The 72089-nt window shown below is 32.8% G+C and overlaps 5 protein-coding genes and 1 long non-coding RNA gene across 15 annotated transcripts; 3 read left to right on the plus strand and 3 right to left on the minus strand.

Moving 5' to 3' along the window:
- Positions 1-1098: 1098 nt before the first annotated feature.
- LOC126770837 (globin-like) lies at positions 1099-22332 on the minus strand. 6 transcript variants are annotated; one of them, XR_007669491.1, is made up of 5 exons: positions 5543-5696; positions 4186-4346; positions 3564-3789; positions 2052-2862; positions 1099-1921 (listed from the first exon to the last, which is right to left on the minus strand). XR_007669491.1 is itself a non-coding variant. In XM_050490435.1 (5 exons), the coding sequence occupies exons 3-5, from the start codon at positions 4338-4340 to the stop codon at positions 2725-2727; spliced, it is 519 nt and encodes a 172-aa protein (XP_050346392.1). In that variant the 5' UTR covers positions 4341-4346; positions 5543-5580; positions 22081-22317; the 3' UTR covers positions 1099-2724. The 6 variants fall into 6 exon arrangements, 5 of the variants coding, with proteins under 5 accessions (XP_050346392.1, XP_050346391.1, XP_050346390.1 ...); XM_050490435.1 differs by adding an exon at positions 22081-22317 and having other exon boundaries at positions 1099-2862; positions 5543-5580; XM_050490434.1 differs by adding an exon at positions 6378-6395 and having other exon boundaries at positions 1099-2862; positions 5543-5580.
- Positions 12153-13064, plus strand: LOC126770885 (uncharacterized). The gene has a single exon (XM_050490494.1). The coding sequence runs from the start codon at positions 12153-12155 to the stop codon at positions 13062-13064; it is 912 nt and encodes a 303-aa protein (XP_050346451.1).
- A 7810-nt stretch (positions 22333-30142) lies between the features above and the next one.
- On the minus strand, positions 30143-35324 carry LOC126770840 (uncharacterized). Of its 2 annotated transcripts, XM_050490440.1 has the most exons (5): positions 35231-35315; positions 33652-34045; positions 33353-33509; positions 31385-31610; positions 30143-30653 (listed from the first exon to the last, which is right to left on the minus strand). In XM_050490440.1, exons 3-5 carry the CDS (start codon positions 33505-33507, stop codon positions 30516-30518), a joined length of 519 nt encoding a protein of 172 aa, XP_050346397.1. In that variant the 5' UTR covers positions 33508-33509; positions 33652-34045; positions 35231-35315; the 3' UTR covers positions 30143-30515. The 2 variants fall into 2 exon arrangements, with proteins under 2 accessions (XP_050346397.1, XP_050346396.1); XM_050490439.1 differs by lacking the exon at positions 33652-34045 and having other exon boundaries at positions 35231-35324.
- Positions 35325-38575: 3251 nt separating this feature from the next.
- On the minus strand, positions 38576-47104 carry LOC126770838 (cytoglobin-1-like). Of its 4 annotated transcripts, XR_007669492.1 has the most exons (5): positions 42834-42913; positions 41933-42087; positions 40077-40302; positions 38890-39533; positions 38576-38855 (listed from the first exon to the last, which is right to left on the minus strand). XR_007669492.1 is itself a non-coding variant. In XM_050490436.1 (4 exons), the coding sequence occupies exons 1-4, from the start codon at positions 42888-42890 to the stop codon at positions 39396-39398; spliced, it is 576 nt and encodes a 191-aa protein (XP_050346393.1). In that variant the 5' UTR covers positions 42891-42913; the 3' UTR covers positions 38576-39395. The 4 variants fall into 4 exon arrangements, 3 of the variants coding, with proteins under 3 accessions (XP_050346393.1, XP_050346395.1, XP_050346394.1); XM_050490436.1 differs by having other exon boundaries at positions 38576-39533; XM_050490438.1 differs by lacking the exon at positions 42834-42913 and adding an exon at positions 42715-42813 and having other exon boundaries at positions 38577-39533.
- A 5899-nt stretch (positions 47105-53003) lies between these two features.
- LOC126770827 (deoxyhypusine hydroxylase) lies at positions 53004-55776 on the plus strand. Its single transcript, XM_050490417.1, has 4 exons — positions 53004-53365; positions 53684-54007; positions 54394-54583; positions 55088-55776. The coding sequence occupies exons 1-4, from the start codon at positions 53086-53088 to the stop codon at positions 55206-55208; spliced, it is 915 nt and encodes a 304-aa protein (XP_050346374.1). The 5' UTR covers positions 53004-53085; the 3' UTR covers positions 55209-55776.
- A 129-nt stretch (positions 55777-55905) lies between these two features.
- On the plus strand, positions 55906-57198 carry LOC126770852 (uncharacterized). Its single transcript, XR_007669493.1, has 2 exons — positions 55906-56088; positions 56932-57198. It is a non-coding gene; the product is annotated as an uncharacterized LOC126770852 (long non-coding RNA).
- The last annotated feature ends 14891 nt before the right edge of the window (positions 57199-72089 follow it).

A 72089-nucleotide genomic window follows, 5' to 3' on the forward strand; every position in this document is an offset into this window, starting at 1 on the left:
TGTAGAGTGGATGCATATATAATATATCTATATATTTAAACTAAGGTGAATTTGCGATGTATCAATTTCTTGTATTGTTCATAAGTTTAGATAATAAATGGGTTTAGCCATACTTCGGCTGGTTTGATATGTATGTTATCTGATTAATTGTAAAAAAAAAAATAAAAAAATATATATAAAAGCGTGTGTTTCATTTAATAATCGAATCAAATCAAATCCAATTTTGAGTTGCAATATTTAAGGTAATAAATGTCATTAAAGTAAAATGACAAGCTGAAAAAACAATAAAGAAAAATTATATCAAAAATAATGTCTACTTACTAATACTGGGGGAAAGTATCCTTCCGTATTTTCTGTGATGAAATTTAGATTGAAACTCCGTATTTTACGTGATATAAAATGGGAGAGGTCAGTCGCTTCACTATAAAAGTTGTTAAAATGAAAGAAAGCAAATGAAACAGCAAATAATCGTTCTCAATAATATGTGGAAATATTTAAACTATATTCAAAAAACGAATACCTCCTCAAAATGTCACATTTATGGGCTGGGTATAAACAATTCATTAATTTTAATAATCTCGAAAAAAGTACTGACATGCATTTTTTTTCATGGGTCTCCTACTCAATAGGCTGCACTGTGTAGTTACTTGTACCTGAATAAAGGCAAACTAACTAAAAACGATTGGCGAAAATACTAATAAATTAAAACTATAAATTACGCCCATGTACAGCAATGCCAACGCTTCTATTTTTACTATTTTTTTATTTCTGTAAGAACATTGTGAATATAAAGCGCTTCACGCTTTAGCCTTCGGCAGCCTTTACACACAAAAAATTTGAAGGAAACGATTTTCATACCATATTAATAGAATGAGCTAAAATATTACAAAAAAAATGTTGATTATTATTTGTAGTTAAAGAAATGATTACTTTCATTTTTCAACAAAGTAATGGGTACCTGCAGAGAAAAGCAAAGATTTCCCTTATATTTCTTTGAAAGAGTTTCATAAATTCATACGCAAGGTTTTTGGGTATAACTTAATCTATAAAAACACGTAATATTCAAAACTAATCATGAAATTTTGAATAAAACAACCCTTAGGTAATGTGAATATTTATTTACAAGTAAATTATATCTTACTGTTTTAACAAATTGTGTAAAATTAAAACAATATTTGCACATATCATTGTATGTTATCTAATTTAGTACTCTGCACATATTTACAAAACATGCATGCGTTCTATGGTATTTACATAATGATTAAAAGTAATTCAATATTATATTACGTCTGTTGTTCGTCGCATTTCGATATATTACTATAAAGCTGTTTTATACGTCGAAGCTTTTTCTGTTTTTATATTTTGTTTTGTTATTGTTCAGAATATTATTGTTAAAAAATAATTAGTGTCAAAAAACAAAAAAAAATCAACGATATATCAACTTATAGTTTATATAGTTTTAGTGTTTGCATTGAGAATGCAAGCAAATCCCATTTTACATGTGTGGCCAAAGTTATGCTATTTTGTTAACAACTAGTTATTCCCTGCGACTCCATCCACAGGCCAGCGGTACTTAAACTGCGACCCGCGGGCCTCATGCGACCCGCCGGGCTTTTGTTCTTGGCCCACCTGGTGATACTTAACTTTCATCAATTTTAAATTTCAAAGGTTTTTTTAGTATAAATTTAGGTTTATAGTATAAATGGTGAATGAAAAAATTGTCTAAATTATAAAAAAAATTACACAAAAAATTAAACAAGTATGACGATTATTCGTTTATATATAGATAGGTTATTAATAATAGGTGTATTTTAGTTATTAATTTATTTTAAATGTTAGTTCCGTGCTCTATCCGAAATGAAATGTACTTATAACTGCATCATATTAAAAATAGGTGCCTTTTAACAATAAATTATGATCACTTAAATAAAATACCAACCCGCATTGGAGCAGCGTGGTGGAATAAGCTCCAAACCTTCTCCTCAAAAGGGAGAGGAGGCCTTAGCCCAGCAGTGGGACATTAACAGGCTGTTACTGTTACTGTACTGTACTTAAATAAAACAATCACATTGAAAATAGGATAAAATTACACAATTTGTTGTTTTAAATTTTATTTAATTAGAGTCATATAAAGTTTACATATCATATATTTAGCATTATATGATTAGCGCCCTAGTACAGTTCCTTGAACTCTCACACGATACATAAACATACATATGTGTTTCTCTCGCAATGGATCAATTTTACCAACGAATACGTAGTTAGCGTCCAGAAATGTTCCACGGGGTAATCACGAAATCATTTTGATTCTTGCTAGAACGACAACGTATTTATTATAAAACTGTAAAAATTATGAATTTATAAATTCAAAGATACATTACATTACAAATCATATGATATGTTAAAATATATGTATTTTTTTAATATTATTATAATATATTTTACTAATATATTTAATCAAAACAACTGCCTATTCAATAGATTAATAAATAAGCAGTTTTATAGCTATTTATCAAATTTTATAAAATTTTATAACTATTTTATAATTAACTTTAAATATTATTGATAAAAGGCCTTTTATAAATTATTAGTGATTCTGAATATTAATTTCCGGTATCATTTCGTAATAAAGATATTTAAGTTATGCAAATGTTAGTTGGGTTAACTAAGATGCAAAGCTATAGAATTAATTTATTTCTTTGTAAGTATGATAGGCTTCAGGCGTTATCTCGTGTCTCCTTGACTTAACGTTTCAAAGATGTGCTTGTACCAAAAGTCCACTGTCTTGCCCCAAGCAGCGAGCGTCGCTCCTTCCAGTTTTAAAACTTCGATGAACATCTTCACTATGACGTCCTTTAAGCTCTATTAACAAAAACATATAAGTTTAATTAAAAATTAATAATTAAAAAAATTAAGTAAGCTTTTATTTAATCCATGTACTAAAACGAACATTTACATATACTGTTGTTATACCACCAGCAGAAAAAGCGTTTGAAAATTTCGTCGTAACAGATTTTAATTTAATTTGAGAAATTTAATCTTGACATACCAACAGGGGTTAATTAAAAGGTTGTAATCATAAATATTAAAAATGATGCTTTGTCGATTGATTTTATTAAATGAAAAAAAAAACAACGAACAGGTACCTACATATATACAAGCAATGTTAATGTTTTGTATTATCAAATTTATAATAATAGAATTTATAAAAAAAAATAACAATAGTGTATACTTAATACACTATTATTAGGAATTGTTATATATAAGAGAGCAGTATCACGTCACACACACAAATAGTCACAGGCGCGGAGAAATTTAATTATTTCGTCATTGTTTAATATTTTTTGTTATTTATTTGAAATGAGATTATTCTAATTGAGGACGTTTAATTTTCTCCTATTCTATATTTAAAAATGAAAAATAACGCTGAGTGTAACTATTTTACAACTTAGTAAACTTACTAAGTTGTAAAATACATATATACATGTAAGATTAAATTTTTGGTATAAATTAGAAAAATCGTCGTTATTTAAATAATATGTAAGCAAATGTGCGTGACTTACATAAAAATGTTCTTTTTGTATTTTTCGTCTCCCGTGCGACTCTCCTAGTTTATTCATCATGGCGGTGACAACTTCTGGCTGATTGAGGTTGAGAACTGCCAAGTTAATGGAGCTCATCAAATTGATCACGTGCGCTTTGAACTGAGGGTTTTGAGAATAATCCTCTTCTGAAGACTTCTTCACCATTTTAAAAAAATCCTTCGTTTCTGGATATGCTCGGAACAATCTGAAAAAAAGTTTTATACGATGTTAAAATATACAATTTTTAAAATGACACACAATATACAAAAAGTACTAACGGCCAGTAAATGTGCCAATACGAATCTCCTAACCTTCTTTTAAAAATGAAAAGAGTAACGTCTCTTTTGAGTGGAGGGTTCGGAGTTTATCTACAGCTTTAATACGGGTTGATATACATGTTACATTCACCGCACGAGATGAATTATAAAGATAAATTAAGCAAATCAATATTCGTATTGAATCCACAATCACCGTTTAAGTTTTACGTGATTGAAACCACGGTTTAATCGCGGCTCGCAGACAAGCCCGCTACAGGTTTTTTCTTGTATATTTGTCATAATGCTTTTATCATTCTTATTTTCTATGTTATCTTAAACTTTACCTCCTTAACAACTCGGTTCCATTTGCAACAGAGTTCGCATACACTGGCGCCCATGACTGCTGAACTGCGTAAACCTCACGTCTCGTCAGACCAGACTGTGTGTTCACTATATCTGGGTCTCCACCCCACCAAAGATAGCTTAACCAGCTACCCATTGTCACCTGTGTGAAATGAAGATACGTTAGAAAATACAATAAGTAATAAAAATATTTTATTTACATTCAAAAGGAATATGTCTAAAATACGTATATTATATATGTATTGTATAAATTTCAAAATATCTCTGATAGATCAGATGCTATTATTATTATTTATAAGCCCACTTTCAGTAACATTATTCAAGAGAACCCCGGTATTAATTTTGTCGATTAAGGCTTTAACCAAGCTTGTTCATTTGTGGATACGTACATAACGGTGCAGATATGGCGGAAGCAAGCAAGTTACCTAACGATCTTTTGATGAGCACAAGATTAATTCATTATAAACATGAAAATTCGTTTCAAATCCACGCTTTCACCATCCAATGGAACATCTCACTTTTATGATGCTTTTATTGATAAAGTTTATGGTTTGCCCACGAAGAAAGCCCGAAAGGTAAGCTTTTATTTCATCATTAAAAACCTATGATAAAAAAGTATTATATTTTATGTCTTTACACAATATTTACGTTTCAGCTATTTATAAAATAAGTCATTTAGGGCAGATGTTGTTTAAAACAAGTTCGCCTTACGCTACGAGAAATAAACCGACAGAAGTTTTTTAAGTTAAGTATTTTGTTTACTAAGATATACCGATTTTTCATGAAGAATAATATGAATGTTCCAAAGCTGGGCAAGGGCTTTCTTTATTGCTAAGGAAAATAAGTCGTTAATATATCATATTGTACTTATTACTAAGATACGTGTATCTACTACTAGAACTCAGATATACCTATGTAAGTATCTGTATATTCTGTTCTACACATGCCCGAACTTAGAGATTCAAAGTCCCTAGGCATTGTGACATTTGAGGCTCCTCCATTCCGAAGCCGTTAGAGTAAAATTTTCTTTTTAGCTGAGTACCTTGTAGGTCTAGCCATAAATCCAGGGCTGTTTCTACATTGTACACGCCTCAGGTTTTATTTGGCTACAGGTAGACGCAAGTATCCATATGTTTGTATGTTTTCCTTCACCAATAATTGTAAATAGTTAATTATATTTAATAACTATTGAATAAAAATATATATAATGAAATGTAAATAAACTATGTAAAGTTTATTTAAATATAAAATATTTATAATTGTATATTAATCTCTGTTGATATATGTATAAACTCCTTATTGTTGAGTAAAAATAATTCACAAAAATGTTCCGTTTACCTTTTGTCTAAGTTTCACCCTCTTTAGCACAACGAACGCTGACAACAAAACAAATGTTGAACACAGGTAGAAATAAAGCATACTTCTAGACAAAAGAACCTTACTCTAGCGCAAATGAAGGAGAACTGAAGTGTGTTAAATTTACCAAAGCTTTTTGTTATCGAGTTTATCTAAGATATATGTTACCAAACAACTGTCTTTCAAGTTGCAAGCGTTAAATAAATAATTACGTGTTAATATTGTGTGATTGAAATATCGGTTATTCAATTATATATATATATTTATTAACTTTATGAAACGAAATATTCACTTTTGGAACTCTATGATTTACTTTGCAGCTTGAAAATTTCGACTGATTTCCGTCACGGCAGCCATTTTCACAAATGCGCGGGATAAATGATAGTGCCCAAGTGTGTCCGCAAACGTAGGTGCATATACAATCGAAATGAGACCTCTACTAAATGTTTTTTGAGAATGCTATTCCCTTGTTAAACATATATAAATTATTTCCATCTCTGGGTAAAGGCTTCCTCTTAAAGAATATGTTATGGAGCTTATACAGCACGCTGTTCTACTGCGGCTTAGTGGATTCTTGTGGATTGACACATCTTACAGAATTTAATTCGAATGATGCAAACATTTCTTATAATATTTTTGACACCACTAGGCAGGACTCAAGATGAATTATGAACACAAATTAAGCACATGAAATATCACTGGTGTCTGCCGGGATTTTAACCCAGAAATTTCGTTATCTTGTTATAATAAAAAAATATAAAGAAAGAAATTGAAATTATCACATATTTTTGTATAATAAAATGTATAATTAGTGTACCTTAGCTGCTGCGCGTTCAACTGAACTATAACTGTCGTCAATTTTACATAACATACGTGTAGTTTAAACAGTCTGATGGTTTTATTTGTGCTGTCAACATTGATACGGTTACTATCACATGAGAACAACGAACCGCATATATAACTTACGATTTACATAGTGACTAAGATTTATCAAATATTTTTTTATGAAATTGAAATCACTTTATAAATATTCGAGATTATAATGTGGGTTTTAGATTTCATAAGTCATATTTTAATTTGTATTCTTCGTTATGTTACGTTTTAGGGTCATGTGATTCAGACCAGCGTGACTCTATATAATTATTAAATCAAACGTATAATAAATAAAATTAATTGGGACATAAATTAGTTTCGAAAAATGATATTGTTTGTTTAGTTATTGTTGTTAGTTAATAAAAGATTTTTTTTCCGTTCGTTGAACCTCTTAAAGATTATACAAAGTGGATTTGTTTTCGATTCGCTCTAACAGAATATGAGATAAATGTATTTTATAACATATCATAATAGAGACAGCTTAACCCACTTGCACCCGTCAAACAAATAAGACCTTTAGTTTTGATCACATAATCTTCCTATTTGGACATCTGCCTGGTTCTCGCAGCTTAATATTAAGCTTCAATTTATGTTGATCTATGAAACGTATATATTGGTTATAAGGTAATCCTTTATTGCAATGTTTCTGCTTTCGAAATAAAATTAACGTAACGCCCTTTAATTGTTTCACTGCTGCGCAAAGGTCTTCTCTTTTTGTCTAAGCTTTGGAGTTTTTTTTTACCACGCTCTGTAGAATTTAATTAAGTACATGTTGCTTATTCAGTTTTTCTAGCCACCACGGCTGAATATTGTAAATACTGTATTTTACTTTAGATGTTAGTGACTCAATCGGGCTTGAATCGTTAAGTGGATCGCAAAATTGATTAATAAGGGAGTTATATACGATGTAAACTGTATCATAAGTAAAGGAAAGTAACAGGCTATAAATGTCTCACAGCTGGGCTAAGGCCTCTTATCCGTTTAAGGAGAGAGTTTGGAGCTTAATTCACCATGCTGTTCCAATGCGGGTTGGTGGATACATGTGACAGATTTTCGTCCACAACATGCAGGTTACCTCACAATGTTTACCTTTGTTGTCGAGCGCGAGATGAATTAGCACAAATTAAGCATATAAATATTCAGTGGCGCTTTGTTAAGTTTCACGCCTTCCTTCCATTGTAATATTACCCCGATTGTTAAGTCGATTTAGTAAAGATACGAACGATAGCTAGTACAATAGAGTAGAGTATAGTTATGATTAATTCTGAAACGTTATAACCAAACACAAAAACCAGAAACAATAATTTTGAACGAATTACTCTGGTTACTGCTTATTTGTCGTATATAATACTAATATACCTAATAAATTTATTTTCTGACTGATTACTGTAGTTATGAAGTTTTTATTATGTAATAATAATAATGTCCTCCAGATCGATTTCGGCCACGGCGGCCAATCTCAAGAGAGAGTGCACAAGTGTGTGCGCAAACACAGGCACACTCTATTCCCTAACTCTCATAATCCGATGGGACGGCAATCCGACACCACCGGAAAGAGTTCAGGCGCAGGACCAACGGCTTTACGTGCTTACCGAGGCACGGGAGTGTACACAGTTCCAACTTCCAGACTCCTGAGCTGCTACTGAGAATTTTCTGACAGAAAAACCCAATAACTTTTTATTGGCCCGACTTGGGAATTGAACCCAGGACCTCCGGGACTGCGGCCTTACATCAAGCCATTAGACCAACGAGACAGTCAGTCAGTTTTATTATGTAACCTATAGATATATGCAATATGCATGTAATGTCTACATCGAGATGACTCAATACTTCATACTAAGATTAAGTTTAAGAGAAATTATCTAGATCAAAAATAGACAAAATGTAAATCACAAACGTTTATTGTTATAAATATATTTGATGTCAGTTGAAAAAAGGTTTTCCATATTTTTATTCTTTTCATTTTTTTTCTAGCTTTTCTAAAAAAGAGTAAGTTATAATGATTAAATTTTTGAGGATTTTATCAGCAAATGATTATATATGCTTGTTATGTACAAGCATATATAATCCCATTATCCATTATCATTATTAAAAATGTTATCCCATTTAATTGGGGTCAACGTAGTGCGATGCAATTTTATCGTCAATTCATCTCTATCAGCCCCAAGCGTAACTAGTTTAGAGCACAGCTAATTTCACTTAATCGTAGATAATTAAATGAAAAACATTACTTATACCTTTCGATCTATATGCTAATACTTAAGTACTTCAAAAACTTATCTCATTTAACTTTGTCTATACAATTAAATAGCATATTGACTAAAATAAATGTAATAAGTCAGTTGAAAATTTGTTTATAATTCCGTGCTCGACGGTAAAGGAACACATCGTGGGCAAGCATCCCTTAATACTTAAGTGCTTAATTTGTAATTTTAATTCATTTTGTAGTTTGGTAGTATAGGTATATATAATACATAGTGATTTTTAAGTGTTGGAAGAAATTGTGTGACGCGTTCATTAAGTTTGAGTGAAATAGAAATATTTACGATATAGGTGTTCATGATATTTGTAATTGTACCATGTGCTTCTTAAGGTGTATATTTATATATATAATTTTTTAATTGATTTAAATCTGTTAAAAAAGTTATATATTCTACAAAAATGCTGTGTTTTTTTATGGTATCGAGAAATTTTATACCATATTGATTGATATACTAAATCTTTCTTAGGGTTTTTAGCCGATTTCCAAAAGAGAGAGAGACTTCAAATAGAGTAATCAATTTCGCTTATTGGTTCTTGTGCAAATGAACATTTTATAATCATTTTTTTAAATACATCGTTAAATCGAAGTTCGTTTAGTCCAGTAGGATAAATTTCGAAATATACCTATATATATAAAATATACGCCAATTAGGATATATTTTTACACTCACAGGTAATTACAATATTAATATTATTAATAAATAATTCTTCAACATTTACATTTTGTATTAAGATTAAGAGAAAAACATGCCAGGTTAGAAATATACATAGATTCAGATAATATTTATTTACTCGATAAAGTAATACATAGGTGATAAAAAAGTATGCATATAGCATTCGTTTCCATTCGACATCCATGCAGGATAAATGATCAATTAATTTTATATAATTACCAAAGTAATATAAACAATCTTTTAGACGGTGTGTTTTTGCTTTAAATTTGTAATGTGTATTTAGTTCTTTTTATTTTAACAATATAATCAGCTTCTGAATATTCATTTATAAAAAACTGATTCATCATCAAATGAGGAAGTGTATTTTTACAACTGAGCCAATAAGAGTTATAAAAATATTTATATATAATTTTTTTATATAATGTTAAGTTAATTAGATGTTTTTCATTTATTATAAAAGGCGTGAATGTGAAAAATATTTATAAATAGATCCTGGTATTCATTTGTTATTATTTCAGTCCTTATTTGGTAACTTCGCTAATAATAATAATTTGTCAATGTTTATTTATTAGCAAGATGAGATGTTAATGAATGGAAGAGTTTAACGTGCTAGGACACAATTAGATAACAGCAGCTACGTCAATATCGCGCCGAGATGGCCCTAAGTAAGATATTCGCAGATTTTTTTAATTTTAATTTATAAAAGCTTATTAAGTGTTCATAAAATATGCTAAAGGAAATAAAAAAGCATAAAAGATGTACAGACATAATTCTATTGCATAATTATTAAATGTTATGCATATAAGACAAATAAATAACAATAAAATATACAAGACAAATAAATGAAGTGATTTTTGGAAACAAGCCAATAGATTTTAGATCAAATTTATATCGAATTTTTATGAAAATCCAAAATGCCGATATCTTATAAGAATCGGTGATATATTTCCTTAGAACAAATCACTACGTTTAAGTTTTGACTTCTCCATATGATCTCAATGAACTAAATAAATAGTAATAAACAAGCTATTTGAGAAGATTCGGAGCTTATTCCACCATGCTGCTCCAATACAGGTAGGTACACATGTGGCAGATTTCACCCAATGCAGGTCTTATCACTAAATATCACTAATCTAATCAGAACGAATTTTCAAAAATCAGCGATGTTTTCCGGGTTCGAATTCGCATACTTCGGTTAAGATTCTCTTATTCTAAACACTGGGCCATCTCGACTCCGGAGCGTCTCTATAAATTGCAAAGTAACACAGTCAATGCAAGGAAACAATAAATTAGTATAATTCTTCTTTTTTTTAGTGCGTAAATTAATTCATTTGAATAATTAAAACTGACATTTGAAACTCTGTGTTTGCGCTTTGTTAATTGATTGAGTTAATTGCTCGGCTTTTATTTGCTTTAATTACGAACCAACTAACATTAATGTTTTAATACGAGCATTTGTATTTTTTATTTGATTTGCTTAATATTTAATTATATTTACGGGTAGCTCTAAATTTGCATGGGTGAAAATTATTGTATATTATCAGAAATTAAGATGACGCCATAGGACTTTCGTATAATCTATTAATGATTCGATTTTTTTAGAATATAGATTAGAGAATTTTTTAGAATACTGAAAAAATCAAAAGAAGGACGAAACGAAAGAGGAGGAGAAAGAGGACCACTGATAAATACACCTAGAATATAAAAAAGACGGTAAATATTGTTTTTAAGCTTGATAACTTGGTTGACAGTAAAGAAAGTTAACATTTAATGAAATATGAAATTGTATATAGCGAATTCTATGTTTGCAAGCTCGTTTAGCTACCACTCATTCATCTTATATTTTTACGCTAAACAGAAATATTAAGTATTATTGTCCACGATTCACCACTGCCACGAAACCAAAGTGGAGTGAGCCAAACAGATGAAAATGACATAAATTAGTTCTAAGGGTAGGTGGTGCATATAAAATATTTGGAATGGTGAAAATTTCAAACATCCCGCCCGACTACGAATATAATAAAAAAATCCTCCCGACCGATTTCGGTCATTGAGGCCATTCTCAAGAAGGATCGTCTACGCAGTGTGTGTACTAACATAAGTCGATAGGACAGTCACAGCTTTACGCGCTTATCACTGCAGTGCTTAACTGTCAAATTTCAAACTTCAAACTCAGTAGCTCGACCGAGACTCAATAATTTAATACTGGCCGTCCACCGGGGGTGCCTGGAATCTGCGATTTATCTAGCAAGACACAATACTAATATAAAAGTTTTATATCAACAAAGACTTATTACTATGTGGCGAGTGCACAATGCGTCTAAACGCAGCACAAACATCACCTGATCAACCACGTCATGGATCAGGTGATGTTGCAGTGGTCTGATGTATGTCGTCACACGTATGGATACGCCCCTTCGGCAATATGGTCGCATGCGCATCTATTGTCCTCGCAGCGACGTCACACGCTTGACCACACCCCCAGCAAGATGGCCGCATGCATCGCTTTTGTTTTCGCCTAGGAGGAGGTCCCAAAAGTGGCAAGCACGCGTGGTGGTCATCGTGAGAGGGGAATGCCTATATAAGCGCTGTTGTTGTTGTTTATTTTTAATAAATTAATTATTTCAACTATTTTTACTGTGCGCTCTAATGTAAACATTGTTGACTTGTCACAATAAATAACTCTTAAAGTCTGCCGGAGTTTTTAATTGGTGGTTAAGCTGCGATCCCCTTCACTGGTGACCCCGACGTTTGAAGAACGAAGAAGAAGAAGACCTTTCAAGATGTCAATGCCGGACGCTCCATTATCACGTGACGCCACAGCTGTTACCGCCCTTCCGGCCACTGGAGAAACGATGCGAGTTGGAGTGAGAGTACCTGTATTCAACCCAGATGATCCAGAATTATGGTTCGCACAGCTCGAAGGTCAATTCACCCTGTCCGGCATCCGAGAAGACTCCACGAAGTTCTATTACGTACTAGCGCAACTAGAACCACAGCACACGGCGGAAATAAGGGACCTGGTCGTAGCTCCACCTTCCACCGGCAGGTACGACAAATTAAAAGCCGAATTAATACGGAGGCTGTCAGCTTCACAAGAGCGTAAAATAAAACAACTTCTAATGCACGAGGAACTCGGTGATAGAAAGCCCACACAATTTTTACGGCATCTACAACACCTAGCTGGGCCAACTGTTCCAACCGATTTTATCCGTACCATCTGGTCAAGTCGACTCCCAACGCATTTGCAGACGTGTATAGCAGCGCAGCATACGAAGATGAGCCTTGAAGACATGGCAGAGCTTGCCGACCGTATCAACGAAATCGTTCCAGCAACATTGCAAGTGTCCGAGCAAGTAGCCGTGCCAGTAGCCGGTCGAGTAGCCGGGCAAGTAGCCAGTGCATCTAGTTCCACTCTAGGAGTACCAAGTACTAGTTTCGAAAGCCTGAATCAGACCGTAGCTGAGCTGAGCAAGCAGATGGAGATACTTAGCATGCAACTTAACCGAAGACAGCCACGATCCCGCTCACGATTCGCCATAGACAGATCGCGACGACATTCCCGCGCACGTTCCCGCTCACAAACAAATAACTACCCGTACTGTTGGTACCATTATAGATTCGGCGAGCGCGCACGCAAATGTATTCAACCGTGTAGCTACAAGAAGATGGGAAACTCTCAAGGCAGCCAGTAGTGGCGGTAGACGACTGCCTTACAATTTCGGGCCGCCTGTTCATCACGGATCGCAAGACCAAAGTGCAATATTTAGTTGACACCGGTTCAGACCTCTGTGTCTTTCCAAGATCCGCTGTTCGGGAACCTAGAAACAAAATGGGATACGAATTGTTCGCTGCAAATGGGACTATCATTTACACATATGGCTTCCTCCCCTTAACGCTGGATCTAGGACTTAGGCGCGCTTTCACGTGGCGTTTCGTCGTAGCAGACGTCTCAAAGCCCATCATCGGCGTCGACTTTTTAAGTTACTACAACCTGCTAGTCGACTGTCGCAACCAGCGCCTCGTTGACGGTGTTACCACACTTGCTGTTGCACTCCCGAAACAACGTTCTACGGAAACAATTTCCTCAGTCCGTACGACTTTAGAGGATACATCTTATCATCGCCTGCTTAGAGAATTCCCAGAAATCACTCGCCCTGCTGGAAAGCCGCACATCACCAAACACTCTACGGTGCACCATATCCGTACCACCGATGGACCACCGGTATCTAGCCGCCCGCGACGGTTAGACCCGGAAAGACTAAAAATCGCTAAGCAAGAGTTCGATGAGATGTTACAGAGTGGCACAGCAAGAAGATCTGACAGCCCATGGTCATCACCGTTACATTTAACTAAGAAGAAAAACGACGGGTGGCGACCGTGCGGCGATTACAGAGCCCTAAACGCCCGTACAATTCCCGATAAGTACCCTATCAGGCACTTGCATGATTTTACGTGCCAGTTGACAGGCAGTACGGTCTTTTCAACCATAGACCTGGTTAAAGCTTATCATCAGATACCAGTATACGAAGACGACATTCCGAAAACCGCTATCGCCACTCCTTTCGGGCTTTACGAATTCCCGTTCATGACGTTCGGTCTTCGTAACGCCGCACAAACCTTTCAAAGATTCATGGACGAGGTACTGCGGGGCTTAGATTTTTGTTATGGGTACCTGGATGACATTCTAGTCTTCAGCAGCAGCAGTACCCTTCATCAAGAGCATCTCAAGTTGTTGTTCCAAAGACTAGCAGAATATGGAGTTCTAATAAATACCAACAAATGTACTTTCGGCAAAACGCAAGTCCAGTTCCTGGGCCACAACGTGTCAGCAGCAGGAATACAGCCGTTAGAATCGAAGGTTGAAGCCATTCAGAACTTCCCGGTACCCAAGACGCTAAAAGAATTACGAAGATTTTTAGGTATGATCAATTTTTATCGCCGTTTTATACCTAATGCTGCAAAAGTTCAGGCACCGCTCAACCAACTCCTCGTTGGGCCTAAAACCAAGGGATCGCAGCCTATTAACATGACGCCTGCCCTATTAGAGTCTTTCGAACTGTCTAAAAAGCAACTTTCAGAAGCTACGCTTTTGGTCCACCCAGATCCTCAAGCAGAACTGTCCATACAGACGGACGCTTCAGATACAGCAATAGGGGCTGTGCTGCAACAGTTCAAGAACAATGAATGGCAACCCTTAGCATTCTTTTCGAGGAAGCTAAGTCCATCACAGAAAAAGTACAGCCCATATGACCGAGAGTTATTGGCAGTGTATGACGCAATTAGACATTTCAGATTTATGGTGGAAGCTCGGACATTTTGTATCATCACGGACCATAAACCACTTACGTTTGTCTTTGCTAATCACCGAGAGAACAGTTCGCCACGCCAGTTTCGCTACTTGGACTTTATAAGCCAATTCACCACAGACTTCAGATATGTAGCTGGTAAAGAAAATATTGTTGCAGATGCCCTTTCGCGTATCGAGGCAGTTTCTATACCCTTAGATTACCACTCCCTGGTCAAAGCACAAGAGGCGGACAGCGAGCTACAGGACCTGCTGAAAAATGGGTCTGCGCTTAGGTTGAAGAAAATACGATTAGAGTCAGAGCCAGCTCTTCTGGTATACTGCGATGTCTCTCAAAGTAATCCTCGACCATTCATCACACCTTCATATCGCAAGCAGGTATTCGATTCGCTCCACAATTTAAGCCATCCAGGAGCCAAGCCTACGGTCAAGTTAGTTACAGAGCGCTACATTTGGCCTGGTATCCGCAAAGACTGTCGACAATGGGTAAAGGAGTGTCAACAATGTCAGCAAAGCAAAGTGACCAGACACACTCAAGCTCCGCTACAAGCCTTCGAAAGCCCTTCCGCACGTTTTCGACACATCCACTTGGATTTGATAGGTCCTTTACCTTTATGTTTAGGTTACAGGTACTGCCTAACCATCGTGGACCGCTACACAAGGTGGCCAGAAGTCTACCCACTACAAGACATCACCGCCGAAAGCTGCATTGCTGCCCTTTCCAGTGGTTGGATATCACGGTTCGGGTGCCCCGAACACATCACCACTGACCGTGGTCGGCAGTTTGAGTCGGGCGCTTTCAAAGAACTGGTCAAGCTCATCGGTGCCAACCATCATACCACAACGGCATATCATCCGACAGCTAATGGTATGGTAGAAAGACTACACCGTCAATTAAAAGCCGCAATTGCCTGTCATTCTACTCCGAACTGGGTAGAAGTGTTACCTTGGGTATTACTAGGTATACGCAGCGCATTCAAGGATGACATTAAAGCTTCAACGGCCGAACTTGTCTACGGGGAACCACTGCGGTTACCTGGACAGTTCTTCTCATCAGCACCCCCAACCATCGAGGACATCACCGAATTCATTGGTAGAATCCGAACACATGTCAATAAATTAAGGCCACAACCATCATCTTGGCACACAAGTTCTAATCAAACTTTTTACATACCAAAAGACCTTAGGCTTACCTCGCACGTATTTATCCGGCAGGGTCCCCATCGGAAACCCCTTCAAGCACCTTATTCAGGTCCATACAGGGTGCTGCGACGCGAGGAGAAAACCTTTGACATCGACGTACAAGGCAAAACGCAGCGAATCAGCATAGACAGACTGAAACCAGCTTACATACTCGCTGAGGACCAGACAGACCAGAATATCAAAGTTCAGGAGAAGTCTGATGCCATCCCTGCCAGTAAAACCAGGAGTGGTAGAGTGGTCAGATTCCCAAACTACTATCGCCCGTAGTCACGGTCTCGGCGGGGGAGTAGTGTGGCGAGTGCACAATGCGTCTAAACGCAGCACAAACATCACCTGATCAACCACGTCATGGATCAGGTGATGTTGCAGTGGTCTGATGTATGTCGTCACACGTATGGATACGCCCCTTCGGCAATATGGTCGCATGCGCATCTATTGTCCTCGCAGCGACGTCACACGCTTGACCACACCCCCAGCAAGATGGCCGCATGCATCGCTTTTGTTTTCGCCTAGGAGGAGGTCCCAAAAGTGGCAAGCACGCGTGGTGGTCATCGTGAGAGGGGAATGCCTATATAAGCGCTGTTGTTGTTGTTTATTTTTAATAAATTAATTATTTCAACTATTTTTACTGTGCGCTCTAATGTAAACATTGTTGACTTGTCACAATAAATAACTCTTAAAGTCTGCCGGAGTTTTTAATTGGTGGTTAAGCTGCGATCCCCTTCAACTACAATTAATTTCCTTTGTAAGTAATCATTTGATTTCTTTATGTATCGCCTTTAAAACAAGAACAATTAATAACATGTAGCATCATCATCATCATCATCATGTCAGCCGAAAGACGTCCACTGCTGGACTAAGGCTTCCCCTAAGGATTTCCATGTTGGCCGGTCTTGCGCTGCCTGCAACCAACGGCTTCCCGCGACTCTTTTTATGTCGTCGGTCCACCTTGTAGGGGCTTTGCCCACGCTGCGTCTTCCGATTCGTGGTCGCCACTCTCGAACCTTTCTGCCCCAGCGGCCGTCACTTCTGCGAGCGATGTGCCTCACCCACTGCTACTTCAATTTAGCAATTCTCTGCACTATGTCGGTTACTTTGGTTATTTACGGATCAGAGACGTGGTCGCTCACTATGGGCCTCATAAAAAGGCTCAAGGTCACTCAAAGAGCAATGGACAGATTCCTCTGCGAGAAACTCCGAGCATAGCCCTCTCCATCTCGAATCAGAAATGATGAAATACGCAGGCGAACCAGATATACATGTAGTCGTAACACGGTAAATACACGATTTAAGGCAAAATTCATTACATGGAATAGAGTGTGTATTTATAAATTTAAATTACAAATTAAAATGATCGAAATTTGAAATTACGAGGTAAACAAGATTTGACAGCTTGTCGGTCTGGTGAAGCGTCGTATCGATGGTCGGCCATGTTGAACGCCGCCATTATTGCGAAATAAATTAAACTGCAAGCGACACCACGTCTACGACGAATCGCCTTATTTCTTCTTATTTTTTATATTGTAGTATTTTTTTTAAAATAAACTAAGGGCTTATTCTTAGAAAAAGTCGACAGCACGTTGTATTTATAATATTGTTTTTTGTTTAAACTATGATGGATTCTATTAGTATTATCGTTTGTATAATTGTACAAAAAAAATTATGTAAATATTAATAATAAATGTATAAGTCGACTAAGTGTAAATAATGTAATTTAATATAAGATTTTACCGGTATAAACAAAAAGTTAACAAAAATATATATGTCTAATCATATATAACTGCTATATAATTCAATAAGAATAACTTGTCATATTGCTATATTTCATATGCGCTCCATGTTTTTATTTTAGTCTGCTACTCACAAGCGACCGGTCCCGTCTTCGCAGAGGTTGAATCTATATAGGTCTACATATTGTCGACTTCAGTCGGTATTTTTTTTCGAAATTTTCAACAATAACCTATGAAGGTTATTGTTGATAATTTTTTAGCCAATTTAAACAGAACTAGTGAATTATTCATCTAAACCTTGTTCATGAATCACTCCCTCCAATGGTGAGGACCGTAAACCCATTCAGTTGTTTTTAAGTTTATTACATTTACCAACGCCTATAGACATAGGCGCCGTGACCACTCACTATAAGGTACCTACAAATATGATAAAAAAAAATGTTGTATAAAGTTTTATAAGAATCAGTTCAGTAGAAGATGTTGGAAAAGCTTTCACAAAACTTGAAACGAACAAACATACGGGGACAAGCTAAATAAAACTTTTTAAAAATAAAGTTAAATATTCATATGCTTTTGAATTGAAATCAGTTTTAATCAAAAATCGATCACAGTTACGAGTAGCTACATTGTAGTGAGCTTTACGTATTTTAATATGTGTGTTGTGTGTTCTTTATGCCTCCACTCCCATAATCCGGAAGTGCAAATAATGTCCAAACTCCAGGCTTTTCCTGTGAATTTCTTGAGAAAAAGTTTTATACCATTATCTTTATTTAAAAGTATAAATACTTTCAATTAAAAGTTTTAAGCGGATTACTAATAACAAAGATTTTTTAAGTATCATAGGTCAACCGGAATGAGTGGCTCTCGTCAGAGAAATCGTTCTTATTTTATCCATACTTAATGGTGATTTCATCGTGGCATTTTGCATTCTTTAACACATCATTCGAAATTAATTAAAAAAATAAGCTGACTCAAAAACAGCAGCACTAAATAGTAAGAATAACTACAATTACTATAAAGTTAAATTTATTTATTTGTTGAAACTATGTACAGACATTTTCATAAAATACAAAATTAAAATAAAAAGATCAAAATACACATTACAAATTTAAAGCAAACACACGCCGTCTAAAACATTGTCCTGTGGCATTGTACCCAAGACGCTGGCACTATTGTCTCTCTGTACATCTCTGTTCTTTTTATTTTAATTTTCTATAAAGTTATAAATAAAAAGTATAAAGTATTTAATGTAAATTAATATTGTAAAATGACGATTCAAGTATTAAAAGTCTACCTATTTAAATAGTATATTTTGTTCTTGATATTTTTCGTTTCGACATTTAACAACATTGTATTTTTGATTTGAAATACCGTTAATTAATTATCCATGTACATAATGCGACATCTTGCAATTGTAACAATAATAAAAAAATAACCTGACGTTTGGAGCGACATATCCGACAAGTAGATTGTCCGTGGAAAAATATATTTTTCATACTAATCGTCAGTAATTTAATACTATTTGTTAATTAGCAACAATGCCAAAACAAATATATTGTTGCCGTAAATTCACCGCGTTTAGTAATAGTTTCCGGTCCGGTATGGGGCCGTTGGAAACAATCCAAGGTAATCAATACGTACGGGGCTGAAGTTTTATATTCGTATAATATATGGCCGTTTGAACTAAGAATAATCGAGGCTTTATTTGAAAATAGAGTGTGTTCGTTTTCAATAATATTATTTGAAATAAAGAAAACGTATGTAAAACGGTTGAAAAAGATTGAATTAAATTTTTTTTTGTGATATTGTACCGTTTTTTATAAAATGTCATGCTAATATATAATTAAAGTTTGCTTGTCATGGATTTTACTTTATTTTTTTCTACATATTTATGGAAATTTGAGCTATATCATCTATTTATTTTCATCGAAATCGGTTCAATAAATTTTTATATAGTATTGCAGCATACTGTAGTGCTTACTTACTGACGTTCGTCTACCTTCTGATAAATTTTAGTACACGCTTTCTGCAAATAAATATTACCGATAAAAGTTTGATATTTGAACTGATAGTAATAGGATGCTTCAAAAAATATTAAAGAAGATGACATAAGGCGCCCGGAGAGATCAGAAACGCTTGTGTTTATTTTAGTTTATTTAATTTTATTTATTAGGTTTTCTTACAATCACACTAATACATTTAAAGAAACAATAAATACAAACTTATCATCTAAGTGTAGAGACCAATTAAAAGTAAACATAACATGTAAATGAAAAATGGAAACCAGTTCATAAATACAAAAAAAGAAGCTTAAAAAAAAAGGAAGAAACGAAAAATAATAATTTATAAATATATCCAACACGTGATACTCATAACTATTTATCATTCAAGTACCCATTTACATACATCAAAAAGGAATTGAATCTGCGTGAATGACGACAAAAGAACAAACCTGGTTCAGAAGTTTACACAGTCTTGAAATTGGGGAAATTGCACCAAGAACAGTTCAACGCAAGGGTGAGCAGAGGGGTGTTATCGGAGATGGAGGATATCTAGCAGGAACGATAAGTAGGATTTTTATAAGCGATTCTGGACAGTCTATTATATTGTTGTATGCTTAGATGCTGTTTTTTAAATCTACTAATCCTATTAATTATACATATGTATGTGACTGACTCGTTGGTCTAGTGGCTACATGGAAGGCCGCAGACCCGGAGATCCTGGGTTCAAATCCCCGGTCGGGCTAAGAAAAAGTAATTGAGTTTTTCTGTCAAAAATTCTCAATAGTAGCCCGGAGTCTGGATGTTGAAAGTGTGTACACTCTCGTGCCTTGGAAAGCACGTAAATCCGTTGGTCCTGCGCCAGAACTTTTTTCAGTCGTGTCAGGTTGCTGTCCCATCGGATTATGAGAGTTAGGGAATAGAGAATGCACCTGTGTTTGCGCACACACTTGGGAATATAATATGTCCTGCGCAGTTGGCTAATCTCTCTTGAGATTGGCCGCCGTGGGTCGGTTAGGAGGACATCATCATCATCATCAATTATAAAAAAAGTTCATTAAAACGGTCTTCAGATTAGAAAGGTCAACTTGATATTCGAGTCACAAATCTTCCGGTTTACCTGGTATTTGTTGAACTTCTTCATAAACATTTATGGGTTCAATATGTAGGTCAAGCTCGTGTTACGGTTAGTGGTTTTTTATGCTACGTTATATTGAGAGGGTTAATTCAATACGGTCTTTGGAGTTCGTATTAAGTGTTATGTAGATTATATTCAAATGTACAAACATACAGAGTTTACTTTCAGGTATTTTCATGTATCCATTGTATAATCGATATGGTTGATACTAAATATCTTGTTTTTTTAGGTCATACTTGAGACAGTATGAACTGTAGTAATCACAATTAATAAATTTAATATTAGTATAACATTTAATTAAATATTGTTTTTATGTTAAATAAATTGATATACATTTGTAAAGTAGGACGATGTTTTTGTCTGTTGTAGTATTTAAAAATGTTATTGCGATTTGTATTTAAATCTATAAAAATCTTTACTTTTGTGAGTTTCTGTTACTACTATCGTTAAACTATCGTTATAGAGTCTGCTCTAGAAGAGCAGGTTCTGTACACTTAACTCCCAACAAAGAGCTACAAAGTATTTACGTTATATGTAAGTATTTTATTTTATTTAAAAACTTCTTGCATTTCTGCCAACATTCTTTGATTTAATTATTTCTCTGAAATATATTAGAAAGAACTGGCGCTTATTTACCCCAAAGCCTGAGTCTAGCGGTGCAGAGAGGCAATAGTGCCAGCGTCTTGGGTACAATGCCACAGGACAATATTTTAGACGGCGTATTTTTTCTATAAATTTTTAATATGTAATTTTTTTTTTATTTTAGTTATAGAATATATAAATAAAAATGACTGTATATAGCTTATAAATCTATATATAATAATTATAATTCTATTTTACTTAATTGAAAATAAAATGATTCGTCACACGTGTATAAATTAATTATTTATTTATGGAAAATTTGTATTATAAATATGGTTGCTTATTGTTGTTGCTAACTTGATTCGTATAACTGACAAAACATTTTGATAAAACTTATTTTATTACACCTGTAATGCTTATCGATTGCGATAAGATTGCAATTTCAATTAAAACAAGTATCGAATTAGGTATGTAAATTTTAAGTATGATTAAAAACACATTTTCCTCAAATATACATATATAAATATTTCTTGAAATAACTTCACTTCAAATATTAAATACTAATTACAGTATGATTTTAATTCTAATAAGACAGACATTTGAAAATGTACATCGAAATTATGTTTCCTACAAATTGTAATAATTAATATTCATTAAAGAACATCGTTAAAATATAGTACTCTATTTAATTGCGGAATTTTCATAAGTACACGCCAAGTAAAATTAAGCAAGTTATTTGAACAGACGTACCTTTACATATGACTCGTTTTATGTCACTTATTAATCCGAGCGCTGGATCTGATATTCTTTACCACTAATTGCATTCATAAAACTCATAACACATTGTATAATGTCGCAATTGTTAAAGCAGCAATGCGCTACATCAGTTTTGTACGTTGAAGTGTTTTTTTAATAAAGTTTTTTACCGCGTGACCGTATGTGCGGTCAATGACTCAAGAGACACATCATATCTGTACGGAGGCTGGTTTGATACTGACAGTTTTCAGTTGTTTACTACGCCCCGCCCGCCCTTCGAGCCACGCCGTAGGGCACGAATCTAAGTGATGTATAACCTCTTTGCTAGACGTACACTGAGTTATTTTATTAGATTGTTGTACGTGAGTTGAGGCTACAGCCTTTGCATAGTCAACAGCGGCTTCACCTTTTTAATTTTAAAGTATTCTCTCAGCTTAAAGCTACAAAGTTACGTAGGTATCAAACCTTGTTTACTTTTATTATTCAGCTCAATTTATTCATGTCCAAATGAGTGATTTAGAATTGTTTAATTTAAAATTGGAAAAAGAAGATAGACAGTAGAGTTAAACTCCTAAAATATAGGGAACACAGTTGAACACTAACATTACGACTAATTCATATTGTAGCTACTTATGTACACATAAGTGTATTTAAAAACAGAAATTCTGCTTGAAAATGGTTTAATAAAAACACATAACGAAATGCCATGATATTGTATTAAATAAATAAATAAAATTAACGTCACGAATGAAAACATAATCAAGGACTTAACAATAACCCTGTGAAACTATAGCTCAAATCCTGAAGAGTTTTTCTTTCACTTCACTCTGAGCACAGTATGATACCTCACGACACGAAGCGAAGCAAACTTCTGTGATACAGTTGGATCTATATCGTATAGTATTTGCTAAGACTATATATAGCCTGTTGACGCAGTTGCCAGTATCCCTGCCTTCCACTCCGGGGTTGCGGGCTCAATTTCCTCCACCAGTCTGAATGTATATGTGCAATTGTTAGAAATTACATACGCAAAAATGTTTATCAGCATGCCCATAACACGGGCATTAAGTTGCCTACCTTAGAACCAGACGATCGTGTGTATAAAATATGTATGTACAAAATACCTATTGTAATTCAGCAATACGAAGATGGTACCTTTTTCTGTTCTTTTCAGTTACTAACGTGGGATGATTTGAGGTTTGAAAGTACTTTGCGTTACGTAATCATCGTCGCTCTACTTTATTGGGTTTTTGAAGTGATTGCATGTTTTGTGTGAAAATAAGCAACTGATGTTTATAATGTCGCAGCTGGTTGGTGTCCCTCGCTGATTGTTAGTACCAGTACTACTTGAATATCTTTGGGCGTTTTTAATACATCACAGTTACACAGTTATTGATTTAGAAAATATAATACGTCTATTTTGTGGATGTCCTTTTGGCTTAGATAATAATTAGTGGCATCTGACAATTGCATTATGCCATCTCATATTTGATTCATCTTATCGATTGTTTCTCTATATTCGTCCAGTTGGATATTATAATGAAATGACACGAAAAACTATATAAATTTATGTTTGTTTACTTAATTGCATGAAAGTGACGCTTTATGGGCTTAAATATAAAAATATGCAATGATGTCACAACATATTAAATAATTGGAGTTTCTCTTTCGATGGAGTGAACTAAAATATAATTCTCTGTTTTGCGAGAGAAACTTGGGGCTAATGTTTGTTGTCATTAAAAAATAGAGTAAATAAGTAAAGTAATTATTACAGACTGTAAATATCCCACTATAGGGCTAAGGCCTCCTCTTCTTTTTGAGAAGGCTGGGGTCTTTTTGGGGGCTTACTCCACCACGCTGGATAAACGTGACAGATTTTCATCGTGATTTTCTTTTCTTTTGATGAGATGTTGAAAATTAAGAGATGCTTGTCGACTGTGGGCTGTGGGTTTGATTCACGTCTTCTAACCAATAAGTCATCACGGCTCACTCGTAATAATTATATAAATTATAAATATATTACCTCTTTAAAGATGATACTTAAACAAACAATATTACAAAAAAATATCCATAGATAATGTATTTAGGGAGATTACGATTTTAGGAAGATGGCGGGTGCTCAATGGATGCGACTAGCACAGGACCGGGAGAACTGGCGCGCCTGTGAGGAGGCCTATGTCCAGCAGTGGATTAATGTGGGCTGAATATGATGATGATGATGATGATGTATTTAAAATAATCCGTTTCGAATGAAATAATCTATACGAATACGATACAAATAAATATTTTTCCTTATTTTTTGATATATATTATATATAGATTGAAGTATGATTATTAAATATTCATTAGTTTCGTAGATTATTTACATTTTTTTGGCTTCACTTAAACGCAAGTTACTTAAAGTCAAACCTAAATATATAGCGATGACCAAGATATTAGTATTTATTTTAAAGAAAAAAAAGTACACGATGTTTTTCTGATAGAATATTTGAATATAAATAATAATATATTCAACGAAGAAATAAAAACGACACAGTGTACTGGATTTTTTTTATATGGAATTCTTAATTGGAACTGGTATGACAAGGGTAGCAATTTCACATTCAAATATAAAAAAGAGTTGTATGTTCCCTAAAAACAAACTAACGTAAACAAATATACAGGACCCGAGTAAACTATGTAATTTTCCCAGGCAAGTCTCGATAAAAGTAATAAGGAAAAGGTTTGGAGCTTCCACAACACTGCCCTAATGCGGATTATTGGATACTTATTATGGATGGTTGTCTATATTGCCTATAGCCCATAGGCCATAGGCATACTGACCGACGACTTGAAGAAAATCAGACTAGACGCGGAAGGCGGAAACTGGGAGATTTGGTTTGTCGTTTTGAATAAAAATATTGTGTTTGATTGACAAAGATTAATTTGACGCACCTTTTGGAAGAAGGACAATGAAGCAGTGGATTGAGATTGTGATTGGTGATAATAATTATGACGATGACACCTATATCGCCCCTATGTTAATCCGGGAATGCAAATAAATCACATAATTTAAATAATTCAAACCCAGATAATGACTGTCGGTTAATCAATACGAACTATTCTATTTTACGAAAGTCATCCAACGCTAAATATAAATGTAACCACAGCCAACGTCGTTCTGAAACCACACATATTACTCAAAGAAATAAAATCCCCTTGAAAATACATTGTAAAACATTGTTTATTAATAGCGACAGCTTAAATAAATTAAGTATTTCTTAATAACTGCTTAATGCTTTTTTTATTCTTATAATGAAGTCCAATTTTAAAACATAGCAACATTTAATTCTACTTCAATGTTTTAGTGGTCAGCTTTTAAGGCTGTGAGGTTGGTACTGTCAATTCGTGGCTTATAATCGCATAACTTATTTTGTATACCTGTGTTGCAAAGTGAGCCAGTGCAATTACGAGTACAGGCACAAGAGAAATCGTAGATACAATGATGGGGATGATAAATCACGGTAGCGTATTGACAGTAAACAAGATTATGTTTATTTTTATAATACATTGACGATATTTTTAGTATTTATTATGTACTAAATTTAGCCGAGTTTGCGTAATTCTTAATAGAATATTGTTGGAACAAACTTGGACATGCACCACTGGCTTTTCATGTGCATAATTTGTGTTTATTATCTCGTGCTCGGCGGTGTAGGAAAACATCGTTAGGAAGCCTGCTGTGCCGGATGATAATATGCCATATGTATATACATCAATTAACAAGCATTATCGCAGCGAGGTGGAGTAAGCTCCAAACTTCCTTCCCGAAATATGAGGAGGCCTTAACCTAGGTGAGACATTTAGAGGCTGTTTGTCTTAATATTCAACTAAACTTGCAAACTTACTTGAGATAAATCAATTATCTACATATTTTTAATCTGTTTTGAACAAATATTGTGTTCTTCTCGCTTCGCTATTCCAAAAACTTTTTTGCAAGACTCTGCTGTTCCCCTTTCTTCACCGCAACATTTTACTCCGATTTACTTACAACGTATTCTTCTCTTCTCAAAATATCTTATTAAATTTATAAAAGAAAAAGGGGAATAATACTTTATCATACGAGAGGCATTGTGCTGTGATATGCCGTGTATTTCCAAAAGCAATGTGTATAGATACTAAGAGCACCTTAACACAAATTAAATAACGACAATGCATTCAAATTTATATTTGGAACAGATTTCGAAACGTTTTTTTTATTTAAAAGATTCTAAATATTATGTCGCAAACTGTACCTACTTATTGCAATAAATTGCTTTTCAATTATTCAAAAATCGATGGTTGAGTTTTAAATAGCTTGAGAGTCGATTCAGAAATGTGGCATATTTCCTCGCGGCAGCGCCAGCTTATTTCAATTAATTTTAAATCGTTTGAATTAAATTAGACTTCATTAAAGCAATTTAAATTTGCGTCGTCGTTGCCGTATTTTCGTAGATAATGGTTATTTTAATGCATTTAACCAAAAAAACTATATATTATGCGAATAAATCTACGTCTCGTTTGAATTCCTGCTTGTGATTCACGTTTATAAATCAAAGATATGCTGTTGAATTTTTAGTGGTTTTTTATTAATAGTCGTCTAGGCGCCGATCGTAAAACTTATTTAGAACTACTTTGTAAATATTTGTGTTCATTTTGCATTATAATCTTTATTTTAAAGTTGCATTTAATTATTTTACATTCAATGTAACTGGTCATTATAATTATATTTAACACGTTGCTGCGATTAACAACATTAAAGAAATAAAATCTTATATTATTTAAATAATTTGTTTACATAAGAATTATATACTTAAATTAAATATAGCATTTCTCGTTGAATCGCCTTTTTTGTTATATCATAATATGTTTTTTTTAGTGATCATTGTAATTGATGCTAGGAGTTCAATACTTGTAAAGTTGCAGACTAATTTAAGTGCTTCGTTTCTTTGTAACTCTAACTTTTGAGTGAAACAAAGTCCCTATATACATAATAAACGCTCTATATTTTTTTAAATTATTATCTATTTGAAATAACAAAAAATTTGTTTTTTAAAATTAATATAATACTGGTTGTATTGTATTAATTTTAACCCAATGTTATATTATTTTCGAAACTGTTTTGCCATGTGTCGTTAAAGTACAACGTTCGGCGTTCTTTATAAATTAATTTTAATTAAAGAACTACATAAATTAATTTCATAGCCACTATTTTGGCAATGAAGACAAATAAAAAAAAATTAACAACAACTGTGGCGGCAAGTTTTTTATTACGCCTCTATAACTTACTTTTCGCAGAATGAAATGAAAATACGAAATTTGCGTAAGTTTGCGCAATGTTTTGGTTTCTCTTGAGTGTATATTACATAACTAATAACTATTACAATTTTTATTTCACATTTCACATAAGGGCTTATAAATAAGCTCAGTCAAGACAAGAAATAACTTATGCAATAAATAATTAAAGTAAATAAGGACACTAAGTTTTAATTAAGTTTAAGAGTACAGTCTGGTCATCCTAGTTAGATTATTAGAATAACCTGTGTTAAAAATGGATTACATTATACGAGTATGTTCTTGTTATATATATATATATATATATATATATATATATATATATATATATATATATAACTCTTATATATATTTGTGGAGTGTTCTTTTAAATATCTTGATTGGTTTTGGTACCTTACCGTGTGATTTGTTGGAATCCAATATTACTGCGTACAGCAAAAATTAAGACGGATCAGATTTATTTATTTCTTAAAGCACACCTCTGTATTTCAACTGGTTAAGTTTTTTATTCACGTTGGCTGAAGGTCGTACTGGTTTTTCATAAATGTAAGCATTTTTATTTACTTTAATTTAGGAGTCAATTTATTTTTAAGCTGTGGTAATTTGCAATGTTCCTCTACACGACGTTTAGGAGAATATTTAAATTTATATTTAAAAGCATAAAAACATTTTATTGGATTTTATTACCTCCTACTACTTTATCAACACATACTAGTAATAGTAAAGTAGTAACAGCCTGTGAATGTCCCACTTTAAAAAAAAAGTTTTTTTTTTCGAGAAGATGGTATAAAGTTGGTGAAATACACATGTGGCAGAATTTCAGTGAAATTAGACACATGCAGGTTTCTCACGATGTCTACCTTCACCGCATAGCACGAGATGAATTATAATCACACACACACACGTACTTGAAATTAGTTTTTACTTAATATTAATGACATTTCGCCTATAAAATATTGCACTAAGTACTTCACGAAAATGGACGTCAGCCAATTCCTGACAAAAATTAGACCACGAATTTTAATGGAATGCCGACCGGAGAGAAAACAAACACTGGACCGTCGGTTGCGTAAAAAACTCAAATTGTTGTCATTTGCCCACTCCGGGATTTGAACATACGACCTTGAGATCTGCCGTATGAGGTAGCCATTATTTTAACGAGGCAGTTACTGATATGTAGGAAACAATAGTGTGTATATTCAATATATTAATTGCAGTTGCATCTTGGTACCTGCATTTGTTTTCAAATACAATTGCAAGTTTATGTCTGTAATAGACAATACGCATAATAAACTATAAAGTCTGTTGTATTCTAGGTGTGGATTGTGTACCTTAATTGGTTAATCGATGATAAGTATCCATAACGATCCATTGTTCTATTATAGCGCGTAAAATGTACTGATTTTGAGTTGAATACTGATTAGATAAAGGTAGATAGCCTGGGCGAACGCAAAATGTAATTATGGAGCGACGAAGAATCTGAATTGCATGTTTAACGTATAGAAATTTTTAGAACGCCATCGCGTCTTGCTGTTTACGTGACCGGAATCTAAACAGACTTGTCTAGATTCTTACGGGAAAGTTTTTTTTTTATGTGGATTTATTGCGTGCTGTTTAACGTGTCAAATTTTTTGATAAAAAAAATCTGTTCAAGTTTATTCTGAACTTTGTACTCGTGCCTTTATAAATTATTTAGGAAATCTTTTAGAGATGAGAATTATATAGGTTTCTTTGTAAATATTTTTCTTAAGCATACATCAGTGGATAGGTGGATGAGTGGATCAGTGGATGGGTGAACAGGTAAATGCGTGAGTGGTTGATTTGGTGGATACAAAGATGAATAAGGTTCAGTTTCTTTCATATCTAACTATAAAGATTTTTAATTGTGTAATTAATTATTACATATATAATAAATTTCGTAATAAAACTGATTCAAGTTTTAACGCCTAAATTGGAACTAATAATCGTAAACATGCAAAAATAACTTTTATATAAAACATATTTCAATATACACATTATTTTACGATTAAATCGATTTAAAACGATTCCTGCTTTTAATATGGGTAGGTTGAAGTCGTCATCAAGTTTAATATGGATCTATAGTGTCCCATAGACAAGTCTTTATCGTTTATGCATGGCGGATTTAAAATGAGACAAGATATGCTTTCATCAGTATGGCTTTATTTATTTACACCGAAACTCAACTTATAACAATGTTAGTGACGTTTTCTCGTCCATGAAGATCTTTTGTCCGTTTATTGGCTCTAGAGCATGATACCATTGCTCGAGCTACGTGTTTTGTTCGAATAAAAGGCAACTACGAAGTTTTATGACAATAAAAGAAGACAAATGTAGTATACAGGCTGTATTTTTATGGGTTATTATTTTTTTTTACAAAACCATGTTTGAGTTTGACACGAGAATGAGTATTCAAAAAAATATTTCTTATTTCAGCATTCTCGGCATGACATAACTTTTAACCCGAATGACTGTGACAGTCAAGTTGACATTGCCGTGAGAAAATAAAGGAAACGATACAAATAAAACACGAATGTACGAAAGTAAAATAAATGTTTCTTTTTTATATTTATTTTAAAATGAGTTGTATATATTTATGTGATACACAATTATATTAGTTCCTTAATAATAATTATATTGATATAAAAATATTATTGTAAATATATACTTTTATTAACAATAAACGTTAACCATAAATAGACTAATTAGTAATTCGTATAATAATTGTAATAATCTTTGGACATACCAAAACTACTTATAAAATATAATTAAAACACGCAAATAGTGTAATCTTGCCAACTGAGATATTTCTTAGTATTATTATTTAAAACCTGCAACTCACGTTTTTCGTTTTAACTCTTATAAGTATTTTTAAGGTATTAAAACTTCACAATTACAAATATTCAAAGTCAATCTATATTCGATCAGGAATCTGTGGAGACTAGGGCTAGTTGTTTTATACTTTTTAGTCTTTTTATCTTTAAAAGTTTAACATTTTAATATTTTTTAAATTGACTTATAAAGTATTGTTAATATTTTATAACAATGTTGAATAACACTAAGCATTTTGCCTTTTTTAGTAACCGTTCGAATGCCCTTTATCTTGTCTCATCTAATTGTAATGTTTCAAATATGTGTTTATATAAGAAGTCGACAGTTTTCCCCCAAGCAACTAACGTCTCCTCGTCTAATTTCAAAACTTCGATGAACATTTTCATTATAACTCCCTTTAGATCCTGTGAATAAATGTATCAAAATAAAAAAAATGCGTCGTCATCTATTTAATTATTACATATATAAAAGTATTTCAATATTTAAAACAGTTTCTATAATAATATAGTTAACTTCAAATAGAAATACATATATATCGTCAAATAAATTATTGTAAAGTATGAATTTAATGCGTTTTATCAGTAAGTTGCATAAGATCAAATAACCATAGGCACAATTTTATAATTTTGTCCTGCAAAAAAGTACGATACCTTTATAAAAAAAATATAAAACAAGTTAATAATACGGAAGTATAAATATAAAAAAACGTGCAATTTTCCGTTAGGCGCGAAAGCATCTAGTCTTGAGTTAATAATTTTTTTTAAAAAAAGAGTACAGCTACATAAGTTAGCTTATATAAATTTAGTAGGTAAGGATAAATAAGAGCAAAAAAAAAGTATGTTTGTTATGTATTTTCACTTTATGAATTGTTTACGTTTAAAGAATTTAAACGCTTAAAAGTTTACTACAATAATTGAATGACATCTTATAATTGTTTTTTTGTTAAAAATATTAAGCTCAGCGGTTACTAAAGGTTGAATGCTAGAAGGGTTTTAGTAATATTGGACCTAACTTTATAAAAAAAGCATTTAGTACCGACCGACCAGGGTAACTCTCAATTTTTACCCTTGTAAATAGAGTTTTTATACTTACATTACATTAAAAATTTATACTTATATTAAAAATGTATACTTACATTAAAGTGCTTTTCCTCTACTTTTCGTCTCCCGTGTGACTCCCCTAGCTTGTTCATCATGACAGCAACTACTTCTGGCTGATTGAGGTTGTCCACTGCTGAGCTAAGAGACGACATCAGGTTGATAACGTGCGCTTTAAACTGATGATTCTGACTGTATTGATATTCAGGTAGATTACGTATCATTTTAAAGAATACCTTCGTCTTTGGATTTGCGTGGAATAATCTGTTGAAAAAAATATGTATTTCCCTTAGTGATCTTACTTTACTATTTGATTTTGTTTCATTTGCCCTAATATAGAAAATAATGCAAAGGAAATACGTCCACTTGCCGGTTTTAAGCTACAGGTTAGAAAATTTAAATAAGGCAAATATTTGGAGTAGCAATTGATTTATTACGTAGCATTGCATCGAAAACAAATATTTTGGGATATTTGACATTGAAATTTTGTCCATGTGTATATAATATTTAAGATTGTGCCAAATATATTGTCAAAGAAAGTGGTATGCGTTTAAATTAATATATATCTCTAATAGAAGATATATATCTTCTCTTTTGGTTTGCGTGATTTTTATTGATTTCTTTGATCTCGCAAAATCAAAGAAATCTATTATATTCTATCAACGTCGTGCACATCTGGCACTGACATGATTATCTCTTAACACGAGTGCGATAAAATTTTTATGTGCCATAAATTGAATTGAATGAACTTAATTACTTGTTAAATCAATGATTTTTATAAATCATTAACAACATTAATTAATACTTAAAAAAATGAGATGTTCAATAAACACGTTAAGCAACCGGTTCTAAAACCGGTGTGTATTGTTAACACGAGAAAGGCGACATAACATTCTTGCGTATTTTTGGAAAAGGGTACGGTGCCAGACATTATAAAATATAATCAGCGACATGGTTTTGAATAAACATTTTAAGTTTATATAAAATAATCATTTAATATTTACTTAATTTAACTTTAAAGCTGGATAAGTAATGGAATGAAATTGTGTTATTGTGTTTTTATAAGCGAGGTTCGTTTGAGTTGAGTGTTGTTTTATTTCTAGGTTGGTCAAAGGCCAAATTAAGGTTTCTTAATTCATAGTACATTATATGCTGAATACATTCTCCAAATTATATGAAATTTTAACATTATAGGTTAAATTAACTGAAAGTCCAAGGCTTGTGATTCTCAGAATTCTTTATAACTTATGAGGATATATTCGTGTCATTGTAGCAGCTGAATAAAGCCAGCCCATCTCGGTTCGTGGGTGTTGTGAGCGACGACTCCCTTATTTTGTTTAATCGCATTCATCAAGCGAGTCGAACCAATCCAACACCAAAAGCATTCTCTAGTAGTATTGGGGGTCGGTCGTTAAGGTATGCTAAACCATTTTCATGTGGTTTACAAAATTGAATAAGATAAGGGTAAGCGAATGATGATACTGTCTTAAGCCCAGGCAAGCCCTACAAGTGTTTAATTTGAATTTACAATTCATCTGTGCTTGACTACTGCCAAGGAAAATCTTCGCGGGGAAATACGTGCAACCATAGAACAAATTCTGTTGCTACAAAACTGCATTATATGTCATTAGTTTTCGCCCGCGGCTTTAAACTTATTTCATACCAAATTTCATCAAAATCGGCTTAGACGTTTAACTGTGAAAGCGTAACAGATATACATACATACAGACAGATAGACACAGCTACTTTTGCATTTATAATATAAGTAAAGTCTACAGATATATAATGATATGACGTTTATAACATTTTGGCTTCCTGCTTCGGTCCTTAGATCGTAGCATGAAGTTACGAGTATTATGCCTATAACTTCCTCAATAAAGTGTCCATCAGAAAATTAATATTTTTTACTACCGCGTCCAACCATATAGACTTCAGCTTTATAATGTAAATATATATAATTTTATGTAATTGAATATAAAGTATATCTTTATATGCATGTATTATACCTTGTGAACAATTCGATACCAGTCGCAACAGGATTGGCTCTTGCACGTGTCCAAGATTTCTGCACCGCATACACATCTCTCATAGTTAACCCTGATATTTGATTCATATTGTCTGGGTCACCGCCCCACCACAGATGACTCACCCAACCACCCATCTCTAGTTAATAACGTAATCTTTATTAATTATTGAGGATGAGATGAGAATAGAAGTATTTGTTTCTTTTAATTTTTTTACTATTATTTTAAACTAGCTAATGCTTAAAAATTTTAATTAAAAAAAAATATACTGGCACACTCACTTCAAGTCGGAACTCAATATAACAAAGTATAGTGTCAAAATAACTATTGAGTTGGCCCACACTACGGTCTTGTCCAAAACCAGATTTACATAGAGTCAGAAAAATGGTCTCTACATTTACAAAAAAAATACTTATTTATTATATTTAAATACATATTACTATATGATTTGTTTTGTACAAGCTTTTTCTTTGTTTAAGTCACATCTTGCAAGCCGTCGTCTTGGAATGTCTTCCTCCTACGGAGTTGAAACTTTTCATGTTGGTTCAGTTCCGAGAACAATGCTTTTTTATGGTAAGCATGATGTGATTCTTCACCAAGGATTAGACCCCGATGTAGGAACTCCTTAACGGTCAACGGCATAGAGATGAACGATGTATGTAAAAGCGGAAAAAGCTGAATAACAAGCTTAAGATTAATTTATTTAGTCTTAAGGTTAAAAAGCTAAAGAACGTATGAAGTCGTAAATTACATAGCCGTGTTTAATTGACACGTTAATGAGTTTTATTTTGCATTTACGCCTCGCTTTAATTCATTTATACTAATAATGCGAGCTGTAGTTATATGAGTGTTCTTCGAAATTCCAAAAGGAAAGTGGAAGTTTGTTTTTATGGAAAGTTCGTCATTCTTGTTGTTAGATGCTGACGTTCCGGGGTCTTTAGTATTTATTTGTCTTTGTGTAATTAATTTGTCACCACGACTACATTATAAAATAAAGGGGATAGATAGAGAAATTATCCATAAAGCCTAGAATTTATATAAAATCTAAAATGTACTTGGCTTTATGCAAGCCCGTCTTGGTAGGTACCACTCACTCATCAGCTATTTTCCCGCAAAACAGCAGTGCCTAGTATTTTTCTTCCGGTTTAAAATGTAACTGAGCCAGTGTAACCACGGTCACAAGGGGCATAACAGCTTATTTCCCAAGTTTGGCGCATTGCTGATGTAAGGGTGGTTATTATTCCTTATAATGTCTATGAGCGGTGTTGATCACATAGCATCAGGTGACCCATTAGACAGTCAGCCTATTATATATAAAATCGTCCCTTAGATGTTGTTTTTGGGACCCCATATGATTAATGATTAATATATATAATAGTTTTGATTCGTTAGACGACAAAATATTATTGTCACACTTGAAACTGTTTTTGCAAATTCATTTATACGTTTATTTGTTCGGTCCATTTTCACATAAATATACTAAACGAATATATTAACATATTACTATATACTATTTTTATATAGTACTGGAAAACTTCGCATATTTATGAATATAATTAATAGAATACCGGTTTTTCACAAATATCCACGATGAAAAGAATTAAGATTGGTTTACCTATCTCGTTGATCTAGGGTGAAAGTTATATAGCTGCTAATCCGAAGGTCCCTAGTCAGCCCGGGTTAGGACAGTAAAAGTTAATAGGTTTTTCTGTTGAGAAATTCTCTAAAGCAGTCCGGAGTTAGGAAGATCCTGCGCATGATTCGGGTCAAGAGTCGTGACGCGCTATGTGAGAGTCACCGTTATACCTGTTTAGATAGCTAGTAGTTCATTTCTAGTCAAAATAATTCACATAAGCTTACCTTGTATTTGAATTTAAACCAAATATCGTATTTAAACTACACGTGGTTCTTTTTTTAAATAAGTCGTTAAGCACGTGTAACTCGTGTGACTGTTGTCACGATACTAACAACTCACGATATGATCACACAGACTATTATATTCTTATCGATTTAAAGATGTATAATATTTTTAATAAATCAAATTAAATATAAATATCGTGTCATTGACATTCCTTCCAATATTATATATTATATACGAAAGAGTTTGTTGGTTTGGTTTATTCCAAAACAACAAATCGATGTGATTTTTGTATTGGGGTGGGTTTTAACTAATACAATAAGCAAGGTACGATACAATATAATGGTATAAATACTTTATAAATAAACCTATATAAAATAGTAAATGACATAATATATATGAATTAAAATGATTTTACAGATTTCATCATAACACGGACGGCTATGTGACATGACCACAGAGAGTACAGCGAGACCAACGGCTCTACGTGTTTTCCGAGTTAACTCTGCCATTTTCCAAACTCCATGTGGTTTCCTACTCTAAATCTATACTGCAAATGAAATTAACAAAATAAAAATAATCTAAAAGATAAGCTAGATCGAACAATTACGTAGTCATTTACAAACCCTTTATGTTTTACCCGAAGTTTTTTTACCTCATGTTTGTGTATAAAAATAAATTTGAATTAAAAAAAAAACAAACAGTGATCTTTGTTCTGTATGTTTTTATTTATTTATTTAATTATAATTAACTTAATAACTTAATTATATTTATTTAATTATAATTCTATCAATAGTGGACAAAATATCACGTGAAAAATAAAATTACATTTTAAAAATCATCTTGGTAAATGTTCCACTAATTACAGGAATTAGTGGAATTAGTGGTATTATATAACATCTAACAAAAGTCTCAATATTGCATTATGTATAATTTATTTATTAAAAGCATATAAATGGTAATTTAATAAACGTGATTGCATAAACTTTAAAAACAATGTATACACTTTTATAAATTCTTTAGTATATAATATGTGAATAACAGGGGCATAGCTTGCCCTTGATGGGCCCTATATCAAAATTTGTTAGGAGCCACGGTTTTATTTAAAATTAAAGTAATTGTAAATGTCACATTGCTAGTATAAGACCCTTCTCCTTTTGACCAGAGGTTATGGAGCTTTTTCCACCACGCGGCTCCAATGTGGGATGGCGGATAAACTGTTTATACAAACAACAGTAAACTTTACTGTTTAGTTTTATTGGAGTTTATTCATCTGTACAGATCCATTATATCTTGACTGGCTCTCGAGCATAAAAGTACAGCAAGAGCTTTCATTACATAATATACATGTGTGATATGAGTAATTACGTGTATCACCAACTTTACTGATTGAATACTTCAGTATTTTTAGTAATATAAATTATTTTAAAATATAAATTATTTCATAATATAATAAAAAAAACAAGTATGTATACCTGGGAGAAATGTGAATTATTTTTATTTCTACTAAAATATAAGCTTGAAAATTTCACGCACTCTCATCTCGGAAGCTTAACTTCGAAAATATTTGATATGCGTTGATTATTTTCGGAAAATGGAGAAATGCGATGTGAGCGTCTCTAATATACGCATTTATGAATAATTCAGTTTTCGTCTACATTCACGCTCATTTTATTACTTCTAAACTTACCTGTACCTTTTCTTTCTATATACCTTTATTTTTTTGGTGTTAGGTTTACGATATGTCACTAGTTTTATTAAGATAATGTCAGAAACTCGATAAAACATTTCTCAAAATGTATATCGTATATATTTGCTTCATATATTTTTTAAATGAAATCAATTATAATTATATTATAATAATAATATCCTTTGACATTATTCACACACGGCCATCTGATCCCAAACTAAGCAGAGCTTGTACTATGGAAACCAAACAACTGATGTACTATATATTATATTACTTTTCTTTCGTAAATACATACTTATATAGATAATTACACCCAGACTCAGAATAAACAGACATGTTCGTGTTCACAAATGTCTGTCCTGGGTGGGAATCGAACCCACAACCTTCGGCGTGAAAGGCAAGTCTCTCACCAATTTACCACTAACCACGCCAAAAGGCTCGTCAATTCAGTTTATTTGCTTTACTCTACATGCGGTGTTTTTAAATAAATGGACAATAAATGGACATAATAAAATCACTATTGTACTAAATACTTCTTATTTGAAAGCCCGTCTCTAATTATGGCAGTGCTATGCCAAGTAAATAAATTAGTACATTACCTGTTGCTAGAAGCGTTTACATTGTAAATTGTAATCAAGACAACGTCAGTATCATGTTTAAGCATAGGTGACAAAATGTATTTCAACGTCATTCTAATAATAAAATTCGAGGCAAATAGCAAAGAATTGACGAGTAGGCAAGACTGGTTATGTATTAAAAAAATTTTTAAGGTAAAACTACCATAATTGTATGATAAAGAAAATCGAGCGTGAGAAACAAACACATATTATGAAATTAAGTAAACAGAGAGCGATTGATTTTTTGATATTTATTAAATTTGTATGCTTTTTGATGTATTGTTCATGTGGACCAACGGCTTTACGTGCTTTCCGAGGCACGGGAGTGTACACACTTCCAACTTTCAGACTCGGGGCTGCTACTGAGCATTTTCTGACAGAAAAACCCAATAACTGTTTACTGGCCCGACCTGAGAATTGAACCCAGGACCTCCGGGTCTGCGGCCTTACATCAAGCCACGAGACCAGTCAGAGTCAGTCTACAGTCACTACAGTCAGAGGCAGTCTACTAGTATAGTTATTATCGTACATAATGTTTATGATTTGTATTAATTGTTCAAAATAAATAAATAATAAATAAAAAAAAATACAAAGAGAAAGAGAAAGTTTCGTTATTAAAATTTATCATGGAATAGAGATTTATAAAGTCTAATTCGTTTACGATTAAGTCGAGATCCACGTTAACTATCTACAGAAACATCTTATATATAACAAGATTCATTGAGTTTATTGTGAGCAGATTAACTTTAAACCTAGCAGAGCAGAGCAACGAGGCGGTATATATATATATGTATAAGCGAAATATCACTCATCATAAGATCCCCTAAACTATCCGCCCGATTGACTTGAAATTTGTCACAGGTACTCCTTCCCGGACGTAGACTTACTAAGAACAGGTTTTACGCAAATCCTATCCAAAATACATTTTTCTTCATATCTACTAGTGCGAAGCCGGGACGATTAGCTAGTATTATATGTAACTGATAATTTGTTAAATAAATGCCGATGGGTGACTAAATAAATAGTTTCATAATATTATATTTTTATTATATAACAGAACATTGTAATATACAATCAAATATGATTATAAAAATATCATAATTAATATTTAAGTAACAATAAATTGAAATAACACAACATTAACAATTTACTAAATAATTCTACATTATTATAATCTTTGGACATATAAAAACTCGTTTTAAAATATTATTAAAATAGTTAAATACTAACTATATATACATAATAATATCAAAAGTCATCGAAACAGTTTTTATAACTAAATTTACGTTAGTCAATAATAATTTACCGTTATTTTAAGCGCTTAAAATAACTGTAAATTATTACTAAAATATACTTAAATTTCTATAAGAACTCACTTCGTATTTCATTCGTAAAATTTTGAAAAGCGGCTTATGGTGACATGATATTTTGACACGTGTATCCTTTAAATTTGATTGTAATTATAAATAAAATCAATGTCGCACAGTACATTCTGATGTTAGCAAATGTGCTCTGCGGTGAGCTTCGAGATTGTTCTTAGAAAATAACAAAGCACGGAGCAAAAACTGCATATTAATTACATTTTGTCTTTATTTTTTACAAACGTTGCTTAGCAGTTTAGTCAAATACTGTGATTCCTCTCTTTCTGTCAACATTGATTTGACGTTCAAAAGAAGAAGACAAAGTATTGTTTAAGCTAATCGTCTGCTGAAGATCGTTTATAAGTAAGGCTGTTAACTATTAAGGCGTTTCAGTGTGTATTGTAACACAAATGTCTTTTAAAGAAATATAAGTTTTATGCTTGTTATGTCTGAGTAAAATAATACTATTATTATGGTCTTATAGTACCTTATTGACGCGTTAATTTGTCTCATCTCCTTTTAATGTTTCGAAGATATGTTTATACCAGAAATCAACAGTCTTCCCCCAGGCTCCTAATGTCTTGTCATCTAGTTTTAAAACTTCGATGAACATTTTTACTATAACGCCCTTTAGATCCTGCAAACCGAAGTCTGTTATAAAAATACTGTATCCGTCAAGTTTTTACTCAAATACCTTAAGTATTTAAGGTATTTGAGTTAAAAATCTTAACAAAGCAAAAATGTTGAAGAGATCGTCATACAAGATTTCTTAATACTCGTTCGTTGCTTTAGAAGAGTCTTTAGTACGGTTCAAGACTTGTAGTTTTGCGCAAATTGTGGAGGCCATTCGAATTACATATTTGTAACTAAAAAACTATGTATATGGTGTACTACCAATATGTTGTATACGATATAAATAAGTGTGAAACAAGGGAAACATATTTAAATAAGTACATATTCATTGTCATCGACACACACACACACATATACATTCTTCTATCGAAAACAGAAAATGATTCTGCACCCTGAAAATTTTGAATTTAAAAGGTCACTGCACTATCATTTTAATTCTGGAAAACTTTTGCAATTACCTTGCTACTAAAATATATATCAGAAAGAAGTGTCAACACAAACTGTCACTCAAATTTATATGACCCTTGTATGAGGTGTTTATACTTACATGGAAATGTTGTTCTTGTATTTTTCGTTTCCCGTGCGACTCTCCTAGCTTGTTCATCATTGCGGCGACAACTTCTGGCTGATTGAGGTTCTCAACTGCTAAGCTAATCGACGACATGAGATTGATAACGTGCGCTTTAAACTGATGATTCTGACTGTATTGATCTTCAGGTAAATTACGTATCATTTTGAAGAATTCCTTCGTCTCTGGATATGCACGGAATAATCTGTTTGTGAAATTAAAATATTATAAATTAATATTATTTTCCACCAAGTATGGTCTAATTAACTTGTCACGGTAAACGTAAATTTTCTAATGGCAAGTAAAAGGTTAGTTTTTCGTGTTTTTATCGATTTCTTTGATTTCGCTAAATCAAAGAGATCCTTTATATTTCATCAAAATTATTCGTTTGCGGTGTAACGCATATCTGCAGTGCTATTCTGTAAGAACCCGTGAAATGTTGACAGTTAACTTATGGTGATACACTTTATCGATGCGTGTTATAATTATTATGCTCAATGTCGTATATCACTTACTGATATTTCACGACCAATTTCTGAGATGAGGTTCCAGTTTGTTCTTACAGAATATCCCTACTGATGCTGACCTGCTGATTTCTAAGCACAATTGCAGTAAGAATTTTATTCGCCATAAATTGAATTGAATGGACTTAATTACTAGTTAAACAATATTTTTATATATCATTAACAAATGTAAAGAACTGGAAAATGAGGTGTTCGAAAAACACGCTAAACAACCGGTTTGTAAACCGGTATGTATTGTTCAGATGAGAATGGCGATATTACATTCTTGCGTATTTTTGGAAAATGTGTTAAATATTATAGAATATTATCGGCGACATACATTATATACGTATATAAGAGAAAGTATTTATTATTTAGATCGTTAAAACTGAAGGTTAATTGTAAAGGAATTATTCCCAAAATAACTGAACTGGTTCCATAAAAACTAATTGAATTAAGAGTTATTGTGTGCTTGTAGCCGAGATTCGTTTGTGTTGGTTTATTTGTAGATTGGGCACGATGAATGTATGAATGGACGATGACAGGGTCAAAGGCCAATCTAACGTTTCTTAATATACCGACCGTTAGTTTATAATAAATCTTGTCACATTAGAAACGGTCGAAAAATAATAATGAATAATAATACATATTTTTTTAATATTTCAGTTTAATTTCATTTTAATTTCAGTTAAATTATAAATACACTATTATATTTTTTAACTCGCATCACCCACTAAAAAACCAGAAAAAAGCATGCTATCATGATGATAAATACACTAACTTAACCTATTCTAAAATATATAAGCTATCGAATATTTTATCGAATTTTATGTCACAGTTTACACACTGTCAAGCAGTTAGTCTCAAAATATAATAGGCAAGATACATACTTGGTGGTAAGGTTTTGTGCAAGCCCATTTGGGTAGGTACCACCCATTCATCATTCATATTCTATCGCCAAACAGCAATTTATAGTATTCTTGTATTTCGGCTTAAATTGTAAGAGACCCAGTGAAACTACAGGCACGAGGGACATAAAATCTTATTTCCCAATATTGGTAGCGCGTTGGTAATGTATGGAATAGTTAATATTTCTTGCAGTGCCAATTTCTTTGGGTGGTGATTATCATTTACCATCATTCACCGTTTTATATAAATAAAATAGGTTGTCAGTTTGCCATTTGATAAACTGATTACCCATTTCATTTATATAAAAAAAGCTTTCGTAAGATTCACTTATCCCAACCATTGACTCATCAATGAATCTTTCACGTATCATGATTGAATCATCTCGGCTCTTACATAAAAATGTTTTATTTTTATGAAAAATACCTTTTTAACAATTCAGTCCCAGTAGCTACAGGATTGGCGTTTGCTACTGCCCAAGATTTCTGCACTGCATGCACGTCTCGTCTGGTTAACCCTGATGTTTTGTTCACGTTGTCAGGATCACCGCCCCACCAGAGATGACTCACCCAACCACCCATCTGTATCAAAGAACACAAGAATAAGCATCGACTGGCACAATTCAGGTTTGTTAGTATTTGGGTATTCGATATGGAAATGTATGTATTTAGAAGCATTTTCTTTTCTATGTAGTTATAATTTTAGAAATAAAATCAAAAACAATCAAGTCTTTTTATAATAATAATTTTATTTTTTTTGAGCCGGTTGGCGTGGTTGGTAGAACACTTGCCTTTCACGCCGAAGGTTGTGGGTTCAATTCCCACCCAGGACAGACATTTGTGTGCATGAACATGTCTGTTTGTCCTGAGTCTGGGTGTAATTATCTATATAAGTATGTATTTACAAAAGAAAAGTAGTATATGTAGTATATCAGTTGTCTGGTTTCCATAGCACAAGCTTTGTACAAGCTTAATTTGGGAACAGATAGTCGTGTGTGAAAAATGTCCCAGGATATTATTATATTATTATTATTTAACAATCAATAGCACAAGTTTTAATTGTAAAAAAAAAACTAATAGCAATCTTACATCAATAACTGCTATATTATGGTTTATTCATTAGAAAATATAAAAAAACGCAAAATTTTAACTTTCAGAACGTTTCATTTTAAATATATATATTTAATATGTAATCAAATTAACACATACTCAGGCAGTGTGATCGTTGTCTTAGGAATGGACTTTACAATATATTACAATAAATTTTACAATAAAAAAAACGTATTTATACTCAATATGTCAAAGTTATTAACAAAAATAAAACTCACGTTTAATACACGTCTTCCACTCAAGGTGGTCTGATTAAGATTTAATAAGAGCTTCATTTAGTGATCTATTAACATATGACCCTATTATCGAAGTTAGATATACGGTTTCAAGACGATAATACTCGTAGTAGCTATGTTCTTGTTTATTGTATATTTTATGAATAGCTTTTTTAGTGTTTCTAGCGTTTCTTTCTACCTAAATAAATACAATTATGAATCGTCGTTTCAAAATATTATATTAAATGTAGTATTTGATGATGAAATAGAAGTAACGAATTTAAATAGATATAAAACACAAATCATTTTAAATAAATCTTTAATATTGAATAAAAGAATTAGGTCCCTGCTGAATTATAATAAATTATAATTATATTGTCTTTGTCAATACGTAAATACTTTTTAGAGAATAATAAAAAAATTGTACTTTTATGTACCTTTGACATAAATTTTAACTGTAATTGTTATATCGTAGGAATTCATAAATCTCATTTATATAATAGCAACAACAATAACAAGAAACTGAACATTATATCAATAAAATCTTGCAATATTTCTTGAGCACTCAATCAAATGTTGCAATTATTGATTGGTCACACTCATATATGCGTATTGCCTTTTATTTTTGCTTGTAACACAAAAGTGCTCCACGTGAATGTCATTCAAGCAGTTTGTTGAGTAAAGACTTTGTACAAACACTTCGATCCCGTCGGCCTTGCCAATATTTGATTGGGCACTACAATGAAGAGAGCAACGAGCTCGGGACTTTGCGTAAAGCTATAAATTGTAATTAGATTACTCTTACTTTCCCAATGATGTAGGTGTGAGTACGTTAAGCGTTAATGTTTTTTTTGTTAGGAAGTCAACGGTTCGCAATTATACATTCTATGAAAATTCAATTTAAAGCTTATGTTTAACCTTGTTTACACACTTATAGGCTAATTCAATATTCAGGTTTTAATACTGTACTCGACATTCTTTGTTTTTAATATAAAATTATATAAAACAATTTAGATTTTTTTTTACACAGGTACGAAATGCCTTACGATTTTACTTACTGAAAACACATTTGTACTAAATGATATTTATGGCAGGTTAAATTAAAAAAAAAAGTAAGTTTAATAACGTTACAGGCATATTATCTAATTATACTATTAATTAAAGCTTCAATAAGTATTTGTTTATTTTAATGAGATCACTCATTGATTGATTTTGCTCAAACTTTAAATTCTTAGAAAAGGTTAAGCATAACGATAACCCATTAATACGCAAATGACAACTTGGCTGATAAAATAAAATTATATACCTAAATTGAAAAAAAAAATTAAAAAAGGTAAAATGTGGAGGTTTTATAATTAAATAGAAGATTAGTTTTAAAAATTGGTTAATTGTGTCGTAAAATGTCGAGATAAGATAGAAAAGTCGAGATGGCCCAGTGGTAAAAACGCGTGAATCTTAACCGATGAACGTGGGTTCAAACCCGGGCAAGCACCTCTGAATTTACATGTGCTTAATTTCTGTTTATAATTCATCTCGTGCTTTTCGGTGAAGGAAAACATCGTGAGGAAACCTGCATGTGTCTAATTTCATCGAAATTCTGCCACATGTGTATTCTATCAACCCGCACTGGAGCAGCGTGGTGGAATAAGCTCCAAACCTTCTCCTCAAAAAAAAAAAAAAGGGAGAGGTGGCCTTAGCCCAGCAGTGGGAAATTTACAGGCTGTTACTGTTACTGTACTGTACTGTTACTGTCGTAAAATTTTTACATCTACACGACTTTTTATGAAGAGAATGTACAAATTAGCTTGAAGAACTTTTTGCGTTTGTAGAAGTGTAATGCACACAGTGACTAAAACCGGTATAAACTAGATTGCGCTTGCCTCCCCTTGTAGTCTCATAAGTAGCCAAAGTAGCGATAGAAGTGATCTGATGAATGCTATGGCTGAAGAAAAATTGAACGTAGAGGAATGGAGAAGTGTTTTTCTTTCTATCGAAGAGTAAAATAAATTTAAATCATTATTATCACGAAGGAAGCGAAAGTGAGGATGACTACGAAATGTTTGGCGTTGGCGAAATTAAAATGAAGTACTTAAAAATAAAAAATATAAACAGTATTTGGTTATTTAGACCCTGTCCAATTAGTTATTCACTTTGTGGCAATTGCTTTATGTCGCAAGTGTTCAAGATTGTGTACAAAACTGCCTAAACTTCTTGAATTACTTTATTTGTCACTTTTACATACATTATAATACAGCAAATGTGTCCGTTTTTTTAAACATAATAATTATCATGCTTCACAAATATAGTTAGTTTAATTTGCTGCAAATTATAAAATCTAAATAATCGTTTTATATCCATCCACTTATAAATAAATAAATATCATTAAAATGTATAAATTAAACAATCCTAACTACGTGGGTTTTTTACATCGAAAATTAAACAACCAAATAAATATTTATAAGTTTTATTACAATAATTATTATGTTTTTAAGTAAAATTAAATTCGTTCTTGCTCTTTTATATTCAAAAGTCTTTTATAGTCCTTTCTAATCACATCAATCTTCAGGCGTCACTTAATTATATGAATCCTTTAATAATTCGATCATCTTGTTAGATGTAAATGTTGGTCTCGCATTATTTTTGGCTCTACACCCTGCTACTAGTGCCTATATTAATTTGATTGCATTATATTGGCAGTGGTATGGTGGGAGTCTGAGAAATGTGTGGCCGTGCTCTGGTGCTATTTCGTCCTAACTCTCACTTCGACATAGATTCGTCGTTTTCGCCATTATTGCAAAGCCGGTCAATGATGTCCGGCTTTTATTTGGTTAGCGTTGGTAAATTATTATTTGGCGGCAAATTTATATTATTTTGATTTTAATTATAATAAATACAATGCATTGAAAATGCCAATATAGCAAAGATTTTTCATTCAACAGCAAATATCGATAATCGATACTACATACCGATTAGTGTCAATATTCGAATCGATAATTAACTATTACGTTACGCACTCACTAGCTTCATCTGTCAAAAAGTGAATACAAACGCAAAATGCCTCCAAACTGATTTAGAACTATACATTATTCATCTACTGTCAATTCGCCGTTTTTTTAAACTGTAGGAACTAAAGGAACACGCTATAAGGAGATAATTATGCAATTACGCGCCTGATTAAATTACTTTGGAGTATTATCATTTTTACTTGTGATATATTATGAACGAGCAAAAACGTATTATGAACATATACATACGCGTATATAAACACACACACTCGGTTAAAAGGCTTTGAAGTTGAACAATTGCTTTTATTTCTATCAATAATGCTTGATATAAAATTTTGAAGCAATACTTCTGTTATCTATACTCATAAATGAGGAGATATTTTTTTGTAATGTCTAACTGAAAAAACTACTAAACCAATATACATAAAACTTATACATAAAATATTATTATATAAGTAGCTACACTTAGACTATTTGTGTGAGTTGCATGAATTACATATCGTCGTATCTGTGGTTAACGCTTATTATGTTACCTACTATGGTTACTACCTTAAAATGTTCACGAAACTCCATTAGCAATTATTTTGGTTAATATACAACTAGTAATTTGATATATGATACGATTACTTGCTCTTAATATTCTTATAAAAATAAATCCATAAAAGTTTTTTTTTAAATAAATGTTTGTGACGCCCATTTATGTTATTCGATAAACACATTTGTTTGTTCGTTCTATTTTCACATAGCAAAACATACTAAATTATTTGTCAACAAATCATTATAAAAGCGTTATACCGTCGGCATCGATAGAAGAGACGTAAGATATTTTTGTATTGTATTGAGAAACGTAAAGAAAAAATTTCTAAATTTCATAAGATTTTTTTTGTTATTTAAAACATTATGTGGAATATACATTTTTCATTTTATCGTTTCTAAGTGTATGAGTTATTATATATGTAAGTTTTATAATAATTTAAATTAGAAATGTATTCTTTTTATTTTTAAAATAATAAAAAATAAAAAATTTATATCTTACTGTTGTTAAATTTTGTACTTTAAATCTCAAAATGAACATTTAATTAACTTTAAAACTGTAATTAACATTGAATATGTAAAATGTTCTTTGTTTAATATGATATTAACGAAAATGTACATGTATATAACGAAAATGTACTTACCGTGTATTTAAACGAAAATAGTATTTAAACAACACGTGTTTTTTTTTAAATACGGCGTTGAGCACGTGTATCCCGTGTGATGATTGTCACGATACTAACGGAACAAATATAATCATGTATTTCTTATTATGTTTTTATCGCTTTAAAGACATTGTATCAGATTTAACGATTAATTTATTTTAAATATATCAAGTAATAAAATATTTTAACGTTGTCCGATTATATTTGTAAAGGATAATTGCGCTGTATTTTTGTGTAATTTATAGAACTTGACTATGATTTCTTATTTGAATATTGTAGGTTTCCGGAAACTAGAGACGTTAATAGATTATTTCTTGCTTATAATAATAATATATTATAATAGTAAAAGTACTTAAACAACGATTGTTCTTAAGCAATAGTGTTTTTTTATTGATAGTGATCCTACTTCTAGTTACTTACAACATCCAAAGCCCTTTTTATTTTATTATTTTTTTCGCTGAAAAAACTCATTTACGCGTTTCATTCACATTAGGTGGGGTTATGAGGCCCACCCACTAAAATATCGCTGGTTTTTTACTTAGACCCACTCAGTCTTTTCGGGGGACGTCACAGGATCGCTTGCGCATACTACCGTGACGTCCCAACGGAAGGCCCGCCTCTACAGGCTTCAGTTCTCAGGATACAGACCACTTAGCCCCGGCGATAAACATCCAAAGTCCTTTGTGAAAATTGAATTCGAATTTTTTATTCATTTATATATTTAATTCCATTCATTTTTTGTTATATTTTTTCTTAAAATAGTATATTATAAATTAACTATAGAGGTAGAAATTTTTAAAATTACTTTGCTTTAAAGTGCTTTTAAACCTCCGAACATTTATACCATAAAATAAATAACATCTTATATAATCTTAAGTGGTTATGGATGATAAAAATATATTAAGTTTTTTTTAATTACTCAAAATTACCTACAAATTACCTAATTCATAATTAAAATAGAATATTTTAATTACGACTATCCTGTAACACGTGAATACAATGACGTAGTTATAAAATCATATAGGACAATAAAGCGTTAATTATAATTGAACAACATACCAGTAGGAGTTGTTTAAATTAATTATCATAAAATAAACTGCTCTATTTTTCCGCAATAGTGTCTGCTTTTGATTTCTACTTGGATATAGAGCTTTTATATATTGTTTATAATTTATAATAATACAATGCATATGGTATTGTGACAATAAGACTCTACCCCAACATTCCTCTATGTAATTCAATCGGATGAAGTAAGTGCACTGTGAGTGTAGATTTTGTGAATTTTAATCGAAAATTGAGAGTTAAAATCCGGGAAAGTACTACTGGCTATTTATTTTAAAGGACAAGAGGCCTTAGCCCAGCGGTCGGTAAGCAATATTAAAATCTATAATTACGATAGAAGTCGATCATTTCGTCGGTAGAAGGTTTATATAACTCTTACCGATGACTACCAGAGTTTGTATTGTTATGTACGGGCTTAAATGGTGAGTGGGCCAGTTTATTTACAGTCATAAGGGAAGTAAGATCTTAGTACCCAAGGTTTTCGTGGCAATGGCGATGTAAATGGTTAATATATCTTACAGTGCCAATATCTAAGGGCTGTGATGACAACTTGATATTGCCATTTTCAGTCTACGTATTAATTATTAATAAAAGAATAAGTATTTCTAGATATATAAAAATACGTAAAAAAGTCAATGAAGATTAACTTAAAAAAATATTATCTTTATAAATATAATTGACACTTTTTATACTGTGCTTCTGTGTTTCAAGTAATATGGCTTATATATATTTTATTTATATCATATTATGTACGCATTTATCTAAGATGACCTATTACTCTTAACGTTATAAATAAATAATTTCTTTCAGCGTCTTAAATTGTACTCGCTCATATAAAGATACCACGCTTTTTATTTTTTGTATAAAATAAAAATGCGTATGTGTATGTATGTATGTTTGAACTGTAGAGTGAAACATTTCGTCTTCAATCCAATTTTTTTTCGACGTGCAATAGAAAATAAACTAAATATTTTCTTTATTAAATTCGATATACCTAGCTGTTTTTGTAGTTCACACTACGAACTGCGAACAGCTAAAAACAGCTAGATATATCTCAGCTATATATATAGAATTTATTACAATCGAATTTTGAATAAAGTCGATTTTTTTTTATTTCACGCTGGAAAAACTCATTACGCGTTTCCCCCACGGGAACAGTGGGGAGTACGTGGGGCTCGCCGGTGTCCAGACGCCGGCCGAGTGAGCCCTGAACATCGGAATAATCACTAAGAAACCAGCGGTACTCTTCCGTCTTAACGTGAATAAAGTAGATGAACTTATGCTCATAAATAATCATAATTTTTACTGGAAATTATATGAATATATATAGCCATTGATGCCATTTTCTAAAACGAAATGTAAGCAAGTTGAAGGAAACTTATGTACATATTTTTTTACGAATTTTCTCTAATATATACAACAAGAAATCCTCGTTGCACAACTTTTAAAAGCGATTCCAAATTAAAGGGCGAAGTATCATATGACGAATTCTATGTGCCCAAGCAAGTTGAATATACATATATTTTTTGTAATTATAGGGTTAGGGCTGTAGGAATACAGTCCCTTTAAAAATAATTTAAAATACATATTGCAGCTCTACATAGACGGTCTCAAATTGAAGACTTTATGTCTTTATTTAAGTTGTGCGTTGATAAAATTATGTTAATCAAGGCGGTTGACGTGTGTATGTAAAGAAATCAGAAACAATATATTTTTAGAGTAATTTTTGCATATAATAATTAATTACACGTTATATATTTTTTTATCGTATTTTCTTAGCAACTTTATTTCGACTGTGTTTTATTGAAGAATTGCTACAAAATAATTTCAATAGCTCTTTCTTCAAAAACGAAAAAAAATCATACAAACTTTCATCTCCTTATATCCCTTATGGATTCAATTTTAGAAAATATTTCTTAGTGCTATACTACTGTGTAAAAATACGGGTTGTATGCAAATTTTCATGGTGCCCCAGTAGTGGGCTGTTCGTTGAAATGCCACTCAGCCAGTCAGTTATTCTTTTTTATATAAACATAGCAGCATGACTTCTGGAAAATGGAGAAAAAAATAAAAGGCAAATCATTTGAATTTAAGTGATGCGTTACTTATGTTATGTTAAGAACGATGCCCAAAGAATATAGGTACTATCACTAGGTATAGTACATTTGTGGCCTTGTGTCTTTTCTTTATCTCATCTCTTGGGTCACTGACCTTGTGAACCTTGCTATTTTGTTTGATGATGAACAAAGTAATATACATTTAAATTAACAACATTTAATAATGGAAATATTTTGGCATTCAAAACATTCATATTTATTATATAATCTCTTAGGTATCGTAGCATTTCATTATGTACATAAAAGTAAGTCGAAAGATGTACTTCAAGAAAAAAATATTGTTAAGCAAAAAGTTTAATGTGGCACCTTTTTGTAATAATAGTATTTAGAAAAAACACCATTGATAAACTGCAAGTCATTCATTATATATTTTTATAACATTAATAAAATTTGCCTTTTTTTATCTAACCAAACAGGATAGTTATTTTACTTTGTGTAAGAAAAGGTTAGGTATGTATGGAAGTATCTGCTCTTATAAGTTTGTGTACAATCTATAAGACCGCTGTAGCAATGTAGTACGCTGTCGCTGTGTAAATACTCTGAGCAATGAATATTAAGTTTTACACTTCTAGTTGTAATATATCAAAGATATTTTAAAGTTATTATATAGAAATCATTAATGTTTTTCTGGTTAAACCATACCATACGCTAAAAAATTTAAGGTATTTTTTATAATGTTTTAATTTGTAGCAGTATTTTTATAAGTAAATGACATACGTCGTATCATAATATATTTTAATAACTTATAATATAAATGACAAAAATTGAATGCTGCGCGTAATAATAATTGCAACTTTATTGACTTCACACTAGCTAATGCTTGGCTTTTAATTATTAAAAAAAAAAAAAATAAGCTAATTGCCCAGCCTTTATTGCAAAGCTTCTTTATTTATTTTTTAGAAGAGTTGAGAATACTTTTTGCACGTTGATGGTACAAATATTACAATCACAGGAGGAATAAAGAGAATTAAACAACTTTATCATGAAATATTGATATAATTGGAGGTCTTTATTAATATTAATATGGTATTCTTTATGGATTTCTAATATATATATATATATATACTAGCTGCCCTCCCCGATTTCGTACAGGTAAAATAAGGATTTTATCCCGTGCATTTTTTAATCAATAAGGTATAAACATTCGCCAATCGATCTTTTCGCTCATACAGTAAAGTGCTAATAGATTGCCTCGTTCGTCTTTTTATTTATTTATTTAAATGTAGGAAACAAACAGTATAATAACACCATACAATTAATTATGATAACACAAAAAAAACCAATAAAGTTTCTAATTTTAGACAAAACATTGAGAGAGCAAAAAGAAAGGTGCAACGTTGGTGTCTTCAAATCCAGAGTGAACTGGTTTCTATTAGGCAAGCGTGCTACATCTTAGACCGTGTCGATGTGTAAAAATACTCAATATTGCTGTTTGGTGGTAGAATATGTGATGAAAATTAAACTAGCTAACTGGTATAATTAAATTTAACTATAAGAAAAGCCGAGATGGCCTAGTGGTTAGAACGCGTGAATCTTAACTGATGATCGTGGGTTCAAACCCGGGCAAGCATCGCTGAATTTTCATGTGCTTAATTTGTGATTATAATTCATCTCGTGCTTGACGGTGAAGGAAAAAATTGTGAGGAAACCTGTATGTGTCTAATTTCATTGAAATTATCTCACATGTGTATTCTACCAACCCGCATTGGAGCAGCGTAGTGGAATAAGCTCTAAACCTTCTCCTCAAAAAGGGAGAGGAGGCTTTAGTCCAGCAGTGTGACATTAACAGGTTGTGACGCCCTGTTGTTATTTGTAATTTGTGTTTAACTTTGTGTGTAATTCAATTCTATTCTCTATACAATAGTTATGGAAATTGGATAAATATATTTAATAGTTTTAAGTTTTCATTTCTTTCGGCCGTTCCTATGACTGCTTGTTTTTTTTCGACTTCTGCTTTCGATGAAAAAAAGCTATATGTTGTTTTGTTATTATTGTATGAGATTATTTGTATTCGGTTGAGACAATCCTTTAAAATATAAACAGCGCCATCTATGATTTTTTTTGAGTAGCAACAATACACAACGACTAACTTATCTGTTCATGTATCTTCAAAGTCTGTTAATTTAGCATTAAGTTCATTAAATAACGTGAGCTCCGAGTAATATTAAATTAAAAACAACCTAGTATATAAGTTCGACCTCTAACAATACATCGGTGAAAACCGCATTCAATTCCATGCAGTATTTATTGCGTGATGCGGTTACAAGCATACAGACAGACAAAAATTCTAAAAACTGTTATTCTGGCTTCTGTTGCTTAAATAAAATCCCCCACATGTTAGTCTTTTCCAATATCTATAATGTACAGACATCGGTATGTTACAATTGCATTATATGTATAGAATAGATATTTATAGTCTTTCATTCATATATATATAATTAATATAAAATAAAAGAAACCAAGGGGCGGTCTTATTACTGAAATAGTGATTACTTTCAGGCAAACCTGGAATATATATACATATAAGACAAAGCTTAAAGTGATCAATGACCATTTAGTTTTATCTTTTATCAATCAACTTCAGTTATTTTCTTTATAATGGTGATAATTTATTATTTTGTTTGTTTAAAGAAAGAGTAATATTTTTTATTATTAAAAAATATAACATATATGGCATAGCTGGCAGTCACATGTGTCATATGACAACTTTGCATTTTCCAATTATTTAAAGTGAGAGGTGTCAGGCGTCTCTCTGAGTAAAAGTGTTCTGTGCACTGTGGAAGTGTCAGTTTGACACATGACACTTTGTGGATAAATACGAGCACGTTGTTACAAATATTATTTATTGAAAAGGTTTAATTAGTTATTAGAAATGGTAAATATTAGTGACAGTGCCGTTGAAAATATTGGAAGTGTGTTGAATGATCCACAAAGGCCCATGAAAGAACGTTTTCGGGCTCTATTTACTCTTCGAAACTTAGGAGGAGAAACTGCAATTAAATGCATAAGCGATTGTTTTAAAGATGAGTCAGTTCTTCTAAAACATGAGCTTGCATATTGCTTAGGTCAAATGCAAGATGTGAAAGCAGTACCTATTCTGAAAAGCGTTTTAGCAGACACGAACCAGGACCCGATCGTTCGACACGAAGCCGGTAGATATTTTTATATTAATATCTCATTATTTTTCTCACGTACGTGATATAGATTAATAGATTAGTCACCAAAGTATTAAGAAGCGTTTCAACTTAACTCCTTACATATATTAGTAAATTTTAATGGTATTTAAGTTCGCTTTGAAATATGATAAAGTTTAGTATAATAATAATAATAATTAGCAATTACTGAAGTAAATGCGTCTGAATTTGATCAACCAAATTTCATTAACCAAGTTATATTGTCCTATTCAAACTCATATATTGAAAGAATATTGTGATAAACTTCTTTATTGATTTTTACAATTAAATCTTCAGGTGAAGCACTAGGTGCTATTGGAGATCCGGGCCTTCAAGATCTACTAGAAAAGTATCAGTATGATCCTGCTATAGAAGTAGCAGAAACATGTCAAATAGCATTACAGAGATTAAAATGGATTGCAGAAAAAAACACAAAAGAAAATAATCTATTACTAAGCCGATATGCTTCTATTGATCCTGCACCTCCTAGTGAAGAAGTTAATATTGAACAGTTAAGGAAAACAATGATGGATGAGAATAAAACATTATTTGAACGTTATAGAGCTATGTTTAGCTTACGTAACTTAGGGACTACAGAAAGTATTAATGCTTTAGGTGAAGGTAATAACAAAAATTACTTGTTTTAAACTTATATGAATATATACTATACTTTTTTATATTTTATATACACATATGAAATAAAAAGAAAGCATATATTAATATTATAGACTAATAAATATTCCTCAAAACATACAATATACATACAAACTGTAATTAATAATAAAAATAATAGGAAACTACTTTATTTTATTGTAAATGTATAGCCGAACAATAGAATTTTCTTTTTAGCAAGAACATTGCCTATTTGCACTGTACAAATATTATTTAAATATTGCACATTTTGTTACAGTTATACAATATCATTTTATTATTATTATAAATATAAAAATTCTAGGACAAAAGCCCTCTATTGCACTCACTTGCTGTTATTTATTATTATTTTTCAGGCTTTAAAGCAAGTAGTGCACTATTTCGCCATGAAGTGGCCTTTATTTTTGGCCAGATGCAAGATGAGCGCAGTGTGCCCTTCCTTAAGAAGACTTTAGAAGACACAACAGAACATGAAATGGTACGTCATGAAGCTGCTGAGGCACTGGGTTCTATAGCTACCGATGAATGCACAGAAGTATTAACAAGGTAAATATTGTTATAATACAATGAAATAGCTTAATGCCCTTCTCTCCACTGCTAGGCCTTCTCTCCTTGTAAAGAGGCTTGGAGTTTATTTTGCCACTCGATACATGTTGATTTTTTTCTTAAAAACCGAAAATGTTTTGGCACTTGCCGAGATATGAACTTGTGCTCTACTGACATTTACATGTTCTATCAACCATTCAGGCTTTAAAATATTTATCTTAAATTAATTAATTTTGCTGATCCAGAAATTCATCTTACAACCTTGGGATTTTCAAAAAAGATAGCTACAGGAGTGTAGTAAAATAGTAAAAAGATAGACTATTTGTTACTGAGTAGGTTTGCATAATTGTCTATTCCATAAAGTATAGATAATCTATTGTTTTTGGTCTCTAAAGTTAATATACCAAATAAATTGTTGAACCTATAGCCAATGCTCTTTCTGAAGTAAGCATCCTTGATATGACTGTGATATAATAAACGCTAACATCACAATGATTATTTCAGGTATCTCCACGATCCCCGTCCTGTCGTTAGAGAGAGCTGCGAAGTGGCGCTTGACATGTCTGAATATGAGAACAGTCCAGAATTTCAATATGCTAATACTTTGCTCACAGTTCAAGGATGATTTTACATGTAATGTGATATGGTAAAATTTCTAAGATTCCATTCATATAATGAAACAGCGGAAATTTAAATACACAAATGACACATTAAGTCAGTTAAGTAAATGACTTACCATTAAATAAATGATTTGTTCTTATTTCAATTCTTATTATTTGTATTTGTGTAATATTATTAAATTTAAAATATAACAATAAAATACAGGTATTTTATGGAAAGTGTATCAATTGCTGTTCTATTGTTTTGTATTCAATGCAACATCATTGTTATGTTAATTAATTGTTGTTTGTAAGATAAGGGTCAGCATAAAACATTGATATTTAGGGACAAAGATACAAATAAAATCTTGTCCTTTTATGAGCCAGGAACCTTTGTGGACATATATTGAATAACCCATAAAAGTTTTTGAATGCATACAGGAAAAACATTCAAACATTAATTTGATATATTTATTAATGAAAAGTGTAAATAAATATTAAAGATGTATAATTTTTTCCACAATCACAGAAACCCAGTTATTATAAAATTATGTAATTGCAAATATATACATAACGTTTTGTTTAAAACTACGCATTTATGTTTAAAGAAATAAATTATATTTATTACAATTGAGTTTTATTTTTAATGCGTTTAAGTGAAATAATAATAAATATTATTTTTATATGTAAATAGATTTATATTTTAATCAGTTTTATCGATAGCGTTTTATATTTCCAATAAAGTTTGAATATAACAATGTTTTTGTCGAAAGTCTTACGATAAACATCCCAAAAATAACTACTATAATTCCAAATATATGATGTAATTATAAAACATATTGTACAATGCATATCACTCATATAGAGTTTGTTATTTTTATAACGATGAGTGTATTTGTGTCTGTGGTGAGTATTGATAGTGATATAAATGACAAATATTGTATTTATTCTCACATGTATATTTTATTTTTATTTAAAAAAAATCCGTACATTTTTTTTTAAATCCGTAATATTTGTCATATCAAAACATGCTAACGTAGTCGAACTGCTAGGCCAATAAACAAACTGAATTTGTAAATAATGTCTTTTTTATAAAAAAAATCATTAAAGTGGTCCAGACAGATTTTCCGAAAATTTTAGACGATATAGGTATTAAAGTTACAGGGCGATAATAATTATTCATATCTGCGGGATTGTCTTCTTTTTAATAATAATATAAGGGAAAATTGTTGTTTACTAGGGAGTATTCTCTGTTCAAAAAAGGTATTTAATATACGTGATATTGGCCCACAAATAAAATTAGCACATTTTTTCAATATGTCAGTTTTTGTATCATCATAGTACTGCTTTTGTTTCATTTAATGAATTCTTAATATATCTGTGGAGTCTGTAGGACGCAAAAATATTGTATCAATATAATTATTAATGTCATGAAACGATGTTTTATTAAATTTCGTTAATATATCAGAAAATAGTGATTTTATAAAATAATTATTACATAGTTACGCAATTTCATTAGGATTATTATATCTCAGTGTTTAAATTTTTATACATTTTGTGTCATTATACTCTCGCGGTTTTTTTAAATGTTGTTATAAATAATGTTTTATTTTCAAATTAAGTGTTTTATAGCTGATAATAAATATGTATTGTTAATATTGTTTTACTTGTTTTCTAAATACAATTTTATACTTTTGCATATGCTAAGTATATTTTTGCCTAATAAAATATACGTATTATTTTTTTTAGTCTTTAAATGTATTAGAAGCCGAACAGACTTCATTCTTCGGTTTCATACATGAGATTAGCATCAGTACTACTACTATAGAGTTGATACAGCAACTTGAAGAGCAAGTTTATTTGCTCGCAAAAGGCGATCGCCGAGTGCGCAGGTATTTTGAAACTTATGATACACCCTTCATCGGTCAGGGAAGAAGGATGAATTATGATTCTAATTACTATAAATAGAATTTTATATAGCAAAATTTACATTAAAGTATTTGTTAATTTCAATAATTTCTTGTTGCATTTTTTTTTAAAATTAAGTCTTATTTTGTGTGTGTAAATGTCTCAATATACGAAATTCCGTTATTTTCCGACTGGACATCTATTTATAAGCGTTGCTAAGTAACTATGTAAATAGTTTCTGCCTTTTGTGTTTACGATTGTGTTTAAATGCCTTTGAACTGTATTTTCAGAGTAGAAGATTTCTTTCATAAAATTGACGCGTGAAAAGATCGACTTAAATAACAAAAATAGGCTTTCTTTGTTTAATAATTAAAGAATGTATAACATAAGGAATTCAATTTATTACATTATAATATTATTTATACTATTTTATTGTATCGACAAAACACATTTTGAATATTATAGGCATTATATTTATAGGTTTTAGGTATTATATTAAATGCTTCTAATTTAGTTTACGTAAAGTTGTGGGCTAATGAAGATAATTTATTTATTTTATTTTGGGGACTCTTCTCTCACTTATGATAAATCATGGCTATACTTGTATATAAATAAATAGCCGTGACAAGTAATATATATATAATATTAAATTCTTTCAATCATTATATTGAGTGAATTTTTTTTTGATATAACAATACTTATTTTGCTCAAGTCAACTGGTTATAATGTCAGATTTTTTGAGAATTATGCCGAAACATCCGGCAAGATATAAGGGATAGCCGCGCTTTGATCTACAATGAAGATATTTTTAGAGTGCACAAGTTTCTGTGCAAACACAAGTGCACTCGGTATGTCCTCGCTTTCATAATATCTAGAAAAAGGGAAGACCAAGATCATCGGCTTTACGTGCTTTCTGAGGCTTTTCTGTCAACTTATAAACTTCGGGCGGCTACTGAGAACTTCTTAAATTTAAGTCTTAATATATATTTTTTTCAAATTTTAATCCAAGATCTCGTTATCTGCAACCTTATAATAAGCCATGAGGTTATACTAAGTACTTTTGAATGTTATAAGTTATATTTTGTCTTTAGGCCTGAAATTCTCTAAAAGTGTAAGAATGCTAGGAAGTTTCCCGTTGCTGGCTTATTAAATTGAAACATGTCACGCTTGAAATTTAATAAGGGATATACGTGAGATGTTATGTTATTACTTCGTCTTATCTCTTAATTAAGGTGACGTGAAACCGTTGAAAATTTTCCTCGTCGCGGCAAAACATTGGTATAACGAATTATACTCTAGAATAATTCACGTTCCTCTAATTATATAATTTAAGAATTTTGCATAAATAATTAATGAATTATAATACGTGGCAGCGGCGAGGCAAACCACATGTTTGTCAGTAATGATGAATTGCTTGAAGTATTTATATAACATTTTGTTGATATATAATTTTATCAAATATTAACATATACCCGTGGATTCGCTAGCGTGAATGTTTTCTAGGCAAGACGTTGTACACTTTCTTAATTAAAACCGTAACAGCTTTTGTAAAACGATTTCTTTAGAAAATCTATCTTTGTGCAAGTTTATATGTAAGTGAACATCATTTGTCATACAATTACTAAAGTTGTAGTAGCTTTGAAGTAGAACCCTTAACGTATCGTACTAACCGTTAAACGTTATAAACCTACCTTGTCAAATTTTTATCAATTCTTATTAATCTAATAAATCTGCAACTAATATTTTAGTTAGCTTCTTATATCCCACACAATAAACTAATAATGCATATAATTAAAATAATAAGTTTCTAAACAGGAGTCACAAGATAATTTAAAATTATACTCAAATAGTGTGTTGTCATTTCTGGAAAATTGTTAGATAATGGAAGAGTGTTGAAGTTGCAAATAATATAATATATTATCTTTGAACAACTACCGTCCCCTGGTGTAAACGTATTCGCATCTTTCCCTGCCTCGCAGTTTAACGAGTGGCATTCAAAACATACGGACTTAAATTTTGTCAAAACAGATAAGGTTTTGCACGATGTTAAATTGGTTCAATGTTTTATTTGATAAGTAAATGAGCTAAAGCAGCTAGCCGGATGCGACTGGATGCGGAAGGCGGGGCGGAAACCAGTATCATGAGAGAGGTCTGTGTCCAGCAGTTGATTGCGGTTGGCTGATAATTGATTTATTACTAAATCAACTACATCCAAAATTGTAATCCGAAATGTGTTCGATCATTACACAAGTGACTTGCACTTGTGTAATGATCGATTCGGATTATTTATATTTTTATAAAAAAATATATGTAAAGGATAAATGTTTGTTTCGTTTTTATTGGACTTCAACCAGTGACTTAAATTTAACATCAATTATTTTTTGGAATATTGGCACAAAAAAATAATCGATCAGATGTGTGAATTTTGACTACAAACGATTACAGCGATAGGAGTATTCACAAAAATTAAAACATATCGTACAAGAATATAAGGTAGAGTTTTAATGCTCAAACTCGTGTTGCATTCGTATTTTATCCCTTATATTTTCAATGAGCTCGTCTGTTATTCCAATCCGTTGCACCATGGCACTATTGTGTAATACATTATTACGCAGACACATGCTACACGCCATAAATAGCCGGCGATAGTAAATGATTATATGAAATAATTTATTTTATACAGTCTAGTTTCATCATTGAAATTGAGTATTTTATGGGTGACTATTTTGACGAAGTGTTTTATACTCTAACAGAAATATGAACATGATATGTATATAAACTATATATTAAAAGCAACAAGATAAGACTCTTGTGGTAACCAAAATAAAATATTTTTTGTTATATTTAATGGTATATTATATAGCAATAACCCTTCAAGGAGAACATCTGTTATGTGGGTGGAATTTACGCAGACCCGCCGAAGCTTATGATATTACAATAATATTAAGTTGTTATTTATGGAAAGAGTAATAATATACATTTATATTTAATTTTTGTTCGTAATTTTGCTAAAAATAATAATGTTTTGTTTTGTCAAATATGAAATAAATATTAACATTTAACTTACTGAAAGTAAATAAAAACGAATATTTTTGGGATGTTTGTCATCTATGCGTTACCCTGCCATTCAAGTTGTGATAATGATTGTTGTGACATTTTGGTATGGTAGCTCGTATTCCACGTACGTTTGGCTAAAAATACCTAAAAGTTTTACTTACAAAGTTAAATGTTTGAACTTTTTTATAAACTTGTTAGTTTTGTCAAATCAACTTCTTGTTTTTTTTTTAATAAATTGACCATATTTTAATATTTACTAGGCATGTGCATAAGTACTGTACTATATATATTTCTTTATATATCTTTCTCTGTTAATTATATATATTTCTTTATATCTATTATGTTATATCTATTTCTTAACAAATATCAACGTTTTATGTAGATGCCTATTCTATCCGTGATGAAGTCAGGATATGTACCTAGTTTATGTAAAAATGTGTTATTACTCTACACTTTGTTGAAACCCGCCGCTGGATGGCGCTGTAACACTTTAAACTTTGCCAACATACAAGAGAAAAGACAGTGTTTACTAATTATATATTACTAACACAATAATATTCTAGTCTATTAATATGGTAGTAGCTTTGTGCAAGCTCGTCTGGGTAGGTACCATCAACTCATCAGATATTCTACCCCAAAACAGCAGTAATTGGTATTGTTGTGCTTTGGTTTGAAGGGTGAGTGAGCCAGTGTAACTACAGGCACAAGGGACATAACATCTCAATTTCCAAGGTATGTCTGGCATTAATTACGTATATATAAAATAAATACATTTCTGTCAACTGTACCAATGCCGTGGAGTACCGGCTTAGAATAGTACTCCCCCAATCTCATCCCGTGGGTGTCGTAAGAGGCGACTGAGGGACGGGGAAAAGGGGGGATGGGCAGCAGCGTCCCCCCTCCCATAAACATCTTACCCCCCTACTGCGCTCGCCAACACGCCTGCCCAGCGCGGCGAGTATGGGCAAACCCCTCCCTTAATGGCAGATGCGCCAAAAAAAAGGCCCCCAGTTACCGGCAAGCCCACTAGGCCCGACCAAGGTAGCGGTCGCGGTATCGGCAGGGCAGAGGGTGCTAAGAATCACCGGTTCACGGCAGGCTACCGTATAAAACGACTGAACATGGCAACGTATAATGGACGCTCGATGAGGCTGGACCATCACCTCGCCGAATTAGAAGTAGAGTTAAGTCATATAAACTGGCATATACTGGGGTTATCTGAAGTCCGAAGACAGGGGGAGGACACGATAACTCTAGAGTCCGGTAACTTACTCTACTTCCGCGAAGGAGATAACCTCTCCCAGGGTGGTGTCGGTTTTTTTGTCAAAAAGGATCTCATTAGCAGAATTGTGGAAATCAGTAGTGTGTCGAACCGGGTAGCGTACCTTGTCCTAAAACTTTCCGACAGGTACTCCCTGAAGGTCGTACAGGTATATGCGCCAACTTCGACATACTCTGATGATGTGGTCGAAGCGATGTACGAGGACATCGCAAAGGCCCTCAACGACACCTCGAAGGCCCACTACAATGTTATGTTAAAAGATAGCGGTGAATCGAAAGTCGGACCTTACGGCTTGGGCTGCAGAAATCACAGGGGGCAAATGCTGGTAAACTTTCTCGAAGCGCAGGGGCTTTTTTTGATGAATTCTTTCTTTCAAAAGAAGCCTCAGAGGAGGTGGACCTGGCGAAGCCCCGATAACGTGACAAGGAACGAGATAGACTTTATCATTTCGAATAAAAGGCACATATTTAGAGATGTTTCAGTGATCAACAGGTTTAATACCGGAAGTGATCACCGCTTGGTTCGAGGCACTCTAAATATCAACTTAAAAGCCGAAAGATCGAGAATGATGAGGTCTACTCTCCGACCTACCATGCTCCAAGCTGCTCAAGGCTCCGAAAAGTTCCAAATGGAACTTCAAAATTAATTCACCGCGTTGGAAACCATAAGCAACATTGATGAGAGAACCGACACGCTGGTCAAAATACTGCAAAACACATCCCGCAAGTGTTTTCCGCCACAGAGAAGAGACAACACACCAAAACTCTCTGCTGAGACACTCGAGCTCATGAGAAAACGACGAGAACTACCATCGTTTTTGTCAGATAAGGCCTTAAACCGAACAATAAAAACGCTGACGCGACGCGATCTCCGAAGCTCCAATACCCGTGCCATCAAGGCTGCGATTGAGCAAAATAGATAGATAGATAGATAGATAGATAAAGTCTTTATTTGGATCACACCACATGAGTAAAAATAAGAAGATAAAAAAGAAATGACAAAAGTAACACAGAGTTTAAGTTAATTTATGTCGTAAAAAAAAAAAAAAAATTAACTAACTTACAAAAATATTTACAAAAATATTTTGCATCTAATTTTATTTAATCTATATCTATTAAATATCATTGGATGCAAAATGGGAATTGCATTATTATGGAAACACAAAGAAAAGAGAAAAAAAAAAAAATTAACAAAAATTAACTGTAAAGTGGTGTGGCATCCAAAATGGACAACCTCTCAGTTGAAGCTGGCATAATATTGACCCAGCACTGATTTTCAGAGGCCTCCATGTGACAGTGACGGACGGCCATGTAAACGTGACAAAGAGTAATATCAAATATTAAAGTGGTAGATTGTTAAGTATAAACAAGTTATTAAATTACATGTAAATAAAACTTAAAACTAAAGTCGTTATCTGAAATACATATACGATTATAAAAAAAATAGGAGATTAAATCCGATATACAAATTAAAAAGTTGACAAAATCGGGGATCGAAAGTGTTCGCTCGCAAGTTTGGGAGGCCGCGTCTGACAAAACTTAAAACTGAAAATGGTGGGGTCGTTACCTCTAGGCCTGAGATTGTCGGAGAAGTAGAGAGGTTTTATGGGCAGTTGTTCTCTTCAAGATCGGATAAACCCGTGGGAATCAGTATTGATGACCAGCGCGCGCCTCTTATGCGCCATTACTCCGAAGAGCTCCCGGTCGTTGACCAAGGCGAGATTAGGGCGGCTCTAGAACAGCTTAAAAACAACAAAGCTCCGGGAGATGACGGAATCACAACAGAGTTGCTTAAGGCAGGCGGGACTCCGGTCCTGAAAGAGCTAGCAAGCCTCTTTAATTCCGTCATTAAACATGGCAAGACCCCGGAAACGTGGAGCGGGAGTGAGGTGGTACTGTTTTTCAAACCCTCTTGAAAAACTACAGACCAATCTCCCTCCTGAGTCACGTGTATAAGCTGTTCTCAAGAGTCGTCACGAACCGTCTCGCCAGACGACTTGACGAATTCCAGCCCCCAGAGCAAGCCGGCTTTCGATCAGGCTACAGCACCGTGGACCACATCCATACTGTTCGGCAGATTGTGCAGAAGACCGAAGAGTACAATCAGCCGCTGTGTATGGCATTTGTGGACTACGTGAAAGCCTTCGACTCCATCGAAACCTGGGCAGTGCTCGACTCATTGCAGAGATGTCATATCGATTGGAGATATATCGAGGTACTGAGATGTCTGTACAACGCCGCTACAATGACTGTCCACATCCAGGACTGTAAGACGAAGGCGATCCAACTGCGCAGAGGGGTGAGACAGGGGGATGTAATATCCCCGAAACTGTTCACCAACGCGTTGGAAGACGTTTTCAAAACGCTGGATTGGACTAGGTATGGAGTCAATGTAAACGGCGAGTACATCTCACACCTTCGATTTGCCGACGATATCGTCATCATAGCAGAGTCACTGGAACAACTCACCGAAATGCTGCGTAGCCTAGGCGAGTCTTCCCGGTGTGTCGGTCTCGGTATGAACTTGGACAAGACCAAGGTCATGTTCAATAGGCATGTCGTGCCGGGACCGATATACGTCGAGGGGAAACCTCTCGAAGTTGTTAGTGAATATACCTACCTAGGACAGATAATAGAAGTCGGTAGGAACAACTTCGAGAAGGAAGCCGATCGAAGAATTCGCTTGGGATGGGCAGCATTTGGCAACCTTCGTCAAGTCCTCAAGTCGTCTATACCGCAATGTTTGAAGACGAAAGTCTTCAACCAATGCGTCTTACCTGCCATGACATACGGTGCCGAAACGTGGACACTAACTGCGGGACTAGTCCACAAATTCAAAGTCGCTCAGCGTGCTATGGAGCGAGCTATGCTCGGAGTATCTTTGAAGGATAAGATCAGAAATGAGATTATCCGGAAAAGAACCGGAGTCACCGACATAGCTTGCAAAATTAGCAGGCTGAAGTGGCAGTGGGCTGGTCACGTATGTCGTAGGACCGATGGCCGTTGGAGCAGACGAGTCCTAGAGTGGAGACCGCGAATCGGCAAGCGCAGCGTAGGGCGCCCTCCAGCCAGGTGGACCGACGACCTTAAGAAGGTGGCGGGCACCAACTGGATGCGGAAGGCGGAGGACAGGGAGCTTTGGCGCACCTTGGGAGAGGCCTATGTTCAGCAGTGGACAACGATTGGCTGTTGATTGATTGATTGATTGTACCAATGTTGTATTAATATTCCTATTTTTTTTATTAAAACTAATTGTAATGTAGTTTTTTTCAGTTAAAAACACTAATAATCTTTTAAGTAGTTGTTAGAACTTATCTCGTGGTCGATTATGAAGAAAAAAATCGTGGAAATTGCATACATATATCGGATGAAAATATGCAAATGTTTCATCCACCAATCTGTACTGGAGCAGCAAGATGGTATCGTACCCAATACTGTCTCGATGAGTGGAGGCCTTATCCCAGCAGTGGGACATTTAGAGGTTGGTTAGTTGGTTACTTACTTCCTATCTAAATTGAGTTCACATAAAAGTTGATTTCAGTTACTTTTAATAACAATTTAATTATCGCATCTTTCTTTATATTTCCAAGTTTAATTTAAAATAAATATCAGAAGTACGCGTTTACGGCGTTATTTGAAATAGAATAGCTTTAATCAAAATACAATTTATCCTTAATTCACAAGGCCAATTTTAAGGTTACTGTTACTTCGAAGAGAAAATCCCGATTTAATGGTCGATTTTTCAATAGATTGTTTCGCCGCGTTACCGTCGATTCTCTGTAATACAATCTTTTATTTATATAAAACTTCTTTGGAAAAGCTGTATTGCTAACTTTGAAACATATGTAAGACTACACACGTTGAGGACGCATATCACACCAATGTGATTGAATTGTTGTAAGAATTGAAAACAAAATACGATATGGACATTATTTCCGATATAGTTGTTGCCGTCATTTCGGGATTTGACTTTTGATGTGAAACATATGTTGACGAATTTGGTTATAAAACAAATTTATTTTCCTAAATTATGATTAATACTTTAATGTTGCTAAAATTGTATTTAACATAATTAAAATATTTTAATAATTTAAAAATTAACCCGTGTGATTCTTGCATATAAGAATAGAGTAATATTTGTAACTGTCGTAAGACCCGACAAAGAAAATGAAAATAAAATATCATTATATCATTAGATATAATGCAGGCAGGCAGGCAGGAAACTGAAAATAAGAGACTCAAAAGAAAAATAAAGTAAAAAAAAAGCAACTATTACTACTGAACAAAAATCAACTACTGTAAATGACCTACTAGGGAAAGCCTTGTCTCCTTTTGAAGAAAAGTTTTACAACTTATTCACATAGTGGCAGAATTTCAACAGACACATGCAGACTATCTCACGATATTCTCCATTACCGTTGTTCTATATTTAGCAAATGAAAACTCGTTCGCGCTTTTAAATAAAATTGTTTCATATATTTAACACACTACGTCGCCCTACATTTATTTACAACTATTAATCTTTACAAAGTATGTATGTATGTATGTATGTATGTATGTATTAAATAGCAGAATATGGGAAGGAAGAGCGTGAATATGGGACTTCAAATTATCGACAGCAATGGGTTGATGAGTCGAGATACTGCTACATAAATGCTCGGATTCTTATTATGATCTTGGTACCATCCGTAGTCGACTTTTAAATTCGTATAAAAGTAAAATTTTAAAGTAAAGAGAATATTTTTGTTATTGTGCTACGCTTCGGTGTGACGGGTGACATGAGAAGTTTTGAAAGATACAATAACCTGAAGATAGCAATTGGCACGTAATGTAAAATGCAACACCAATTGTGTCTCTGTCTTGAAAGGGGAGAAAATTGAAAAGCTGTATTTCTTTAGCTTTTCACGAATAAACATTCGACCACATACACGTATGTAAGTACATCTGATATTATTTATATTAAAATTGTATGACGACTTAGTAGACTTGACTAATTTACTAGTAAAATGTTTGGTTTTATTTACGAACAGTAGAATTATTTTATTGATATATGTTACGTATTAACATGAACATAAAAAGATGAACTCTTTCTGTTTAAATTGTTAAATAACTATATTGGTTCTCCTGTCTTACTTAGTAATATATTTATTAGATGTCCTCGCATGCAAACACGAAATAAATTTTTGTTCGATGTTCCTAAATCGACAACCAACCCGCATTGGAGCAGCGTGGTGGAATAAGCTCCAAACCTTCTCCTCAAAAGGGAGAGGAGGCCTTAGCCCAGCAGTGAGACATTAACAGGCTGTTACTGTTCCTAAATCTAAATGTAAGTACGTACGCAACAACTTCTTTTACAGATCATGCATAAACCACAACAATAAATTTAATGATCTTGATTAATTTTTTATGTCATTGAAGGAATTGAAATGTAAAATAAAATGGCACCTACATTGTCAGTGGTGGTAGAGCTTTGTGCAAGCTCGTCTGGGTAGGTACCACCCACTCATCAGATATTCTACCGCAAAACAGCAATACTTGATATTGTTGTGTTCCGGTTTGAAGGGTGAGTGAGCCAGTGTAATTACAGGCACAGGGGACATAAAATCTTAGTTCCCAAGGTTGGTGGCGCATTGGATATGTAAGCGATGGTTGACATTTCTTACAATGCCAATGTCTAAGAGCGTTGGTGACCACTTACCATCAGGTGGCCCATATGCTCGTCCGCCTTCCTATTCTATAAAAAAAAAAAAAAAAAAAAACTTGAATTTGTATATTTATTATTTTTTACGAAATTATTAATTAATTGTTCATACTTCGTAAAATTTTAAATAATCTTAAATTTTTATTTTTATTTGTTATAATTCTGTTATGTATTTTGATTTAATTATTTGTGAAGACTTAATTGGTAGATGATGTTTTCTTAATGTGATAAATATTTTTGTACATTTTATAACTGGTTGTCTTCCTTGATTAAATAAATAAATAAATAAATTATATTATTATCAATGAACAGGAACAAATGAATTTCGTCTTTAATACCTTAATAAGATTTGAATATATTTATTTGTGAATACACATAGCATATAGCACACTAGATATAATTGAGTACCAATATATAATTTTTTATGTAAATCTTTTGGAAATCGTATTCATAGTTCCGTTAGTTTCTCTCACTTCAATAATTCTATCAATCACTTCTCTGCATTTTTAACGATAAACGTTATTAGTATTATCGTGTTTCTCCCCTCCAATAAGTATACCTAAGTGTTGTAAATCAAACTTGAGATTTTCGAACAGGTACGCAACTCGTACAATACTGAGCTAAATAAGGCGCTTGAATATATTTTTAATACATACAGTATCATAGCATTATTTAAGTGCTAAGAAAATTGTTTTAGGTTATTCGTTAAAAAAATTAACATAAAAACCTTCTAGGAAAAAAGATTCATAGTTTCAAAACTATGTACGTGAAAATATATTGAGTATTTCTGCATAGGTATTTACTATTTTCACTATGCAAGAATAAACGGTTTGTAATATTAAATATTTGCTATGTCAATAATTGGCTTGTTTCAGCTTTGATATTAGTCCAGTTCGGCTCCGTTAAGAGTAAGAAAAAAATAATATAAAAGGCAATAAAAGCTAAAACTAGTCCTGTATAATATGAGTATGTATAATGATCTACATGGGTTCATTCATCAGTAAAAATGAAAATATTAAAAAAACAACAGTCAAAATATGTGTTCTTGAGCGGAGCATGATTATTACGAAGAAAACTTTTATTACGCAAATGGATGACAGTACAACATTTTAGTGGATGCGAAAAAAAACGGAAAAGATGAAAAAATATAGACTATGGTAAAATGCTTAGTCGTTTAATATTAGTTTGCCGTTAAAATGAGCCCTTTGCAGGTGAGCATAATTTATGGTGCGACCCATTTCAAGAAGAATTATTATAATATATTTCTTTGAATAATACTATTCAAATGAATTTTATTCAGTAGTTTTGTTAGATATAAATCTAAATGGAATTGTACCTTGTACAAATAAAAATGAAAGAAACGATTTTCTTTCTATCAGTAAGGTATAGCATATTTGACATTAGATATTACATTAGATTTATAGAAGTCATAAGTATCCTTAGTACTCGGTATGTATGTAAATATATTTTGATTATGATGCTGTCTGGGAATGAAAACATACAGGCACATAAAACTACCAAACTATAAACCGATAGCAAGATACACCAGAGCCAAAGTCAAAGAAATTAGTACGTCACAAGTTATGTATTTTTATTAACGATTTATTATATTATCATTATATAATTTATATGTAGCAGTCCTTCAACTTTAACAATAACTTATAGTTTATAATTCATTACAGCACCGTTAATACATTAATAAAACAAGTGCAAGTGATAATCTTGACATTGCTCCTTTTATATATTTTATGAAAGGGCTGATGGGCCACCTGATGTTAGTGGTCATTAACGCCCATTGACATTAGCGCTGGCTTGACCACCAACTTTTAGGAACCACGTTTTTATGTTTCTTATGCCTGTAGTTACACTAGCTCACTCACCTTTCCAATCGGAAGACAACAATACTTATACTATTTGGCGGCAGAATATCTGATGAGTGGGTACCTACTTAGACGGGCTTGCACAAAGCCCAACCAACAAGTGATAGTATTATATCAGTAGTGCTTTAGTATTCTGGAATACAGGGCTATTTAATTACGGAGTGAATCGCAAAATTTATGAAGGCCTCTTATGACCAGCCACTAGGTCCGTAAGTGTTATTACGTTGTTTTAGAAGATTACTTCGAGGGCACTTCATTAAAGCTATTGTCGTTTAGTTGTATTTCATTTGCCGTGTAGTGATGTTCTCGTACCCTTTAATCGGAGGCGTATAAATATATTATTTTTATTACACTATACACATTGGAATATTGGAATTGTTTTCATAATTGTTTGAGACAGTAATTTAGTAATATTTAAAGTAATAATCTGGAATTATAAACCTTCATTTATATTATAAAGCGTATTTATATTGACTGCCGTGGATCTCGCTTAGAGTACGCTTAGCAATATCTACTCAGCTTTTTGATAACCACGATGTTTCTGTTCTTTAGGTTCTTAGGCGGATGCGTAAGGTGGGGGCCTCGCGTGTCGTATTTCAGACGGTCCTGAGGAGGACGCACTAGCAAGGATCGCGAGATCAAATTTGGCCTCTGAGGAGATCTACTGAACCACGACCAGAGCACAGTACGAGAAGGGCTGTGGAAAAGTTATATCGGCACCATCCGGTAGCCTCTTTGATCCGTGTTGAAGATGGCCAATGCAGTAGTTATAATGGGTAAAATACTACATAACACGATTCCTTCCAGGAGCCCGGGTATCTTCCTGCGTTGGATGAAAATACCATATGTGTTTCCACAATCCAGATTTGAGTAGCGTGTATTAATCTTCAAATATTTTCATCAAAAAGGAAAAAAGGTTTTAGTTCAGCAGTGGGACATTCACAAGCTATTACTTTACTTTAACTATCTGTCAAAAACATTAACCATTCAGCCCAGCAAATGACCCTTCATTAAGTCAACTTGAATCATCTATTTTAATTAAAACCACTCCTAACATAATACGGTTAAGCCTAGGCTTAAAGGTATCGTAATATCGTGTTAAAATTGAATTTTATGAATGACATTTATTATTTAGTCGTTAAATTTTAATTAAGATTATATTAGATCTTAAACATTTCGCGTTTAATAACATGAACTATGGCATTTTCAATTTGATACCCGTTTAGAGGAACGATGTTCAATTAACGCCCTACTATAAGCTCGGTACTGTAGTTATTTAGGTATTATATAAGGATTAATATTAAGCGTATGTAATTAAAAACTTAAGTATTATACCTATCTTTGTGTATCGTTCATATATATGTAAGGTATCTTATAACTAAGCTATGATATCGAGCCGAATATATATAAGCTGAGTGAATTATGAAAAATTACTTCTACAACGAGTGCATAGTTTATACCGATAAAATAAAATATTTTACTTATACAAAATTTATTTCATGTTTTTTTTTTTATTAAGAAGAAATGAAAACCACGAAGCATTTTTTGGAATTTTAAATATAGAAAAATGGGTATGAATGTTTACGTACTATTTTGATTATTAATAATCATCCGATGTTTTAGAATTAATTATGTTATTTGTCTTTGTGGAATTTCGGATCCTTTAGCCGGTCTGAATGGATCGCCATTTTAGGTTATTATCTCTTTCGTAGTCGCCATCTGTGCGACCAGTACTAACGCGTCTTCGCTATCATCCGTATAAATTAAGAAGTCTTTCGTGTGAATATTGCAACCACTGCATGGGATACGCTGTCTTGCAATTGTAGATTTTTCGTCACAGATTTGATGAGGATGACCGTCTCGTAATCTGGTTGTCTACTAACTTGGTTTTAAAGACTTTAGAATTTGATGTAGTATACTAGTTAAAAAAGAACAACAAATATTCAATGTATACATTAATTACGTTTTGTATAATTTTTTTTTTATAGAATATGAAGGCGGACGAGCATATGGGCCACCTGATGGTAAGTGGTCACCAACGCCCGCAGACATTGGCATTGTAAGAAATGTTGACCATCGCTTACATCACCAATGCGCCACCAACCTTGGGAGCTAAGATGTTATGTCCCTTGTGCCTGTAATTACACTGGCTTACTCACCTTTCAAACCGGAACACAACAATACCAAGTACTGCTGTTTTACGGTAGAATATCTGATGAGTGGCCACCCACTCATCAGATATTTTACCGCAAAACAGCATCAGATAAGTACCACTACTTACCCAGACGAGCTTGCACAAAGCTCTACCACCAGTGGATATGAATTGATGAAATAGATGAATTATATATCTATCGCTTGCTATTTTTATTTAATATTTTTCGTCGTACCGATTCGTCGAACTGCATCACTTTTACACAAGCGCAAACACTATTAGCTGCGATCGTTCGTCACGTATTCGATATGCACATCTCGTTACACTCGTGTCTGCATGACTTACTCGAAAAAATTGGTTGCTCTTTCAGCCCTCAATTTTTGTGAACTTTACCGATAGAGTTCCGATATAGAATAGATAGATAGTTAAAAACTTTATTTGTATTCAAACCGCAATACAGAAAAAACTTATAAAAAAGTAATAATTCTTAAAAAATATATAAAAAGCCCTATAATCCAACCAATAAAAAATCAATAAAAATAACATCTACAAAGCAGTGTAACGTCAAAAGTATATGACTATTGTTAAAGTTAAGGTCAACCCTAACAGTGATTTTTAAAGACCTTAGAATTTTTTTTATAGAATAGGTAGGCGGACGGTCAAATGGGCCATCTGATGGTATGTGGTCACTAACGCCCATAGACATGGATGGCATTGTAAGAAATGTTAACCATCGCTTACATCACCAATGCGCCACCAACCTTAGGAACTAAGATGATATGTCCCTTGTGCCTGTAATTACACTGGCTCACTCACCCTTCAAACCGGAACACAACAATAACAAGTACTGCTGTTTTGCGGTAGAATATTTGATGAGTGGGTGTTCCCTATCCAGACGAGCTTATCAAACTGATTATTCTACCATCAA

This window comes from Nymphalis io, chromosome 9, assembly GCF_905147045.1.
Source record: "Nymphalis io chromosome 9, ilAglIoxx1.1, whole genome shotgun sequence".
In the NCBI taxonomy this organism is placed as follows: domain Eukaryota; kingdom Metazoa; phylum Arthropoda; class Insecta; order Lepidoptera; family Nymphalidae; genus Nymphalis; species Nymphalis io.

Bases quoted from the DNA above. Each gene is read 5' to 3' on its own strand.
- LOC126770837 (XM_050490431.1), bottom strand. From the start codon at position 5,623: ATGCTTTATTTCTACCTGTGTTCAACATTTGTTTTGTTGTCAGCGTTC. The intron at 4,347-5,542 runs GTAAACGGAACA...CATTTCACACAG, and splicing joins GGGTGAAACTTAGACAAAAG to GTGACAATGGGTAGCTGGTT. The intron at 3,790-4,185 runs GTAAAGTTTAAG...ACTTTTTTTCAG, and splicing joins GGAACCGAGTTGTTAAGGAG to ATTGTTCCGAGCATATCCAG.
- LOC126770885 (XM_050490494.1), top strand. From the start codon at position 12,153: ATGTCAATGCCGGACGCTCCATTATCACGTGACGCCACAGCTGTTACC.
- LOC126770840 (XM_050490439.1), bottom strand. From the start codon at position 33,507: ATGGGTGGTTGGGTGAGTCATCTGTGGTGGGGCGGTGACCCAGACAAT. The intron at 31,611-33,352 runs GTATAATACATG...TTTTTTCAACAG, and splicing joins GGTATCGAATTGTTCACAAG to ATTATTCCACGCAAATCCAA. The intron at 30,654-31,384 runs GTAAGTATACAT...ATTTATTCACAG, and splicing joins TAGAGGAAAAGCACTTTAAT to GATCTAAAGGGAGTTATAAT.
- LOC126770838 (XM_050490436.1), bottom strand. From the start codon at position 42,890: ATGAAGCTCTTATTAAATCTTAATCAGACCACCTTGAGTGGAAGACGT. The intron at 42,088-42,833 runs GTGAGTTTTATT...TCTTTGATACAG, and splicing joins GTGGAAGACGTGTATTAAAC to ATGGGTGGTTGGGTGAGTCA. The intron at 39,534-40,076 runs GTAAGTATAAAC...TTCGGTTTGCAG, and splicing joins TACAAGAACAACATTTCCAT to GATCTAAAGGGCGTTATAGT.
- LOC126770827 (XM_050490417.1), top strand. From the start codon at position 53,086: ATGGTAAATATTAGTGACAGTGCCGTTGAAAATATTGGAAGTGTGTTG. The intron at 53,366-53,683 runs GTAGATATTTTT...TTAAATCTTCAG, and splicing joins GATCGTTCGACACGAAGCCG to GTGAAGCACTAGGTGCTATT. The intron at 54,008-54,393 runs GTAATAACAAAA...ATTATTTTTCAG, and splicing joins TATTAATGCTTTAGGTGAAG to GCTTTAAAGCAAGTAGTGCA.